General features: G+C 41.9%; 1 protein-coding gene across 4 annotated transcripts; it reads right to left on the bottom strand.

The window, feature by feature from the left end:
* Positions 1-24,178: 24,178 nt before the first annotated feature.
* Positions 24,179-31,794, bottom strand: LOC114307162 (uncharacterized). 4 transcript variants are annotated; one of them, XR_003644979.2, is made up of 3 exons: positions 31,352-31,788; positions 26,493-26,584; positions 24,179-24,504 (listed from the first exon to the last, which is right to left on the bottom strand). XR_003644979.2 is itself a non-coding variant. In XM_028252555.2 (2 exons), exons 1-2 carry the CDS (start codon positions 31,468-31,470, stop codon positions 30,597-30,599), a joined length of 786 nt encoding a protein of 261 aa, XP_028108356.2. In that variant the 5' UTR covers positions 31,471-31,788; the 3' UTR covers positions 30,412-30,596. The 4 variants fall into 4 exon arrangements, 1 of the variants encoding a protein (XP_028108356.2); XR_003644980.2 differs by lacking the exon at positions 26,493-26,584; XR_003644978.2 differs by lacking the exon at positions 24,179-24,504 and having other exon boundaries at positions 25,851-26,584; positions 31,352-31,794.
* Positions 31,795-72,089: the final 40,295 nt, after the last annotated feature.

The raw sequence follows: 72,089 nt of genomic DNA, 5'->3' as shown, positions 1-72,089 counted from the left end.
GCAAATCAAGCATTACCTACAAACTCCACCAATATTGTCACTACCAGAGCCTGGGAAACCCTTGATTCAATATTTATTAGTGACATATTCAACTGTGGGATGTAGGTTGGCACAAAAGTCAGAGGCAAAAATAGAAAAGACGATCTACAACCTCAGTAAGAAAATGTTAGACTATGAAGCCCGGTACACACCATTAGCGAAGACCTCTCTCGCGTTGGTGTGGGCCACTAGAAAGTTACAACATTACTTGCTTGCCCACTCAGTGGTGTTGGTTTTAAGATTAGATCCCATCAAATATCTTTTCAAGAAACCAACACTAACTGGTAGGTTAGCACTTTGATTGTTACTTTTGGCTGAGTTTGACTTGAAGCACATCACCAGAAAGTCAGTAAAAATTAGAGCAATGGTAGAATTCTTGGTTGATTAGGCGATCAGTGGAGAGGACATCTCATAGTTTTTATTCTCGGATAAAGAGATCATAAAAGTGATAGAAGAAAGTTGGAAGTTGTACTTCAACGGGGCTTCAAACCAAATTGACTATGGGATAGGGGTCCTTCTTTTTGCCCTCGATGAGTCTCATGTCCCTTTGGCCTTCAAGCTCCGTTTCAAAGTTTCAAACAATCAAACGAAATATGAAGCATACATTGCCAAATTAGAAGTGGCCCTTGAACTAGGGGTAAGGCAGCTGGATGTTGTCGGTGATTCAAACTTGGTAGTTTCACAAGCCAAAGGAGATTGGAAAGTCAGGAAGAAAAGATGAAAGTATATCACCATAATTTGGATTGTTCATTGCCAAGGTTCGAGGAAGTCACGTTCACCTACATGGCTAGAGAGAACAATCAGTTCATTGATGCTTTGACTACTTTAGCTTCTATGGTAGATATCCTAGAAGGAATCAAAATGAGACCAATCATCATAAAGAAAAGGCATGTGCCGACATACGAAGTGATCGCTACCATAGAAGAAGTCTAAGATGGACATCATTGGTATTACAACATTTGGAACTTCATTAAAATATGGGAACATCCGCAAGGAGCAACAGAAAAAGACAAAAGGGCCATTCGACGCTTAGTGACCTAATACATGTTGTGTGGGGGGAAAGCTATACAAGATGGCTCATTTGGGGATGCACAAATTGTGTGTAGATACAAAGGAAGCAGAAAAGATCATGGAATCAATACATGAAAGAGAATGTGAGGCATATGTGAATGGAGTTATGTTGGCAAGGAATATCTTGAGACCAGGGTACTACTGGTCTACCATGGAGAGTGATTGCCTACAGTTCGTCAGAAGGTGCCACAAATGCCAAATTCATGTAAGCCTCATGAACGTACTGTGGGCTCCATGCATTTTTCGAGTCTAAGGCATGCATCCCACACCGATATGCTTTGGCAAAAAAGAGTCACCACTTAATTTTTAAAGGAAAATTAAGAAACCTCTAATGATGAAAACTAAGTTAAGGCCTAACTCGTCATCACTAAGAAATTTTGGGTTCAGAAGTTTAGGTACAAAATGGGAAAGCCATTTTCATGGAAGCACCCCATTTTGCCCAATTCAAAGATTGGCCTCTACTCACTTTCTATTTTATGATTTTAGTGGTTAATTTGTTCACAAATTTCATTATTAGACCTAAAACCTTTAACTAAACTAAACTATGTGATTTGAAAAAAAATTAATATCATTTATTTTAGATTAAGAGAATAAAGCCATATCTTTTTTTTTTTTTTAAAAAAGAAGTGATTTTTAATCAAAAGTGGATTTTATCTATCCATGGCCATAAACCCAATCCAAAATGAACAATACTCATAAAAACATTCAAAATGAACAATTTTGCACAATAAGAAAATATAGACTTGGATTATCTAAAGGACAATGCAACAAGTATATGCACATGTCATGGAGATTAAGAGGACTTACTCGGTCGCCCACTTTCAATGTCTTACATGCATTACAGAAATTAAATATGACCCTAATATGCAACTAATACATACAAGAATCCTACGCCCAGTTTGGGGCTATTAGTATAATGAACATGTATAAAATACAACTAACCCATAAAAAGGCAAAAATACTAGAAAACTACATGATGATCAAACCAGGCCAGGCATTGTGAGGCCTCTAACCTTTGTGAAACCTATTAAGTCCTTGACTTTTGAATTATTTCAATAAAGACCCTCAAATCTTTATTTGTCTTCAATTCTAGTTATAGAGTCGAACATACGCGCCAATCGAAAACTCAAAAACCTTGATTGAACCCGGATCTCAGGAATCATTTCCAAAATCCTAATAATAATTAAATTAATTTTCTAATTATATTTTACACACAAAAATCCTAGGTTTTCGATTCTCAGTATAATTCACCATTTAATCCGAAACAAAGAAACTTTAACCGAATTAAATTTCCGAACCTTAAAAAAAATAAATACTACACTTAATTAAATGTTCAAATTTATTAACTAAGATTTTAGCCCTCATATTTTTCTTGAATCACATTTTGACCCCAAACTAGTACCATTATAGACATATTTATACCTTAGATTTATTTTGTACACAAATATCTCCCAATTAGATACAATTTGTACACAAAAATCAAGGCAAAATCCGCTCAAATCCACCCCACATGGGCCAGCCGCCCCCTTGAATATATATATATATATATATATATATGTACTTTGGAGACAAATTGCTTGATTTTAGGAAGGATATTTAACTAAGGTACAAATGCATTATGTATATGTCTTGTACTTGTAACCAAGTTAGTTTACTTAAGCTCTAACCCTAACTAGATCATGTTTTGGTACACAATTAGGCTTCATAATCATCCTACATTCCATTGAATTCAAACTAAATCCAAAATATCCAATCCATTTCCAACTAAAGGGCAATTTGGACTTTTCACACCGAATTTGCTATAAATACACCAATTCTCTCTACACTTTTGAGCACAAAACACACTCATACACTTGCATATTCAGCTGAGAGGAAAGAGATGGCAAAAGAGTGAGCTTGGTGAAGGAAATGAGAGAAGGGGAAGGTTTTGTTAGCAATTTAACCAAGTCTCAAGTAAGCCACCTCACCATCTATCCTTCTATTTTATTTTTCAAATACAAGTTATTAGAAGTTTAAAACCATATTTTCAGATATGTTGTAATAGTGTTCATATGTTCAAAGTTGATGAGTTGAGTTTTGATCCTTCTTCTACTCATATTTTCTCTTAATAGATGCAAAACTACATTTTTTCCCCATATCTTACATCATTTCCAAAGGCACACCATCACTCTAAACATCTGAGTTATTGATACATTATTTAGTATATTTTCATCACAAAAGAAGTGAAAATTTTCCCTTAGTTAGCCTATTTTCTCACCATTCTTCTTATTTTGAGTACTATGCATGAAAAACCAGTCTTTACAACCAACTTTCAAAAATTATAGAAAAATGTAGGAAATCCCTTGGACCTCAGTTTTATGTCAAAAACTTCCTTAAAGAGTTAGCTTTCAAGGAAAATTGGTTTTATTGAAAAAGAGTGAGCGGTTTCGTAATGGTCGACGAATCTAGATAGTGCTAGAATATTTCTTGAATAACTAAAAATCTAGGAAAACTATGCCACTTTTGAAAGATTTTCTGAAAAGTAGATGAAATTCTCAACGAACCATAGGAAGCCCAAGGTTAGGAAAAATTTAGAAATGCCTCTTTAATTGCAATCTTTAAAGTGCACCAAATCTAGAAATTTACTTTTGTTGGTAAATTTATGTTTTTAACTTCATGGATGTGTTTATTATCACTTGTTCATGTCTTGGTATGTTATTGCATGTGTTATGGTTATGTCCCTTATCTTCTTCATTTGGTGATGCTCATGTTTCTGTAGATATTGCTATCTTATTAAGTTGTTCTAACTTAATTTAAGACATCTAACTCAATGGAAACTTTAATTGGGGTGGTTTTGGGTTTCGATCACTTAAATAATGAAGAGATGATAATGTGTTATGTATGGATTGATGGGATGTGCTCCCTAATTAAAGGTTAAGTCTTGCGCAAGTAGTTACCGCGTAAACCCTAGAATGGAATGGACGTATTCAGACTCTGTGTAATGATTTGATTTGGTGAGATAAGGTTGGGTCCAGATAGAACATTCAGGAGGATAAAACATTTTTGGAAGGATAAGGTTTAGGATGATAAAACTTTTTTCTTTTTGCCGCCCCTTTTGAGGTCCACTGATGATGCTACGCAGTAGGTAACCAGTGCAAGCATCCGTGGTAAGTTCTGCAAAGCAGCAAAAGGGGGAGTTCCGAATAGTCCAGTGTCCAATTCTTGTGGTTGGGAGCATGAAATCTCTTTGAAGGATTTCTAGATTACTAACATCTAAACTTGTAATCCTTTATTATTGAATGATTTTCATGCTTCATTACTTGCTTGTTATAATTGTGATGGTGTATTGGATTGGAAAAAAAGTATGGGGTGTGTGCGCGTTTACTGGACATTCAAAGCTCATGACGTTTCATGCTAAGTATTGAAGACTATTAGATCGGTCAAAAGTGAAGTTATCGCTCGAGCATAAATTGAAGGCATCCAGTAATTTTACAGACATTGGGGGTTGGCTTGAGCAACCAAAAGACCACTCGAGCGACCACCCTTTATTTTCAGTCCTGGCTCGAGCCACCAAAAAGTTGGCTCAAGCATAAAATGAAAGCATCCATTACTTTTGCAGACTGAAGAATTTTCTTGAGCGACCAATGCTGCGCTTGAGCAAAGTGCCTCATTTCAGGAAACTTTGACAAGTTATTTTATGTTTTGATTTCCATTCTTTTTCATTTCTGAGCATTCTTAGGCATGAATTGAGCACTCTAAATGAACTAAGAGTTAGAAAGAAGCCTCAGAAAGATAAACGAATTTGAGAACATATTGAATTGTATTGTGATCTAATTTTTGTATGTATTACGAATTGTGTAGGTTCAACTCCAAGGACGAATCAGCCAACTGAATAATGTGAGTAATATCTTAGTAAAAATTATTTATTTATACTTTATTTTCTAATTGTCCTTGTATGGTAAGTTTTTTGAATCAATGATTTGATATATGTGAATGAGTTACCATCCCCCTGAACGACATACTATCTGTGCAAGTGAATGATATGACATGACTGTAATAAATGGACCCAAGGTCGTTCTGTATAATTGAATAGTGGACCCAAGGTCATTCTATACAACTGAATTATGGAGCAAGGTTTCTTAATATCTGACAATACATCTGAATTGGACTTAAGGCCGTTTCGTATATCTGATTAAATGAACCTAAAGGTCATTCTGAATCTCTGATAAGACTGATTGACTGATATGATATGATTGAATCTCTGACAAGTCTAAATGACTGATATGCAATTGCAATAATTGAATGGCCATTATGTTACTGGAAATGATTGGACCAGAGGTCGTTCTAATAAGAGATGAATGTATCCGATCGGCGAGTCTGTTGACTGTTGGACCTAAGGTCATTCTATATACTATTGGGCCTAAGGTCGTTCTGTTGAATAATAATTGAACTCGTATTGTATATTCTGCTATCTGTTGGACCTAAGGTCGTTTTGTTGCACGTTGGACCCAAGGTCGTTTCAAAGTAAAATACTTACTGATTTGATTAGTTGTATTTATCTGTTAAAAGGGGCTCATTCACCCAACCCCTTTACTTTGGTATTATTCACTTGGTATTAGCTCACTCTTTATTTATATGTATTTAGGTGAGCAGTGGGACGTTTAACGTCAGCCTTAGTGAACCCGATAAGGATACCAGATACCGAGGAGTCTGCTATAAACGCCTCACGTGCGAGGCTTTATTTATGATCTTTCTTTTTGTTCACTTTTGTGGTCCTGTAGAACTAGTTCTGTATCTAAGCATATGACTTAGTTTCTATTAAGACTGCTTTGAATGATCTTGGATAAATGTATCTCTATGTTGACTGTATAGTGTGAGTTATTAATATAATGTGAAAAGTTTTGTTATGCCATATACCCATTGGACAAACTTTCTAATTCTGCTTTCGCTTCTAGCCCCCTATTTAATAGTAAATATGACTGCCTTCTGACTGAGGCCGCAAGTAATCTCACGATTATTGGCCGGTTATGATCCTAACCTCTAGGGCCGGGTTTGGGCCGTGACATATAGTCTACTCCTACATGGAGTAATTGCAAGAGTTGTGGATAAAATCTTGCCTAAGGCTTGAATGTAGTGTAATTCTAGCACAATCTTCTAAATTATCTTCAAATCCCACCAATTCCTCTTCATTTCCTCTTGCTTTCCTTTTCTAGTTGACTCAAGCTTCTCTCTCTCTCTCTCTCTACGTGTATATGCTTAACGAAGATGAGTGTGGATGTAATAGAAGATTCTTGAGTTATATAAGCCTTATATAGGCTTGGCTATGTTAATTTAATTATGCTTGATTAGGCCTAGTTAATTCTAATTAATTTATTCTAATTACTTGATTCTGATTCGAATTTTAATTAAACTTACCATAATATTCCAAAAATTCTAATTTACACGTTGGCTTAATCAATTTCGTGTTCGGTGGGCGATAAGGCCTTCAGTTCACTGATTCAAGCAAAATTACAGATAGATATTCCTATAGCAAACATATATAAACACAAATATCACATGACACATGCAATCAACTTAGGATTTCATCTTAATTACTTGTTAAGCATTCTAAATCAAGGATTATAGGCTAATCACAGGTCAGGGTTGTTACATTTTGCTTGCATACTTTTCTACTCATGCTTGTCATTTTGCATATGGATTACATTAAGATTCTAAATTTGAGTAAACAAATGCTTCTTGCCATTATATTACAATTTTTTTTGGGTGAGGAAAACGGTGGAGGTGAACATAGGGTGCACGAAGGTGGTAAACATATGATGCACTCACAAGAAAATATTTGGGTAAATTTTGTAAGGCATTATTAATTTAATCATTTGCATTTTTGTCGTGCTTGTGCTTTTGTTTGCTTGCTTGCTTTTCTACTCACGAGATTTTGTCAATTTTTCATATATATCTCACATCGTCTACTAAATTTGAGTAAACAAATATAATTTGATATTGTATTATAATTTTTTTAGGGTGACGAAAACAATGATGACAATGAAGATATTTGGGTAAATTTTATATGGCATTAATAAAACCTTAATTTTGTCTTCAATTCATTAGCTTATTTTATGTATTGCTTTCATGATAGTTGCATGATGCAAATGAAACTGGAAATGGTAGATCCTTGGACAATGCCAAATGCAAATTGTTGAATTGGGATGGAACAAAGGTGGTGGTTGTAGAAGGCACAATTGCATCAACAGATTCTAAAGCATCGATATATCACATACCTCTCAGCCCTGGGTGTTGGAAAGTATGGGTTAACCATATCATAGTCAATGTGCCATTATTTCACCCTAATCGTGAGATGTTTGTGCTTGAGGATGTTATTGGAAGCACTATTGCTTAGCAAACCCATTTTATTAGCTTTGACTTTGAGTAGAAATCCTAACATTTATTGATAGTTTTTGACGACTTTGATGAATAGATTTCCATAATCTTTGAATAGTTTTGGATTTTGTTTACAAACTTATATATAATACAGTTTTTGGACGGTTTATAATTTTTTGGACAATTTAGAACTTAAGGATAGTCCTTTTGGATGGTTTTGAACTTACGGTTAGTTTTTGGATGTTTGGAATGTGTAAACAATTGTTAAATGCTCATAATTTATGGATATAGTTTATTTTTTATGCATGAAACAATATTTTGGTAGTTGATTGATGTTTTGTGAAACTTGTTTGTAATGTTTGTTAGCTTGTACAAAATAGATCAAAATAGAACCTGCTAAACTAATAATAATAATAAAAATAACAATAATGCTGTGGGGGCCGAATATTGGGACACGTAAGGAGGCCGAATAGTTGGACCCAGAGAGTCGAAATTCATATATCGCATTCGGCCGCATCTTATACATGCAAATCCAGCAGTACCCTATTCGGCCAAATAACCAGTTGAGTAAGGGGCCGAGTGAAGAGCGGTTTGCGACAAAAGAAGCCGAGTAAATAGTTATACGACGAACTGAAGGTGGGCCTAGCCCTGAAGCCCAAGAAAGAAAAAGATATAAATAGAAGAACATCATCCTGAGAGTGGTAGGTGAGAATTAGTATGCTTGACTTATGATACAAGCAATCTAGAGAGTATACACTGACTTATCCGTTGGAAAGCTAATTCCGGTACCCCCGACCAGAGTGTTCATTCTTTTTCAGGTTACCAGCTGAAAATCACGAGCGTCCCCCTGGATTCAGAGAGTGTTTCCAAATCACTTCACCACAATTGGCGCCGTTTGTGGGAATACTCAACTACATCGATGGCCGGCGTAACAAAAGATCCTCTGATAGTCACTGACAGAACCAACCAGAGAGATGACCTCACTCCAATGAACATGCTGGGTCTAGAGAACATCACCGCGAGATGCGCCTTGAACTTCGACTCCATTGCCCATACCTCACCCTTAGCTTCAGCACAAGAGACAATGAAAGCGATCATGGAACATGCGAAGCAAAATGAACAGAGGTTAGAAAACACAATTGCTGAGAACGAGCGCCTCCGGAAGGATTTGGCTTTGGAAGTGGCAAAGTTTAGACAAGTCACGCGCCAAGATCCAGGACGACCTTTGAGAGCGGATGGTCAAAGACCTCGAGTTCGGAGACAAGATAGTGATAGTGACTCTAACTCATTTTCCCCAGAGCACAAAAAGAAGGGACGACTCGAAACTACTAGTTCCTTCGAAGAGAGTCCACGTGTAAGGCATAAGCGAAGACGAAATGGTTCAGATGAAGAAGACCAACACGATTCCTTTGTGCGACGAATCGCAAGGGCAGTATTACCCAAGAAGTTCAAGGCCCCGTCGTTCACCCTGTACGACGGGAAATCGGACCCCACTGATCATATCCGTCATTATAAGCAAGCCATGACGCTGCATGCAGATGACGAGGCTTTCATGTGCAGATTATTTCCGAGCAGTTTGGGACCATTGGCCGTCAGATGGTATTATAAGTTGGAGCCGGCATCGATTAAGAGTTTCCATCAATTATAGAAATCCTTCAGGGCAAGATTTATCACCAATGAGGTCCAATCGAAGCAAGCCGACTCACTCTGGGTAATACAGATCCAGCCAGGAGAAACCTTACGAGCGTATTCGGCGCGCTATTGGGAGTGCTTTAATCTTGTCAATGATGCTTGCAATGACTCCATGGCTATCACCGCCTTTAAAATGGGTTTGCATCCTGATAGTGCTCTCTGCAGTTCCTTGACTAGAAGGGCCCCCAAAATAGTCTGGTTGTTGATGAGGAAAGTCGAAGAATACTGCAAACTAGAAGATGATGCCTTGCGGGTTAAAGCCAGGAACAACGCCAACAAGACTGCCCCTTTCGAAATTGTTCAGTCGGTAAATTCTATACCACCTCGGAGCCCCGAACCACGGTATCGGGCTAAACGAGACAAGAGACGGGATTCACACCGATCAAATGACAAATGTTCCCATCGAGCTAGTGAACAACTTCAAGTAAATAGCAGGCACACAAGGCGCGCGGACAAGAAATATACGGAGTTGTTAGAGCTGATCAGCATGATTATGTCTAAAGTCCAACACCTTCCGTTCTTCAAGTGGCCATCCAAAATGGTGGGACCTTCCAACACGAGATGACGGGATAGGTGATGCGAGTATCACAAAGATCACGACCATGATACTGAGAGTTGTTATGAATTGAAGGATCACTTGGAGGAATTGGTACAAGACGGATGGCTAAAACAGTACATCCGAAAAGGCAACTCAACCAAAGCAATAGCCTTACAGCAGGATTCACCTCCACTCGGCGTGATGCACATGGTATACAGCCTGTCAATGGCTTCCGCGGTGCATATGATTCAGTCGCATCCTGACCCTCAAAATCAACTCACTCTGGCCAAATGGCCCCATGAAGCTGTGAGCATTGCTTTTGATGATTCAAATTTGGTCGGAGTGACACCTCCTCACACCGATCCCTTAGTAATCGAGTTACGCGTAAACTGATTCACCGTTGAGCGCGTACTCATTGATCTGGGGAGCACATCGAAAGTCATGTATTACAAGACATTCACCAAACTCGGCTTCACCGAATTTGATCTTTCTCGAGCTCCTTATCCACTATTCGGCTTCAACGCTAATCCAGAATACCCGTTGGGCAAAATCACACTACCAGTTCGAGCTGGCTCGAGAACAGTGGATGTGGAATTCTTGGTTGTCAAGCTGCCTTCATCGTATAATCTCATCATGGGACGAACTTGGCTGCACACCATGCAAGCCGTGCCGAACACCTATCATCAATTGCTCTGCTTCCCGACTGATCGCGGTGTTGAACAAATCCGTGGTTCCTAGAAATCGGCACAAGCATGTTATCTCCTTGCCGTGAAGACACCAAGAAAGCTGGAAATGAATTCTATTGAGGTTCCGGATCGAGAAAGCCTCGACGATGTTGGACGGCTTCCAAGTGAAAAGGCCATGGAAGCCCTAGTTCGAGTCGAAATTGCCGGGAATCCTGATAGGTTCTTCATGATCGGTGCCTCCCTAAATGAAGTCGACAGAAAGCATCTAATTACCGTCTTACTTGGCAACCTGGACGTACTTGCGTGGTTGCCGTATGAAATGCCAGGGGTAGATCCATCTGTCTCCCAACATCGTTTAAATGTTGACACCAAATGTAAGCCGATTATACAGAAAAGTCGGCGGTCAGCCGCAGAGCACACTGCCGCCGTTGTTGAAGAGGTTGACCGGTTGCTTGACATCGGGGCAATTAGGGAAGTGACCTACCCTACATGGCTCTCAAATACTATGGTTGTGAAGAAGAAAAATGGGACTTGGCGTGTCTGCGTTGATTTCACCGACCTAAACAAAGCTTGCCCCAAGGATTGTTTTCCCCTCCCCAGAATAGACCAACTTGTAGATACGACGGCACGTCATTAGCGTATGAGCTTCCTCGATACCTACAGAGGCTACCATCAGATTGCCATGCACCTGGAGTACCAAGACAAAACTGCATTCCTCACCCCAAGAGGGACCTATTGTTATAAGGTTATGCCTTTTGGGCTGAAAAATGTAGGGGCAACTTACCAAAGACTAGTCACAGCCATGTTCAAGGAGCAACTCGGCCACACTATGGAAGTGTACATTGACGATATGGTGGTCAAGTCCAAAGAAGAGCAAACTCATCTAGCCGATCTGGAAGAGACACTCGACATTTTACGCAAATACAGGATGAAGCTGAACGCTTCCAAATGCGCGTTTAGGATCGGCTCTAGCAAATTCTTGGGTTGTATCGTCAACCACCGAGGAATTGAAGCAAACCTGAGGCAAATCACACCAATCCTGGAACTTGGCTCCCCCCGATCGGTCAAAGAGGTTCAGAAGTTGATGGGGATGGCCGCCGCACTCAACAGGTTCATCAGTCGTTCCACCGACCGCTGTCGACAATTCTTTTATACCCTACGGCAGGGTAAAGCTTTTGAATGGACCTCTGAGTGCGAAGCTGCTTTCAACGGTCTAAAGACTTATCTCCGATCAGCTCCACTATTGACAACACCATCGGCAGGCGACCCGCTCATTTTATATCTAGTCGTCTCCGACCGAGCCGTCAGCGCCGTACTGTTAAAGGAAGAGCTTGGGGAGCAGTGACCCATCTATTATGTGAGCAAGGCAATGGTTGACGCCGAAACACGTTACCTTCCGTTGAAAAAACTCATCCTAGCCCTCGTCATGGCAGCAAGAAAACTGATGCATTATTTCCAAGGGCATAACATCAGGGTACTAACATATTATCCCCTCCCGTCAGTACTATGTAGTGTAGAAGCATCAAGGCGCGTTTCAAAGTGGGCTCTCGAACTCGGCCAGTATGATATTCAATTTCTGCCTAGAACCTTAATCAAGGGGCCAGTGCTTGCTGATTTTGTGGCCGAATTCACGGGCGGTCTTGCTGACTTCAAGTTTGAACAAATTTAACCCAAGCCAAACTGGAGAATTTATGTTGGGGACATTTGGCAGTTGTATTGCGACGGGTCATCCAACCGACGGGGCAGTGGAGCCGGGGTAGTGATCATGTCTCCCGACGGAGCAATAATTGAGCAGGTTGTCAAACTCAGCTTCGAAGCATCGAACAATAAGGCCGAATAGGAAGCCCTGCTAACCGGTTTGTGGAATGCACATCTGTTGGGTGCTTGGCGTTTGCTTGTATTTTGCGATTCGAAACTGGTAATCAATCAGCTAAGTGGGGAGTACGCAGCCAAAAATGACTGTATGCAGCTTACTTGAAAACGACAAATTCCTTGCTGGCAAAATTTAACTACCATGAATTGAACCAAATAACCCGTGACCAGAACACACATGCAGATGCCCTGGCCTTCCTATCCTCCATCATCAACTCAGAGATTAAATGGACCATTGAAGTTGGTTTCATCCCAGAGCCGAGCATTGGCCCTTCGAAGGAAGTCCAGGTTAATGTCATAGAGTCAAGACCGAGTTGGATGGACCCCATTGCTGTATTCCTATCTTCCAAACAGCTCCCAACGGACAAGAAAGAAGCGCACAAGTTGTGAAACAAAGCCCTGCGATACTACTTGGATCCGCAGGGAAAACTTTATAAAAAATCCCTTTCTGGTCCATACCTGGAATGCGTTCATCCAGACAAAGTCGAAGAGCTTCTGACTGAAATACATGAAGGCAGGTGTGGCGCCCATTCTGGCGGGTGCTCTTTGGCTCATCGAGCTGTGACACAGGGGTATTACTGGCCGACAATGAAAGTCGATGCCGAGTGCTACGTGAAAAAGTGTGAACAGTGCCAGAAGTTTTCCCCTCTGATCCACTTGCCTGCTGAAGAGTTAAGCTCTATAACTAGTCCTTGGTCGTTCGCTCAATGGGGACTTGACATCATCGGACCACTGCCTCGTGCCCCGGGTAACAAGCGATTTTTGATTGTAGCGACAGACTATTTCACAAAATGGGTAGAAGTGGAGGCACTAATGTACATTCGAGATACCGACGTGAAGTGTTTTGTATGGAGAAACATCGTAACACGGTTCGGCATTCCAAGAGCACTTATATTAGACAACGGCACCCAGTTTGATTGCGGTGTCTATCGAGAACTTTGCAGTAAGTTTGGTATGCGACCCTACTTCTCCACCCCGGCTTATCCACAGAGTAACGGCCAAGCTGAAGCCTTCAATAAAACCATTTTAAACGGCATCAAAAAGAGGCTGGAGAAGGCGAAAGGCCAATGGGTCGAAGAATTGCTGAGTGTATTGTGGGCTCATCGCACTACCCCGTGACAGTCCACCGGGGAAACGTCGTTCACTTCGTGCTTCAGAACGCAGGCAATCATCCCCATGGAGATCGGCCTCCCAACCTTAAAATCAAAAGTTTTTGATATGGGTCGAAACGACATGATGCTGGCCTTGGATTTGACCCTGATTGAAGAAGGAAGAGATTGTGCCCTTGCATCCATGGCACGGTACCAGCAGCAGCTTGCTAAGTCATATAATCAACAGGTTTAGCTATGCCGCTACCTACCAGGCGAATTGGTCCTGAAGAAGGTGTTTCCAGCTGCCAGGAAACCGGGTGATAGAAAATTGGGTCCTAACTGGGACGGCCCCTACCGGGTCGATTTAATCGCGGGAACATGGGCTTATCGGCTCAAAGACATGTCTAGCAGGAGTCTACCACGCCCTTGGAATTCTTCGCATTTGCGTAAATTCTATCATTAGACTTGACCTCTGGGGCATGATGTATGTTTTGAATGATTCGCCATGTACAAATTTTACTTTTGCAATGCAAAGTTTCATATTTTCTCAGTTCAAGTCTTCCGAATAAGACTCTAGATTCGGAGCGCCCTTCGTGGATATCACGATTGGCTAAGACAAAAATCCTCTGAATTCGGACCCCCATCTGTGTAGATCACGTTTGGGACGAATAAGACTCCGGATTCGGAGCGCCCTTCGTGGATATCCCGATTGGCCAAGACAAAAAGCCTCCGAATTTGGAACCCCATATGTGCAGATCATGTTTGGGCCGAATAAGACTCCGAATTCGGAGCGCCCTTCGTGGATATCGTGATTGGCCAAGAAAAAAGCCTCCATATTCGGAGCCCCATCCGTGCAGGTTATGTTTGGGCCGAATAAGACTCCAGATTCAAAGTGCCCTTCGTGGATATCCCGATTGGCCAAGACAAAAAGCCTCCGAATTTGGAGCCCCATCCATGCAGGTCATGTTTGGGCCAAATAAGACTCCGGATTCGGAGCACCCTTCATGGATATCATGATTGGCCAAGACAAAAAGCCTCCAAATTCGGAGCCCCATCCATGCAGGTCACATTTGGGCTGAATAATACTCCGGATTCGAAGCGCCCTTCGTGGATATCACGATTGGCCAAGACAAAAAGCCTCCAAATTCGGAGCCCCATCCGTGCAGGTCACGTTTGGGCCGAATGAGACTCTGGATTTAGAGCGCGCTTCGTGAATATCATGATTGGCCAAGACAAAAAGCCTTCGAATTTGGAGCCCCATCCGTGCAGGTCACGTTTGGGCCGAATCATACTCCGGATTCGAAGTGCCCTTTGTGGATATCACGATCGAGTGCCCCTCGAGGATATCGCAATACACGGCGAAAACTAAAGCATACAAACATTCAAAATGAAATGCTTCATTAAGGTTGAGCCGGCAAAAACTATATACACATTAAAGCGTACAAACATTCAAAATGAAATGCTTCATTAAGACTGAGCCGACAAAAACTATATACACATTAAACCATGTAAACATTCAAAGTGAAATGCTTAATCACATTGAGCCGGCACGAACCGTATTTCATTAAATGCTTAAAGCACGCAAACATTTAAAACAGAGTATTTTATTAAATTAACCAATAAATACATAGTTGATGCCCAATCTACGTTGGAGCGTTTACAATATGTTCAATTCTATTCGGCGTCACCTTCGTCATCGTTCTTCTCAATTTCGAAAGCGCCAAAAAAAAAGTGATGATGTTGGTATAATGGCGACGCCGATTCAACTCCTGCTTCTTGGAGAGCCTCTGCGGCTTGGAGAGCCTTAATCCACCCGTGCCTAAAGCCCCAGTTCTCGCATCGGCATACCTCCTCTGCAAGTTTCTCCTTGGTCTTTTCTATCCCGACTTTTAGGCTGTCGTGGAAGCCTTTTTCATAACCCATGGACCTTGCATTCTCTATGGCATACATGCTTGCCGTATCTCAATCTGCAATCGCATGACTGATCATTCGTTGGGTCACACTTTCCCCTACGACCGGCCGCATGCGGCTCGGCAGTCTGGGCTTTCCTTAGCTCACGCTCAGCCTTCTCCGCACGAGCCTCCAAGCTTCGAATTCGTTCGTCCTTCTTCTCTATCTCCCACTACGCGGCGCACAGATGCATGCCGACTTCGTAGGCGGTATACAGCCCTCTCACTGCTTCATGGATGCCTCCCGAAAACTTCAAAATCCTGTCGACCAACCATCGATTGCTGAACTTCCGGTGGAAAAATCTATCAAGCGAACTCCACTGCTACACCTGGGTCGTTAACAATAGAATTTGCCTCCATCATCGGTTTATTCCCCACAAAAACCGTAAAACTCAATGGTTGCGGCGTCGCATCGGACTCATTTCTCGATCGCGGTCGAGGGGAGCTGCTGTAGACACGCCCTTGGGCTTCATGCTACAGATCGGACTCAAATGTCACGGTTCTTAATCTGATCTCACAATGTACGATGTGAGATTGATAAATCACCGAAGAGTCCAAATCCGACAAATCGTTTTGGAAAACTAATTTTTGTAAAGAAGTGCCAAACATGGACTGTTTTGCCAGATACAGAGTCGCCACCTAAATATTTTATTTTTGGGAAAATTTAGGAAACCCTGACTCGTTGCCAAAGGCCACGTGTCCGTCATCACCAAAGTTGCATCGGCTCGAGAACTTGGGTATGATTGGGGAAGGTCATCTATGAGCACCCCCGCTCGCCCAATCAAAGATCGGCCTGTACTAAGCATGATATCTTGTTTTTGAAAACACATGTGTTCTTATTCCGGTTAATTAGCTAGAATTACTATGTGATGCGCATAACACACAAGTATAGACTAGATTGCCTAATTCGGAACAAAACATTGCATATCCGTTTGTTTGGAAAATGATTTGAAGTTTGCTACTCGTAAGTAGGCTAAAATGCGGATTTGATGAATTGTTCCAATTTAAGTAATCCAACCTTCACTCACAGGCATTCATGCAGTTATATCAATTAAGCAAATAGCCTCATGGCAAGCATGCTTTCATGGCAACATTAACACACATGCAGTATGTGTAGACGTCCCCGAACGTCCCGGGAGGGAATCCTGTTCTATTCGTTTGGGCTCACTACAGTTCAGGACTCAAATTGTCACGGTTCTAAATCTGAACCAAAGAGTCCAAATCCAACAAATCGCTTTTGAAAATAGATTTTTTGTGAAGAAGTGCCAAACATGGACTGCTTTGTCAGATACAGAGTCGCCACCTAAATATTTTTTTATGGGGGAATTTAGGAAACCCTGACTTATTTGCCTAAGGCCACGTGTCCGTCATCACCAAAGTTGCCTCGGCTCGGGAACTTGGGTATGATTGAGGAAGGTCAGCTATGAGCACCCCCGCTCACCCGATCGAAGATCGGCCTCTACTAAATATGATATCTTGTTTTGAAAACATATGCGTTCTTATTCCGGTTAATTAGCTAGAATTTACTATGTGATGCACACAATACAAAAGTATAGACTAGATCGCCTAATTTGGAACAAAGCATTACATATCCGTTTGTTCGGAAAATGATTTGAAATTTGCTACTCGCAAGTAGGCTAAAATACGGATTTCAACAAGTTGTTCCAACTCAAGCGGTATAACCTTCACCCACAGGCATTCAGGCAGTAATATCACATAAGCACATAGCCACATGGTAAGCATGTTGTCATGTTAACATTCACACTCATGCGAGATGCTAAAGCATAAATACTTACAGCGTACTCCGAGCCAAAACAAAGAACATGTTAGCAATCAAACGTATGATCCAAGTCCATGTTAAATGGCTAATGCGTCACAGGCAAAATGCAATCTAGAATAGGCTCGGCTAATCCTAGGATGGCATGTGAAATGCAACAAGTAACATGTATTCAAGTTAGATTTGAAATACTATGCAGTTAGCATGATGCGCCGAGCCCGGTGCATGCAATACTGATGAATGAATGCACGCATGCATAGCATAAGGTATACTAAATTAAATATGCCCTAGTACTAACCATCAAAAGCAGATAAGTAAAAGGGAAGACATGCACACACACACCCACATTTATTACACATTTGCCCTCGCTCGGAGGGACCAAAAGAATAATACAAATTAATTAACCTGCAAGTTAATTAATTATTACAGACCACTTAACTAGTCAAGCAAATTAACCAAGCTAAGAAAGCAATAAAACAGCCTCGGGAAGAGGGTCCAATGCATGCGTGCTCGGGTTTGCTCAGAAATCCGTCACCATGCACAAGCTGCCTCTGTTTACCCTGCTCTGCTCTTCTGAAAATTGCACAAGTCCCAAGGAACACTCTCTGAACACTGTGGAGCATCACCGACCAAGGGGAAACATCACTGACCGTGGTAGAAGGGTCATCGACCATTGATATGGCTCTCGGCCTCAAATGTTTGGTCGGTCGGCAATAGAGATGGTCGGCCGACCATGTATGCCTGCAGAATCCTGTTTTGACAGCAGCAGAGGGAAAACATGGCATGGCAATGCATTTCAAGAAAATGTGTGCACCACCACACTCCTTATCATGTTTATGACTCAAAGGAGTTTGGGACTCGACCCTCGGGCCACCAATCGCGCATTTCAATGGGTGATGGCCAAAGAGGCCAAGGTGTGCATTTTAATGTCAAATGTAATGCACACAAAACAAACAAGGGACCCAACCTTTATCATGGTGATTCAAGAGGCAAGGTATGCATGCAAAATGCAACCTAGGCATGTGACCTAAGTATGCAACATGAACATGTGGACAAACATGCAATAGGCACACAACCTAAGCAAACAAGCATGCAAGGCATGAAACAACTATGCTAATGACAAGCATACAAGATGCAATGTGGACATGTAAGTATGCAAGACACGTGACAACATGTTAAGCAACTTAACCAAGAGAATGCATGCCAAATGCAAAGTGTTTCAAGCATGCAACAACATGCGATAGGCCAAGCATGCAACAACACACAAGGCGAGCATGTAACAACATGCAAAGGATGGTCTTAAACTAGTTTGGGTAGCTCTCAAATAAGCCCAAAACAGTGGCCAAATGCCAAGGAAATGAAGGTCAAATGCACATACAAACATGCATGCAAACATGGTCCAACACTTAGGCACAAAGAGGGGACTTTTAAGCACACTTAACGTGGACAAATAGCATACATGATAAGCTTTGAAAACATGTAGGAGATGATGCCAAATCAACCTACCAATGCAAGCAAGGCATGTAACCAAGCCCAAGGACTTAAACTATGGTCATGTGACACATGAAGCAAATGACTAAAGTGAATCAAAACAGTCCTAAATCATGCCAAAGTAAGCCCCAAAAACCACTTAGATGGCATTTGAATGATCTAATCCTAGAAGCATACACAATGGCACAAATATGGAGCATGAAACACCAACCTTTTAAAGCATTAAAAGAGCATCAAATGCAAGCATACAAGCATGCTATAAGGATTGAAATGACATGATAAGTGGTTCCAAACCACTGAAACAAGCCAAGTAATGCATGCTCAACACTCACACACCCAAGGCTAACAAGCCAAAATGCAAGGTGGCTATGCAAAGCATGTCATGGATGGCCAAAACAACTCCAAACAGACCTTAAACATACTAAGACATGCATAAAAGCTTCACAAAGCTACAGATGGAACTACTTGTCTTGTCCCGTAACAAGAATTAAATGTATTTTTGTTTGTGTGTGGTGGACATGTGGGTGTTAAATCTTATACTCATACCAGTATATCTGTATACTGACCCGTCTCTTGGCAACTCGGGTGCGTTCTGTTTGAGCGCAGCCGAACTTCCTTTGCAGTATTAGTTGGGGCTACGGTGGTGACATGGAATAACTATAGTTGTTGGACATATCTCTTGGAATTCCTTTGTTTTCTTGAGCTTAGGATTGATATTTGTCAATGTATTTATTTTTATTTTTTTATGACTTTAGTATTATGATAGTTTGGCATTGTGAGTTATTTTCCAACTTTGCATTATTTAAGTTGTTTTGATTAGTTATTGTTACTTTAATGTCAGAGGTATTGGTTAGTTATGAAATTTATAGTGGATGGTTTGGTTGGCGTTTTGTTAGTTTTTTGTTAATCCCTTGTAATCTTTTGAGCATGGAATTTACTTAAACCCTTTGGAGACGTGAACGTTTAGATTTTATTTTACCCCTAGGATTTTGATGATGGAATATTGGTTTTGGGATTTAGTCCTAATTTAATATTTAATTGTCCAAATTTTGGGGCGTGACATCTGCCCAACACACAGGTGATCTACACAATCAGCTATACAAGGCCTCAAACGGTGTCATACCAATGCTTGACTAGAAGCTATTGTTATAGGCAAATTGCACTAAAGGCAAGCGCCTCTTCCATGAACCCTTAAAGTCAAGGACACAACCCTGAAGCATATCCTCAAAGATCTGAATAGTACGCTCGGATTGCCCGTCAGTCTGAAGATGAGTCAATCTCATGCCTAAGGCACTCTATAGGCTCTACGACAACCGAGCCATGAAACGCGGATCTCTATCCAAAATAATCGTCACTGGGACCCCGTGCAACCTCACGATGTCCCTAATGTAGAGATCGACAAGATAATCTATCGAGTCACTTACACGTATAGGTATAAAGTGTGTCGACTTAGCCAACCGGTTAACTATCACCCAAATGGCATCACTACCCTGTTGAGTCCTCAGAAGGTCCACAACAAAATCCATCGTGACATGTTCCCACTTCCACTCGGCTATAGGCAAAGGTTGCAACAAACCCACTGGCCTCTGATGTGCGGCCTTCACTTGCTGACAAGTAAGACACCTTGACACAAACGCGGCCACATCCTTCTTCATTCCCCTCCACCAAAACTGGCGACAAAGTCGTGATACATCTTTGTGCCTCCCGGGTGCATCGCAAAGCGTGAATGGTAAAACTCTTGGAGTACTTCCTCTCAACAAGACTTCGGCACGAAGAGACGGTCAAGGTATCTAACACTCGAGTCGGAGTACACGTTCAAGCCTTTTTCTACCTTCCCACTAGAGATCTTCTCCCGGAGGGATTCTACCTCAAGATCACCCTTCTGTGCCTCTATCACTCGGTTCATAAGTATAGGTTGTGCAACTACCAAAAACAAGGTTGCAGACTTAACAGACCCGCAAAGATGCAAGTTAAACTCTCTAATGGCACCCAACATCTCCCATTCCCAGATGGCAACACAAGTTACATTGCTAATGGATTTCCTACTCCAGGCATCGACCACAACATTGGCCTTTCCCGAATGATAATGTAACTCAAAATCATAATCTTCTATGAACTCTATCCACCTCATCTGCCTCATATTCAAGTGTTTCTGTGTAAACAAATATTTCAGACTCTTGTGATCAGAAAACATCTCAAACTTCTCACCATACAAATAATGCCTTCAAATCTTTCGAGCAAAAATCATCGCCACTAACTCTAGGTCATGAGTAGGGTAGTTCCTCTTATGTGTTTTCAACTGCCACGAACCATAGGCCACTATCTTCCCCTCTTGCATCAAAACACAACTCAAACCTTCCCGTGAGGCACACAATACACCGAATAGCCCAAAGCCCTCTCCGGAATAATCAAAACTAGAACAGTGGTAAGTCAAACCTTAAGCTCTTGAAAAGACTACTCGCAGGTCTCACCCCACACAAACTTGATTCCTTTCCTTGTCAGTCTAATCAATGGCGAGGCTAGCTTAGAGAAATCCTTCACAAATCTACGATAGTACCCGGCCAACCCCAAGAAATTACGAATCTCGAAAACATTCTTAGGTGGTTCCCAATCTTGCACTGCCTCTATCTTGGATGAATCTATAGTCACCCCCTTCTCCGATTACTACATGGCCTAAGAACTTAACTTCTCCCAGCTAGAATTCACACTTCCCAAACTTAGCATATAGTTTGTGGGTTTTAAGCAGCTCAAGTACCACTCGCAAGTGTTTCTCGTGCTCCTCCTTAGAGGGTAAGTAAATCAAGATGTCGTCCACAAAGACGACTACGAAACTGTCTAGGAACTCGTGAAAGATTCGATTCATCAAATCCATAAACATAGTTGTTGCATTGGTTAGCCCAAAGGGCATAACTAGAAACTCGTAATAGCCATACCGCGTATGGAATGTCGTCTTCGGGATATCCTCCTCCCTTACTCTCAACTGGTGATAACCCAATCTCAAGTCTATCTTAGAGAAGCAACAAGACCCCTTTAACTGATCAAACAAATCATCTATACAAGGCATTGGGTACTTGTTCTTAACAGTTACTCGGTTCAACTTCTGGTAATCTATACAAAGTCGTAACGCACCATCTTTCTTTTTGGCAAAAAGAACAGGTGCTCCCCAAAGAGAAGTACTAGGGCGGATAAAATCCTTATCTAATAATTCCTGGAGTTGAATCTTCAACTCACTCAACCGCGACAAGTGCAAATCTATAGGTGCCATAGAAATCGGTACCATGCCAGACACTAAATCAATAGAGAACTCAATCTCTCGGTGAGGAGGTCAACTCGTAAGATCCTCCAAAAAAAATTCGGGTATTCACAAAATACCCTTGGCAACTCAATTCGGACTTTATCACACTCAGTACTCAAGAAGTTAGCAAGAAGGCAACTAAACTCACTCCATCCACGCAGATCATACCCCGGTGATAAGACTCTATCCACTCGGTCCCCCAACAAATAAAAACAATCACCACTCAAGGTACATACAGTAACCCTCTGATGGTAGCATACTATAACAGCCCGATAAGATGATAACCAGTCTATATCCAATGTAACGTCAGAACTAGACATATTAATCAACACAAATGCAGAAAGAAGTCGGCGATCAGCAACCTCTATGTCACTACCCCAACAACCCTGCTTCAAAACAATCTCACCACCAATAAATGATTCTACACAGATAGGAATGCTAACTAAGCCAACTCTAATCCTAAAACTAATGCAAATGTAGACAAAATAAATGAATGGGATACAATCAATCAACACATTAACAATTGAATTGCAAAACAAAAAGTTACCCCTCACTACCAAAGGCGCTGGTACAAGATCTGGCGCGGTAACAGCATACACACGCCCTGTAGGTGCTCCACTTGCTCACCCCTCGGAGCATAAGCCTGATTCACTGATTGAGCTGAATAGGCTTCCTGATTGACCATCGAGGTATGTGTTGACTGTGCCAGCTGGTGGTTTTGTGTTTGTCTTAAACCAGACGCACTAGGTGTGCCACCCAACTGAGGCCAAAGTCTCTTCATGTACCCCGCCTACCCACATTGATAACAAGTGGGCAGCTGCCCTCTCCCCCGACTCTGGCTCTGAGAACAAGTCAAAGACGATGCAGACCATTGCCCTCCTCCTCTGTGAGGGCACAATGCAGACTTGTGGCCCAACTGACCACATTTGAAACAAGTACCATCTCCCTAACCACCCCTCCTAGAACCCAAACTTGGTACTGGAAAAGTGGACCTTGACTGTGTTCCCTGGGACTGTTGTGGGTTAGAACCCCTATGCCTCTTACTGTCCCCCTAAATATCCTGACTCATCCTGGAGCCCTTCATCTTTTCCTCCTCCATCTGCATTACGGTCTCAAGATGAATCGTCACCTCTACAAGGCGTCCATAATCTCTAATCATCAACCCAGCCAATTTGAACATCAGCCCGGTCCTCAATCTTTTCTCGAACTCTAGACAACGACGTTCTTCAGTCGCCACGAGTTTTGGAGCAAACCTCGATAAGCTAGTAAATGTGGCCTCAAACTCGGCCACCGGTGTACTCAACTGCTTGAGCTTGGATAACTAATTTCTCAACTTCTCCCTAACCGTGGAAGGTAGAAACTTATCCTGGAAGGTGCTGACAAAAGCCTCCCAAGTCACCCCAATGTGCCCACGCGCATACTTCCACCACTGACCCGCATCTCCCTTCAGCTGGAATGATACCAAAGTCACTCGCAACTGATTGTCCTCAATGCCAAGCATCTCGAACGTTTTCACTATCTGCTTTAGCCACTTATCCGCCTTCAGTGGCTCATTGGGATCACCCACAAACTCATCTGAATTTGACTAGAAAAACTCCTGCTTCAAGAAAGACGGCCCTATCTCAGCTACTTAGGCCTGAACTTGATTCTCAACTCTGAGAATGTCCATAGATTTCTGCAACGCTCCTGCCATTTCACAAGCCAAGACACCCATGGCCTGTTGACCAACTAGTTCGGCCACATTGGCCTGACTAACCCCTTCTTCTTGTGTCGAAATCTTATCCGGTAAAGGCACTTCATGCCTTCTAGGCCTACCACGCCTACTACCACCACGTCCACGTCCACGTCCACGTCCACGTCCAGACATCCTAATGAAGGTAACAAGATAGATTAACATATTTACAAATGTGTCGAAGCTAACTCACTCACGTCCTAAAACAGTAGACAATAGTAATTCACTCCACATATGCATGTAGTCACATAAACACATACGAATTTCATTCCCAGATAATGATCGTCCCGCAGCGTTGCTAGAGTTCTAATTAGAAACAATAGTGATCAAGTGCTCGTCTAATAGGACTTCTAGAAACCTGTAAACCCAATCAACATCTTGGAAACTAAATCCCATACCCATATAACCACATAAGCATGTTATCATGTAAGCACATCATACATACTAAAGTCTCTATCAAGCGAGACAAACCCATTGTGGTAATAACCACTTCCCACATACCCAAAGTATTCAAACTCAGTACGCTTTGATACCAAATTGTAACATCCCCAAAATAATTACAATAAACCAACTCCAAACACTAGTACAATGTGATATAAATAAAATAAGAAGCTTTCATTAATCAAAGTTCATATACAAAAAGTGACACATGCGTTATACGTTCATAAATTGTTCATCTTGAATCTACAGCATGTGTTACAAAAAGTGGTGTGAAATGAAAGCTAAACAGATATTCATATGCCCTAATGGCTTACATCTTTCCAAGACCGTGCTGGGTTACAACAAAATGAGTCATAAGCTCCATACAAATAAAGCCCTAGGCTTGTGAAAAGTAAATACAAAAATAAACAGGAATTGAGCCTTCAGCTCCACAGTCTTCCCAAGCTAAGTCCTCAGCAGAGGCATATCACCAGCACCTGAAAATGGTTTTTCCCAAGTAGGGTGAGTCAAAGCCTAGTAGAGACAATCTAACACAATATATGAATCTTAACAAAGATATAAGTATGATATGCATATACAGTGCCCATGATAAAATCATTCATATTGTTACAAGATCATAATATGTCAAGTTTCATATCTCAAGCTATTTTATCTTAATTCATTTCGTGATAATTCATTTCATCTCAATCTATGAGTCAAGTCCATTGTTATCCAAACAACCCAACTGAGGTTACAACTCAGTGGTTTCCTAACCAATACAATAATTTCACAAACACTTCAAATTTGCCATTTTACGGAAATTTCATCCACTAGAATTGGCACCCATGTATATACGCGCGGTTTTCAGGACTTTCAACCTGGACACACAAGCCAACTTAATTCAACGGAGTCCATTCCCTTTCTTCTCCCAAACATAGAGTACATCCCCTTTCTCCTCCCAAACATCATACATATACAATGTATTAAAAACACAGTCATATTCAATGACAACTAATAAGAGATTAATTTCAATTCACCTAATCCTCATGTAATTTCTACAACAATCATAGCTATCCTCTACCGATAGCCCAAAACAAATATTTCTAATCTCCAAAACAAATAAAAATATCCAAATTTTCATAGATGAGAGATAACAAGCATCCAACTCCACCATTTATATAAACATCTACCCAATTTCACATTTCCAATACCAATTAAGATTATTTATACAAAATAATTAATTGAGACATTTTAAGACAAAACTCCCATTTTCTTCCAAGTCCAATCCGTGTGTCAAAATCAACAAATAGAACACAACACATCCTCATATCTACACCCACAACTATTTTCAATACCTTCATTTGAAAACTTCTCTTTTGATTTTACACCAAAACCCTAGGTTTGTCTAAAATCCTCCAAATCCAAACATTATTTACACAATCAACTAATAACTAAGTTAAAATCATAGAAGAGTATAGAAAGTCCCTACCTCAAAGCTAAAAGTCGAGCAAAGCAAGGATGAAACTTTAAAGATGCTTAAACACAACTCTATTCGGATAAATATGTAGCCCTTGAGATGCTCTACTTTTTTATCAAAGAGAGTAGGGTAAAGAAACCACTAGATCTAGGTGAAAATATAGAGAGAATATAGGTTTTAGAGAAAGAGGGTCCTAATCTAGGGTTTTGAAAGAAAAAGATATGAAAAAATAATGTAAAAAGGTGATGCTGCGAACTGATATTCGCACAATTCGCTCAAGCGTAAGAAGTAACGCTCGAGCGTCAGACACAATAACTAAACGACAAATGTATTTTAAAAAATAGAACATGAATATTTTATAACAAATGCGATAAATTGAATGAGCTACTATTATTGGATTGACATAATTTTTTTTAGTAAATGATAAGCATTCAATACCTTACAAAATAAAACATTCAAATTATCAAAAATAAAACCTATGGACACCACAGCCAGACAACACCCTTCCATCCATAGCCTAATCCTTGTTTTAATAGCAATTGTACATGTTTATAATATCTATATATATATATATATATATATGAATTAGATTCACAAAACCTAATGGCTATACAACAAAAAGTTTATCCCATCATGTTGCAATCCACGCACAAGAAAACCACGCCTGCCCTGAAGAATAGTGTCTACTTTATCGTCACAAACTTGTGTGAGTTGTGTAAATTCGTAGTCATACCACAATTCTCACATACAAGTTTTGAGTTGAAAAAGTATTCGGCACTATCGCTGAACTCGTCTCCAGTAAGGAAGATCACAAAACAATGGAGAAAGAGAGACCAAGAGAGTGGGGCCAAGAGATTGAAAAAAAAAAAAACAAAAGCGAAGAAGAAGAATAAGAAGTAGTTTGTTTTAAGTATTGTTTTAAATGAAAATAAAAAATAAAACAAGTTGTCTAGAGACATGGCTATTACTTATATAGGTATGGAATTTAAGTGTATAAATCCACTTAACTCTTCATTCTTTTAGCAGGTGCTCTTGTTGTGGGCCACAAAAGGTTTCACATTCAGTGCCAACAGTTGTAATTGTTGGTAGCAGTTGTGTCTCTGCAAATAACGTATGATCAAGTCAGGAAACTAAATAGAAAACACTATAAGCCTTCACATTTTTAAAGTCAAGGATATGATGTTTGAAGGTGTTTGAATTTCGAAAGGTGTTTGATTGTTCAATAGATACGGGTTGTTATATGATATTTAATAAGTTTTGGAGCGTATTTTTGAGATACGGAAAAAGTAGAAAACATATGTGTTCTTCAGACTTCTAAAATAAAATGTAGCGCTGAAAGTTGACATCTGTAGCTCAAAAATGACAATTGGTGTCTTTTTTTGTGACAATTTTCTAAATATGTGGCTAAAAAATAAAAAGTAGTGATGTTTTTCTGTGATGAATTTTCAAACTATCGCTAAAAACTAACAATTAGAGACACTTTTTTTTTTATAAAACCACTGCTAAAAAAATAATATATACATATATACATATATATGATGTTGTAGTAACAATTAAGAGTGAACCGAACTTTTTAGTGTACCAAAAAGTCAGTAAGACTTACTAGTGTACTCATCTTTCTAATAGGACTTTTCAATTGCTCACAGGTCTTATTATAAGGATCTATGTACCATTAAGTCCCACAAGTATTTGTATAGATCCAAAAGTCTCACAAGTGTTAGCAGCTTTTTTTGTGACGATTTTTTAAATCTGTCACTAAAAATGAATTAGTGACATTTTTCTATTACAAATTTTTTAATTATCGCAAAAAAATAACAATTAGTGGCACTTTTTATAAAAACGTTACTAAAAAAAATTAAAGATTTTGTGGCAACAATTAAAAGTGAACATGATTTTTTAATATAATAAAAAATCAAGATAATTTTTTTTTGATCGGCAAAAGTACTTTATTGAATAAGAATCAAGGACAAAACCTTACATGAAACATCAATAAAGAACAAAACCTAGTAGGTGCTATAAGCATCAAAGTGAAGGCCATTTATCTCAACTAGGTTGGCACAAAAGGACTCACCCAATCATATGCAGCACCTACAGAACAAGGCTGAGGAGGGATCAACTAGACAGAAACAAAAACACAGAAACCCAACAAGCTAGCTACCCATACCCCTTAAAGCTTTGATCCTAAACTCCAAGTCAGAAACAGAGTAATTCACCCCTTTGACATGGTTTTTAACCTATAAGGCTATATGCAATAAAATAGATTCACACAAATCTTCCTAGTTAATACCAAGACCAGTAAACTTGCACCCATTTCTAACCTTCCATAAATTCCATATCACAGCAGCTAGAATTGCACCCTAAATACTCTTTTCCAACTTTTTGATTTTGAATCCATCCCACCACTCCAACAAATGACTCACAGATTGAGGAACAACCCAAATAATACCCCACCAAGACAAAATCTCTGTCCAGATTTTCCAAGCAAAACTGCAATGAAGGATCACATGGTTCACATCTTCATCACAAGAATTACAGAAAATGCATAAAGGGTCTACAGTAGGATCAAGAACACCAATGCTATGAAGAAACATTGAAGTTTTTAGTCTATCTTTCCAAGCTAGGCAACAGGTGAATTGCATCTTAGAAGGAGCAATATTGATCCATATCGCTCGAGGCACAGAAGGCAATGGACCAAGATTCAAATTGAACTAATCATAAACTGATTTCACAGTGAACAACCCAGATACTTCAGTTTTCCAAACCAATCTGTTATCCTCTGATTCACTCAGTACAGGGGTACAATGAAGCAAGTGAATGAGCTCAGAGCATTCATCCATTTCCCAAGCAAACAGTTGCCTACGAAAATAGAAATCCCACACACCTAGAGTAGATTTTCTTCTAAAGAACTCAAACATCGTACCCTCTTTCTCTAATGACAAAGAAAACAACCTTGGAAAAAGCCCTTTCAAGCTACCTTCCCCAAGCCACCTGTTAATCCAGAATCTACATCTTCTCCCATTACCAAGATGAATACTTACATTCGACTGGTATAATACAAGAACACTAGGGTTAGAAAATGATGCAGACAAAATGTCCTTTCAAACTCTTGAGACATTGGTTTGAGGAACAAAAGATGGCAACCAACCATTAGTAGCATAGTTATATTTGCTGCATAAAATATCCTTCCATAAAACCCTATTAGCACACCCAAATCTCCACCACCATTTGACAAGGAGGTATAAGTTCATAACACTCAAACTTCTAATACCCAAACCCCCTGCATCCCTTCTTCTAGTAACATCACTCCACTTGACCATATGAATTTTCCTCTTTAAATCAGAACCTCCCCACAAAAGTTTAGCTTGAATACTTTCAAGTTCTTTAATCACAGAGACATGCATCTTAAATAAGGATAAGTAATACACCGGCAAGCTTGACAACATAGATTTTATGAGTGTTAGTCTATCCCCGAATGATAAGTGTTTTCTCTTCCAAGTTGCAAGCCTCAACTTGAATTTCTTGACAATAGGGTCTCAGGTAGACTTTAATCTAGGACTTGCACCAAGAGGCATGCCTAAAAGCATGAAAGGGAGAGCATGTTTGGAGCAATTAAGTGCATCAGCAAAATCATTAAGAAGATCCTCCTCCACCCCTACACCAATCACCATACTTTTGTAGTAATTAATTTTAAGCCCAGATATAACCTCAAAACACCTCAATAATCGCTTGATGCATAAAACTTCCTCCCAATTAGCCTCATAAAAAAAAATAATATCATCTGCAAATTGTAAATGGGATACATGAACCCTATTAGCTCCAATATCAGTGCCCTTAAGCAGTCCACCCTCCTTAGCTCTCATGACTAGGATGTTGAGACCTTCCACGATCAAATTGAACAAGAATGGAGAAAGTGGATCACCTTGTCGCAGACCCCTCTCAGTACTGAACTCAGAAGTAGGGTTTTCATTCACTAAGACTGACACCCTTGCTCAAGAGATACAACTCTTAATTCAATTCCTCCATTTCTGACCAAAACCAAAGCTTTCCAACAAATTAAACAAGAAAGACCAATTGACACAATGATATGCCTTTTCAAAATCTAGTTTGAAGATCACCCCTTTCTTCTTTTTCACTTTCCACCAATCCAACACCTCGTTGGCCACTAACACTCCATCAAGGATATGCCTTCCTCTTATGAATGCTGATTGAGTAGCACTGATAACAGATGGAAGTACCTTCTTCAGTCTAGAGGACAACACCTTGGCTAGGATTTTATAGATTGACCCAATTAAACTAATAGGTCTGTAATCAGAAAGACTACAAGGGTTATCATTCTTAGGAATTAACGCTATAAAGGATGAGTTTAAACCAGAAGCTAATTTGCCGTGGTCAAAAAATTCCTTAAAGAACTGCATCACTTCTACCTTCATAAACTTCCAACTCTTTTTAATACCAAATAGATTAAAGCCATCTGGCCCAGGGGCTTTGTTCCCATTACATGACTTCAGAGCACTCCATATCTCAGCTATGGAGAATTCTTTTTCTAAGTTTGCTGCAGCCTGAGAACTAGAAATAGTTTGGAACGCACCTACTAATTTTGGTCTATTCTTCCAACTTTCTGAGAACACCCTCTTGAAGTGGTTCCACACAGCATTTTTTATAGACATTGGATCCTCAAAAGACACACCATTCACCACAACTGAATTTAATAAGTTAATGTTGTGCCTGCATTTGGCCATTATGTGAAAGAACTTGGTGTTTCTATCCCCTCTCAAAGCCCAATCATGTCTAGACTTCTGAAGCCAAAGCCAATCAATCTTTTTGCTCAATCTCCAAACGTTCCCTTTAAGCTTTAGAATCTAGCAACAATCTGGATTCAGCTAGCAACTCCAATTTGTGTTACTCAACCTCAACCGGCTTCAACTGACTATGAAGATTACCAAAAACAGATATATTTCACTCCTTCAAAACCCTCTTCAGGTGCCCCAATTTGTTAATTAATCTGAACCCTGCCCACCCATCAACTTACACCTCCATCCAGGATTTCTCTACAAAAGCCAAAAAACCTGGATGGAGAACCCAACAATTCAAGAATTTGAATTGCTTTGGGCCTCAATCTCTAATATCCTCCGTTAAAAGAAGAGGGCAATGATTAGATAAAATTCTAGGCAAACCCCAACACTTGTAATCAAATCTTAATAGCCAATCCGAATCCACAATAAATCTATCAATGCGGTTCCATCTACCTTCCTCTCTACAATCACTCCAAGTAAATTTTCTACGCAGCAATGGCAGCTCCACCCCTTTCATACGATCGATGAAAACGTTAAAGTCATTCATCCCCACATTTCTCCTAGAGCTTCCCACCATTTCCCCTAAGTGCCTGATTTTATTAAAATCTCCACCCATACACCAAGGGTTGGGAAATAAAGGCTTAATTCTAGCTATCAAATCCCAGAGATCCCTTCTTTTGGTTACTTCATTAGGAGCATACGCATTTAACACCACACAATCAAAATATGGCATAATCTTCCCAGCTAAGAGAATAAAATTTCTAGAACAGCAACAATCAACTAAGGCAAACACAACAGGATTCCAAACGCACAATAGGCCTCCTGCACTCCCACTAGCACCCACTTCCATGAACTCCAAATTATCCTCTGGCCATATTGATCGAACAAGGTTTGAATCAAAAGCAACCCGTTTTGTTTCTTGCAAAAGCACCATATCCACCTTATTATCTTTGATGATTTTCTTTATTCTTCTCCTTTTCACCTCCCTACCAAAACCTCTAATATTTCAAGACAAGATCTTCATAAAAACAGATTTAAACAACCACTTTACACCTAAGAAAAAAACAGAATTACCTGGATTTTGATTTCTTCCTCTGCTCCACCCTCTCAGCATCCAATTGTTTGAGCTTAATAATCTTCTTTAGCACTTCATCTTCTTGCCCTTCAAAGTCGATTCCAATTAATTTCCCCATACGAATTATAGCTTGCGCCTCGTCAAGGATAATCTGGCCTTTGCTTGGACCTACATGCGAAGTTGAAGCCAAAGAGTAAGCTGCAACTACAGCACTAAGTGTTGCCCCTATCTGAGCTTTGATTTTATGATTTTTGACCCTTCAACCCTGAGATCTCTTCTTGCTTTTCCTTTTTTCTGGTATGCATGGTCTTTTTCTTCCACCCTTACCCATCCCAGAATCCAACCCCTTCTGTAATTTTGGTGATTTCGAGCACATACTTGAGCTGCTGGATAAATCATTATCTTAAGAGCGAATATTTTCTTCAGCCACCACCACTGCCCTAATATTTGCCAACCCACTATCCTCCCCCTGTATTTACATTCCGAATGCCCACAAAAGCTTCTCCACTATCTTCCACAGGCCCATTAACCACCAATCCATTACCCTCCACTTCCTCAATTAAGGGGTTGTTTGGGGTGTCCTAAATAAGTGTACTTTTTGTCTTTTTGGACTAAAAAGTTGAGAAAAAAAATATGGATGTTTGGGTTAACTTTTTGACTTTTTATGGAGAAATGTGTATTAAAAAATTGTATAAATTAGTGCGTAGGAGAAAATTAGTATTGGGAGTTGTGCAGCCGTAATTTTTGACTTTTGATGAATAGTGATAAATTTTTAACTTTTTGAGTAACTTTTTGACTTTTTAGCTTTTTTTACACTTCCCAAACTTGGCCTAAATAATTAGTAGCTGATTGAAGCCTATTTATGAACATGGGCTTCTTTAAAACAATTTCCAAATTGAGCCCAGGGCATGGCCCAATAGAGCCACTAAAGCTCCTCATAAACCCAAGATCATATATCTTGTTGTCGTTCCTAACGTTAACCACAACCTGTTCAACTTCTCCTTCGTGTGCGCTGACATCATTCACGAAGCCACAATCTACGAAAGTATCATTAACCACCGAAATTGAGTTCCCATGGTCTGACGCCACCAACCTGCTTGCCACTTGTATATGCTGCTTTTGGTCCACTGCAACAGTGTGTTCCACCTCCTCGATTCTCTCATCTTGTTGATGGTTAACTTCGGCGACTGAACTCTCCGACCAGGAAGGTGAAGAGATATTCAACCCCCATTTCTGGCGCATCTCACAATCAAAATCAACACTGTTATTTCCTTCCCCCACCGAAACCTTGTAAATTCTCTTATTGCACTCAATCTCTACCGATGAGTTAATTACTTCCATGAACCTAGTATGAACCATAACCTTGCCACAGTTAAGAGATTTTGAATCCAAAAGGTTATCCTCAAATCTGATGATTTCCCCCCATAATGACCCAATTCTTTGAAGTGTGCTAGTGTTCCATGCATGGAAAGGTATACCATAACAATGCAACCAGACTAGCCTTGAAGTCTCCATAGGCAAATCTTCATCCTACAATCTTATTTCGTCACAGAGATCTTGAATAAGGTCTGCCACCAAACTAACCTTCTGGTGCATTATCTCTTCTGCTGAAAAAATTAATAGAATTAAATTACAACCCCCAAATCGAAAATGAATTTCTTGCAAACCTTCCTAATATGGCAGCCAAAATGACTCCAAATGAGTGTATGCACCAAGGCTCAAATGTAGGCATAAAAGGGTACACCCTCAAGGCACAAAAGGAACGACGAATGCAAGCATGCTAGCATGATTTAGGGACTGAAATAACATGGCAAACAACTTCAACTCATTAAAGTGGACCAACTAAGGCATGCTTGTGACTCATATACTTAAGGGCTCACAAGCCAAAATGCATAGCAACCATATCAAACATGTCAAGCATGACCAAATGGATAACCAACAGACTTTAAGCATGGAAAAATAGTGCTAACATCTTCATGGAACCAAGCCAACACATGCAAAAATCATAGTCTAAACACAAGGGACATTTCTAGGCCAAATGGAGCAATACAAAGCAAGTACTACAAGCATACAAGGAGGCACAAATCCGGCCCAAAACAGAGGTTACATATGACCTAAAACATCCAAAAAACTTCTGAAATAAGGCTCAAGATGATCAAACATACATGCTACCTTTTTAGGCCAAAATGTAAGGAAACAAGACAATGAAGGGAGAGGGGTGTCCCTCCCTTATGCAAGACCTCAAACCACCTTCTTTATCACTGAAAATCAACTGGTTTTTAATGGTGAAAAGACCAACACACTCAAGCAAACAAGGTCTCTCAAAAGAAGCACAAAAGAGGCCAAATAAAGCCTAACAAGGTGAGTTTGCACTCAAACCACAAAACAACCTTGATAAAAGTTCTAAAGCATGAGAATACAAGCCTTTTTCATGTTATGCACAAAAGCTAAATCAGCAAGCAAGATAGGTAAAAAACTATTGTAAGTTTGGGGAAAATAAAGCAAGATGCTCACCCTTGAAGAACCTTTGAAGAACAAATGGTCTAGCCCTCTTCTTTTGATCAAAATCAGTCCAAAAACTCAAGAATCAACCCCCCAAGTCCCTCAATCTCGGAGCAAGGTGTAATAGTGTGTGTAATGGTGCAAAAGTAAGGTAAAATCCACCTTTAGGCCAAGGAAACACACACAAAGGAGGAGAGAGAGGGAGATATAGAGATAGGATATATCTATATCTCTAACCTCTGGTTTTTGCTTCTAACTTTCTAACCTAGAGCCAAGAGGAGAGCCTTCCTCTTATAAGACTCCCTCTTGCAAAGCTTATACAACAAGCTTGCTTAGAGGGAGATCCCTCCATACACGTGTATGGAGGGAGGCAGAGTTGGTGCCAGCTATCACAGCTGGCACAAAATATCTCCATAAAGTAGATGAACAGTGGTCGGCTGCCCAAAAAAGTTATTTCAACAAAAAAGAGTGCCGACCGGCAACAAAATATGTCGACCGGCAATAAAATGTGCTGACCGGCAACAAATAGTGCCGATGGCAGAAAAAAAACCAGCCAGTGGCCTCTAGCCACTGCCGGTGGTGTGTGGGGATGCCTCACAAGGCATTCCCTGCCCCTCCAAGGCAAAACACAAGTGTTCAGTGTGAAACCAGACACTAAACGGTCAAGTTCAGAGATCCTGAGGCAAGGCGCGCGAGCCGAGACTTCCGGGAACTCCAAACGAACACAAACATGGATAATCACCGAGTGTTCCAAGCGGTGACGTCCAAATCTTGAGGACGGTCAAAAATGGGGTGTCTACAGTTGCCCCTCTTTGACAGAACTCGAAAGTCATAACAATGACGGGAGTGAATGTCAAAGCCCAGAGACGACCCATTTTTGACAAGGCCGAAGACTTAGACAAACATGCAAGACAATCAAGATATGCGCCCGAAGGCAGGGGCAAAATGCAAGACAATGCAGAGAGCCGGACATAATTTATGATCGTGCAAAGAAAGCTGTAATAAAGCACACATGCGACAGTTTTAAGCTAGCATACACCGAACTACACTACAATGCAGAAAGGATGTAAGAGAATTATGCAATTCTCAATACGTCTCACTCGGGAGATACAATACCTGTGCGGCTCGTCTGGTTGCACCAGCCTCAAATGAACCGTACATACAATATCATGCCTGAAAGGAAAACAAACTTAACAGGTATAATATCGTTAGCAACATGCATAGTAGTATACTCGAGATACGTGACAGCGCAAAGCAAGTGGGGAGCATAACAATGCTGTGGAAATACAAACATGTAAGTGGAGCACGCGGTCTATGCCGGCAACGAAATTGATCATAAGCATGCGGTCTATGCAGGTAATGAAATCAACAATTTATGCGGTCTACGCAAGCAATGAAATTAATATGGGGTCTACCCAAACGAAACATGCGGTCTACGCAGGTAATGAAAATAATAATGCGGTCTACGCGATCAAAACATGCGGTCTACGCAAGTAAAGAAATTAATAAAGATGCGGTCTACGCAATCAAAACATGCGGTCTACGCAGGTAATGAAATTAATAAAGATGCGGTCTACGCAATCAAAACTTGCGGTCTACGCAGGTAATGAAATTAGTAATGCGGTCTACGCAAGCAATACATGCGGTCTACGCAGGTAATGAAATTAATAAAGATGCGGTCTACGCAATCAAAACATGCGGTCTACACAGGTAATGAAATTAATAAAGATACGGTCTACGCAATCAAAACATGCGGTCTACGCAGGTAATGAAATTAATAAAGATGCGGTCTACGCAATCAAAACATGCGGTCTACACAGGTAATGAAATTAATAAAGATGCGGTCTACACAATCAAAACATGCGGTCTACGCAGGTAATGAAATTAATAAAGATGCGGTCTACGCAATCAAAACATGCGGTCTACGCAGGTAATGAAATTAATAAAGATGCGGTCTACGCAATCAAAACATGCGGTCTACGCAGGTAATGAAATTAGTAATGCGGTTTACACAAGCAATTCATGCGGTCTACGCAGGTAATGAAATTAATAAAGATGCGGTCTACGCAATCAAAACATGCGGTCTACGCAGGTAATGAAAATAGTAATGCGGTCTACGCAAGCAAAACATGCGGTCTACGCAGGTAATGAAATGTACTGTTACTCAGCATAATTGAAACAATTTGTGGAATTCACAAGGCATGAAAAGGATACAGGGCGGGACATTCTTCGCACGCATCGAGCATTGTTCGCAGAAGTTGTGGCCTGAGGTCAACTCGAAGGTTCACATTTCAAAAGTGCGCGTCTTCACATGGTTTAAAGTAACGAAGGTGCGCAAACGCATCGTTGACCCGAACAAAGGTACGGAAGGTGCGCTGACCGCAAGGGGAGTTTCACTGGTATCAATTCTGATACTTTGCTTCCTTGTCACTCTATGCTTTACTTTCCTTTTTACTGGTAATTTAAGCACATTGCACTGCCTCGGGCAGGTTTTATTCTTTTTCAAAGTTACACATTTTGCAAAACACGTGATGGGAATGAAACAAACCATTTTGTTCAAAAGATGTTGCATTTGTGGACTTTCTGTGCATCGCATCGCAAGGTATCACACCACAATGTGAACGAATTTTACTTTGGAAATTTGCATCGTAATAATCAGGTAGTGAATCGACTTACAACTCGATAAGCAAATGTACAAAGGCATAATAGGACCAAACAAGCGTGAGTACAACTCGATAAACAAATCAAGAGTTCAAAGAGGGTGAAATACAACTTGATAAGCAAATGTATAATGACTTGTCAATCGGACAGGCGTGCCCTCGCAAGAATCGATCGCCGGAGAGGGGTTGGAGGTGGTGAAATTCCCCAATGCCTAGCATAAACAGCCTAGGAAACCAGAAGGAGGCCCATCGGCTTGGGGTAGAGACCACCGGCTGCAAGGAATGGCTACCGGCCATAAAATTGCTTGGTCGGCAAACTATTATGGCCGGTCGGCAAAACGTTTTGGCTGGCCGGCACTTAATGAGGGGATCGCCAGAATGTGGACACCTGTCCCCCACTCAACCTTATCTCCTATAAAAGATCCCAGCTTCGTAGTTTTTCTCATTTTCACACTGATTTGCTCCAATGGAAGAGTTTCTTGCTCAAAATCTCACAGCTTGGATTGCTAGCTTGGATGGCTCGGAAAAAGTGAATTTCCGGGGTTTCGGCATAAATGCACTATTCACTCTGGGCCGCACCCCATTGCACCTCCCGTTTCTTCATGCCGCGGCAAGGTTTTGGAATCCGGTGATGCATGTCTTTAGCTTCGCCGGGCAAGAGATATGTCCTACCTTTGAAGATTTCCGAGCCTTAATGGAGTCCGAGCGCGAAGAGGAGCTCCTGCCCCAACTTAATTTTGGTCATGCCCAATCCTTAAGGCGCATGTGCGGATTCAGCATGCGTGATGCTCGGTCCCTAATTTGTGATGGGATGCTGGACATTCCGAGTTTGGCCAATCGATTTTCTGATGCTGGTGATCGCAACAACCATCACTGGCAAGGCTTCCGGCGACACGCCCTCTGTTTGTGCATGCTATCCCATTTTCTATTTGTCTCAGGCTCTGGAGGGGCTAGTGTCCGGCTGATCGAGGTTGCCCAAGGCTTGAGGGAGGGCAAGAGCTGTATTGCTATGACTCTGGCCGAAACGTTAATGGGCTTAGACGCCTTTTATCGCCATGAGACGACCAGATTAGCAGGAAGTCCACTACTACTACAGGTAATGTTTCCCACCCAATCTCGCATTTATGTTTTGCTCACATCACTCGGCCCTCAAGCTCGGTCTTTTCTCACAAAACCCCATCCTCACTTTTCTCTCATCGTACATCTCTCTATTCTTTACTCTCTCATTTTTCATCCCTTCCCAGGTATGGTTGATGGACAAACTGCAGGTTGTGGACTCTTGCCCAGCATATTCAGCTCGCGGCTATTTCTTCCGGCACCGTCTAGTCAATGCCTTGGATGAGGGATGGTGGTTCGCTTGGATGTGCCGTTTGTCCACAGACCGTATTGCTTGGCGGTGCCCTTGGCTGAACCTCCCGGCAATGAGTTACAACATGCCCCGGCAGACTGGGATTCAATTGGTTGGTCTCACTTACTGTGTATTCTATTTCCCATTTCGGATTCGACGCCAATTTGGCCATGATCAGACCTGCCCGCCAGAGGGGATAGAGTATCCTGCTGCATTCCCAACCCGAGGCGCACAGCTTGCTTGGCAGGCCACCGCGTGGAGGATGAGAGAACTCCTGGCCCCCGCTCTTACTTTCAGTTGCACTTTGTCTGACGAGTGCGTGGATTGGCTCAACAAAGAAGCACAGATTGGGCCCAGCTTGGCATCAGAGGCTTCGACTAGCTCTGGGAGGGGGCGCAGGAACACCTGACTTGACTATGCCCCAGATTTATTGCTTTATTAGTACTTCCAAGTTTTCTTTATGAATGTAATAAAAAGCAACTTCAATTGTATGCAAGAGCAGGAGAACTCTGTTTTGAAATCAATGAAATTGAAAGTTGTGGTACTGAAAATTTTCCGTTTGGTCCAAAAATGGTCAAAGTTGTAAAAGATTATTTGAACGAAATCAGCTTTATTAAAACTTCTCAAAAACATTTTTGATGTGGATCAGAACTGGACACGCCTGAGATCTGTCACTGAGATGCACAACCCCAGATCCCCGCAACTGGAAAGTTGCCCCTAGTCTGAAGAGCGCCGCAGCACTGCACAGCAACAGAAAGTTGCCCCTAGTCTGAGTAGCACTGTACTGGGGATTCCAACGAATGCTGATAGACAAAGACGACTGAGATGATCAAATGGACAAAGTTGATCGGGGAAGTGTTATGGCTGAACTTCAGGATGAAGCTGCCTACGTATCCCAAGGATGGGAATCAAGCCTTACGTAGTTCCAGTTTAGGTTCACTCGAGTATTTTCACTCTCCTTTTGCGCTCTAACTTTTGCCAAGGCCGCCCTTTGCGGGTTTTCAGCCTTGCGAGCTCAGTTTTTATATTTTCTAATTTTTTGTGCTCTGACTTTTGCCTAGGTCGCCCTTTCGGGTTTTCGGCCTAGCGAGCCTCTCAAGGGTAGTATTTCTTCAACTTGTCCATGTTGATCGGTTGGGAGAATTCTAAGCCATCTAAGTTCATCAGAACCACAGCTCCACCTGACCAGATTGCTTTGATGATGTAGGGACCAGTCCAATTGGGTCTGAACTTGCCCCTCGGGTCGTGGATGGGAGCTTGGTTGTCCTTGAGCACCAAATCCCCTTCCTTTAGATTTCTGGACTTAACCTTCTTGTTGAAAGCCCGCGCAATTCTGCGTTGATAACTTTGGACGTGGTACAGTGCTTTCAGCCTTCTCTCGTCAAAGAGCATGAGTTCCTCAAACCTGCTCTGCTGCCAATCTGCCTCAGCTATCTGACACTCAGCCAGCACCCGTAAAGATGGAACTTCAATTTCAATAGGTAGAACGGCCTCCATTCCATAAACTAACGAATACGGAGTCGCTCCGGTAGAAGTTCTAATTGAAGTCCTGTAGCCCCACAGAGCAAACGACAACTTATCTGGCCAATCTCGGTAGGTCTCCACCATCTTCCGCAGTATGTGCTTGATGTTCTTGTTGGCGGCCTCAACTGCTCCGTTGGTTTGCGGCCGGTATGTAGATGACTTATGAAAAGCCACGTTATACTTTTCCAACAAGTCAACCACTTCTTTCTTAAAGTGGGATCCATTATCCGAAATAATCTCGTTTGGCACCCCGTAGCGACAAATGATGTTGTTTCTGATGAACTTTGCGACGTGTGACGCCTTCAACATCGCGTATGATTGGGCCTCGACCCACTTTGTGAAATAATCTATCGCTACCAGGATATACTCATGTCCGTTCGATCCCTTCGGGGTAACAGCTCTGATCACATCAATTCCCCAAACGGAAAATGGCCACGGGGACGTCATGTTGTACAGCTTGGATGGTGGGATGTTCATACGGTTTGCATGGATCTGGCATTTGTGGCATCGCCGAACAAAGCCGATACAATCCTCTTCCATGGTTGACCAGTAGTAACCTTGTCTGAGGATCTTTCTGGCCAGCATTACTCCATTCATGTGCGCACCGCACTCCCCTCCATGGATGGCCTCCATTAGGCGCTTCGACTCTTCAGCTTCTACACAGAGCTTATGCATTCCCAGATGACCCCTTTTGTACAGCTTACCCCCGCAGATGATGAACTGAACAACCATTCTTCTAATGGCCCTCTTATCCTTGGCACTTGCCCCTGGTGGATACGTCTCCTTTTCTAAGAAGTTCCAAATGTCGTAATACCAGGGGTTGTCATCTTGAGCCTCATCTATGGCGGAAATCGACTCGTATGCCGGTGCAAACTTCTGATCAATAATGACCAGACGCATCCGGACTCCGGACGGGATGTCTATCATGGAAGATAGAGTTGCTAGTGAATCAGCGAACCTGTTGTTCTCTCTTACTAGGTGGGTGAAATTTAACTTCTCAAATCGAGGAATTAGCAAATCCAAGGTTTGGTGGTAAATTATCATCCTTTCTTCTTTGACTTTCCAGTCTCCTTTTGCTTGAGATACAACAAGGTTCGAGTCCCCAATGACGTCCAACCGTCTTGCCCCTAGTTCCAGGGCCGCTTCTAGGCTAGCAATACATGCCTCATACTCTGCCTCATTGTTCGAGACTTTGAACTGGAGCTTGAATGCTAAAGGGATACGGGAATCGTCAGGCGCTATCAGCAACACCCCTATCCCATACCCATACTGGTTTGACGCTCCGTCAAAGTACATCATCCAAGTTTCATCCTCGATGTGCAGAATGGCTTCATCTGGGAATAGGTACTCAACCGCTTCATCCCCTTCAACCGGGTGGTCGGCAAGGAACTCCGCTACCGCTCTTCCTTTCACTGACTTGTGTGTTACATACTTCAAGTCGAATTCAGAAAGCAATAGCAGCCAACGGGCCAGCCTACCCGTAAGTGCTGGTTTCTCGAAAAGATATTTGATGGGATCCAAATGTGAAACCAACATTACAGAGTGAGCTAATAGGTAGTGCCGCAGCTTCCTGGTAGCCCATACCAAGGCCAAACAAGCCTTCTCCAGTGGTGTATAGCGGGTCTCGTAATCCAGCATCTTCTTGCTCAGATAGTAGATGGCCCTTTCCACTCTGTCCTCTGACTCTTGCGCGAGCATGCAGCCCATGGTAGTCTCAGTTACCGAAAGATACAATATCAACGGTCTCCCCGGCTCTGGTGGTGACAACACGGGCGGGTTCTGTAGATACTCTTTGATCTGTTCAAAAGCTGATTGACATCGGCCGTCCCATTGGAACTTCTTTCCTTTCTTCCGGAGACCAAAAAGTGGTTCACAAGTCAAGGTTAATTTAGAGATAAACCGTCTTATGAATTGCACTTTACCTAGAAAGCCTCGCACCTCCTTTTCAGTCCTCGGTGGTGGCATTTCTAAGATGGCCTTGATTTTGGAAGGGTCGACCTCGATGCCCCTTTGTGTAATCAGAAACCCTAGCATCTTCCCTGCTGTAACACCAAAAGTACACTTCTGGGGATTCAACCGCAGCCGAAACTCTCTGATCCTTTGGAAGAATTTTTGTAAGGCGGTGTAGTGGCCTTCTCTTTCTTTGGACTTGACAATCATGTTGTCCACATACACCTCGACCTCTTTATGGATCATATCATGCAAGATCGTGGTTGCTGCCCGTTGATAAGTAGCTCCAGCGTTCTTCAACCCAAATGGCATCACTCTATAACAATATGTACCCCACGGGGTAGTGAATGCAGTCTTCTCCCGGTCTTCAGGTGCCATTACTATCTGATTATAGCCTGAGAAGCCATCCATAAACGAAAGCAAGGCGTGTCCTGCCGTGAAATCTACCAATTCATCAATGTGCGGCAAGGGAAAGTCGTCCTTCGGATTGGCCTTGTTCAAATCTCTGAAGTCTACACAAACCCTAATTCTGCCGTCCTTCTTCGGCACAGGAACAATGTTGGCCAACCAAGTCGGGTATTTGGATACCAACAGGAAGCCTGCATCAATTTGCTTGGTGACCTCTTCCTTGGTCTTAAGGGCCCAATCAGGACGGATCCTTCTGAGCTTCTGTTTGACAGGTCGGGCCTCGAGATCAAGAGGGATCCGGTGCTGTACAATCTCAGGATCGATTCCAGGCATGTCTTCGTAGGACCACGCGAAAACATCTTTGAAATCTTTTAATAAAGCGACTAAACGCTCGCGTTCCTCAGAAGACAACGTGGACCCGATCTGGACCAGCCGTGGGTCCTTCTCAATACCAACATTCACAGTAGTGATTTCATCCATTAAGGGTTTAACAAATCTTTCCTGCTCTTGATCAATTAACCGTTGCAAAATCGGAGGAATTTCTTCCTCGTTGTTTTCATCAAAATTTTGAAAATCCTGATTTAAGCAATAAATCAAAGGCACAGAAAAATACTCCGAAACCACATTAACGTCGTTCTCATTAAATACTTCCGAGCCGTCGGATTCCTCTGTTACAACAGACTCAAAAGAAAATGAAAATGACGACCTAGACAGGATTGTGGCATCCGGGTTATCACCCCCAGGAATACCGGACTCAGACTCAGTTGAGCTGGAACCTGATTCCGACGTACAAGATTCGGTGGAATCAGATTCCGGCTCACTACCTGACCCGGTGCTGCTAGATAAAAAGCCTTCTTCATATTGCCAGATGAGAGAAGGTGCGATGGACGCATCCAAAATAGCTGATGGTAGGCCTGCAGCCGCTTCATTCCCAATCACACATACCGAGGAGCTATCCCCCAAGCACCTCTGTTCGATCGGAGGATCTGAAAGCAGACACGCCAGCGCTGCCCCCATTTCATTTTCAGCGTCCTCAGACTGTACTCCCCTACTTTGCTCAGCCTCAGCCGATAGATCTGCCTGCCCTTCGGCGATGTCATCCTCAGGTAACTGTAAATCAAAGAAGATCTCAAACCCCGGTACGCGCTTCTTCTCCGCGTTGAGCCATGGCTCTGGGAAGCCATAGAACGGAAAGTCCTCCCCCTCCCGGACGAAGCGTCCGTTTAGGGTCCCCCGAATGGGCTGGTGCATCAAGTCAAAGGGCTTCCCCATCTGTTTCGCTCTGGCCCTTCCGGCCATTTCCTTTCCTTTTCTTATCCAATCCTCTTTGGTGGGTAGGTAGCCCAAACCAAAGGTATGAGGGTTATGCGGCACTTCGGCCAATGTTGCGACACCTTTTCGGCCGCTCTTGCCCAATCCCATCCCGGGGATGTGCTGGAGTTTGTTCATGAGATAGACTGCTTGGGCACTGACATATACCCCTTCATTAGCTGCCATGATGTCCTGTACAACCCGAGCCTCAGCCAAGGTAAAACCTGATATGAACACATCTTCCATACCGTGTTCAATTTCTAGAACAGGCGTGGCTACTTCTGGCGGCGGATGAATTGATGAATTTCCGAAGACAATGGCTACTCCCTTCCCATAGGGGTATTTCACCACTTGATGCAGGGTAGAGGAGACCGCCTTTACCTGATGCAGCCACGGCCGCCCCAAAAGTAGGTTGAACGTTGCAGGAACCTCCAAGACATGGAAATCTATCTCGTGTTGTCCCGGCCCAACCTTTATTTGAATCTTAACTATTCCCATTACTTCCCGGCTTGTGTTGTCATACGCCCGAATTACCTGGGCCGTTGGCACGAAATCCGCGACTTTCAAACCAATCGCATAAGCTGTCCTTGCCGGGCAGACGTTGATGGCCGACCCCGTGTCGACAAGCACAACGGGTATCCATTTATCCCTGCACTCCACAGAGATGTAGAGTGGCTTGTTATGGTTCGCACCCTCGGGTGGCAGTTCTTTGTCAGAAAAACTCAATGCTGGGGAACTTCCTCCCGAAAAGACTAAGCCCACCAGTTGTTCGGGCGTGGTGTCTATGGACAGCTTGGCCTTGTCCATGGCTGTAAGGATGACTTGTCTATGTACTCGAGAAGCCATAAGCAGTCCCCAGATGGAGATGTCTGCTTGTATCTTTTTCAATTGTCTCAATACGGCCTCATCCTCGAGTTGCTTTTCCTTTTGCTTCTCTGCCTCCTTATCTTTTCCAGACGCCTCTGGTTGATCTAGGTGTGGAGGCTTGAAATACCGTCCACTCCTAGCCATGTGATCGACTTCGCCGATATACCAGGTATCATCTGGTTGGTTACCTTCCCAATCTTCGTCCGTGTGGGCCAGACATAGATCGTCGTCTTTCCACCACATACCATCTGCAGCCGACAGGCATCTGTCTGGTTCTGGCATAACTATCCCGATATTTGCAGTACCTTTTATCCCTATGCTCGCAGCATTCTCCATTTCTGTGCTTGTGGCAATCTCAACCCCCACGTGGCCTTTTTCCTTCCTGACCCTCTCAGAATCTTCGAATCTTTCCTGTTCTGACAGTGTCAATGCAGTAGATTGTTCAATGATCCCTGTACTCAAAATGCTCCATTCCTGAGCGAAACTCTCGACACCGGCGCTCTCCGGTGATGTATTCTGTTCTTCGACCTTCCCAGCTGTTATTGACGCTTCTGCCCCTGCCGGGCCTTGTTCTGACTGAAACCCTCCTACCACATCTGGCTGATCATCCAACCATCCCGTGGCCTCAGCCGATTCCTCATAATCGAACCAGTTGACGGTTGGGTCTTCTGGATCTTGGTTATCGTAAAACTGGAACTTGGCAAGATCCTCTTCCACAGCTGTCAAATCATCCGTTCCCTGTCCTGGACTGTCCCCTTGGATTGCACACAGCTCTTCCCCGGCTGGAAATTCGACATCTGGTCTATTCTGGCCCATTGGTGAAATGTAGTCACTTGGACTATAAGCGTTCCCGACATCACTTCCAGATTCCGCAGACTCTAGCTCGACAATCTCTTTCCTGTTCTCTATGGTCACCACCACTGGCTTGGGTTGGGTTATGGAGACGTCCATCATGCACAAATCGGTGCTATCAGGAAGGAAAACCTCCGGCTTAGGCAGGTAGAAGGGTGTGATATAGATACTAGGATCGTAGGATGCGACCCCAGTGTGGATGAAATTGATTCTTTTGGGTGGTGGAGCTTGGTTATGTGTGGGGAGAGGGTTTGTAGTAACATTAGGTTTTTCAGGGGGTAAAATCACCCCATTATCAATGAGATCTTGGATCTCATGACGCAATCGAAAGCACAGGTCGGTGTCGTGACCGTGCTGCTGGTGGAACGCACAATACTTGGCTGGATTGTGGGCGGCAGGGAGTCTTTCGGGTAAGGGCCGCGGCTCTAGGGGCTTCAGATGCCCTTTTCTGATCAAAACCCCCAAAGCTTTGGATAGGGGCATATAAAGCGGAGCGAAGGTTCTGGTATTTCTGGGAGGGTATTTGGTTGTTTGAGGGTTGCTTCCGGACGCACCGGAGAATGGTGTGGCTGCCGTAGTTCTTGGGGAAGGGTTGGTGGTGACCATACTCACTTCGGAGGTCCTGGCAGTTGTAGCGCCACTCGGGCCTGCGGTAGTATTTCGATTGAAAGTTCTGCGGGGTTGCTCTCGGTCATTATCAATCAGGCCTTGTTTTAAGGCATCCTCGATCTGCACCCCCATTTCATGTAGATCAGCAAAAGTAGAGAAGGGGATTACAATCATCTTCTGCATTAGCTTCGGCTGAAGATTGCGCACAATCATCCGAATCTGGTCCTTGTCCGTGGGTCTTAAGGTCATCATCGAAGCCTTAGCCCACCATCTGGTTACAAATTCTGAGAAACTCTCCTTGGTTTCTTGTCTCGTTGTCTCGAGATCCCGGGTCGTGATCTCAATTTGTGTGTTATACGAGTACTGCAGGATGAAGGCCTCAGCCATCTCGTCCCAACTTCTCTTGACGTCATCTTCCAATTTTGCATACCATGCGACCGCTACACCCGACAGGGTCCGGCCAAATAAAGACAGCTTCTGCAATCTGGTGAGGCCCATTGGCCTTAGGACGTCTGAAAATAGTCGTAAGTGTACCATGGGATCCTCAGATCCGTCAAAACGATCGATTTGCGGCATCTTAAACCGATCTGGCAGCGTCACGGCTGCGTCAGTGTATCCGTCTCCAATGTCCGGAATGGACTTCGTACCCTGAGATTTCTTGAACAGCTTTTCAAGCTTGTGCATTTTCAATGCCACGGGGTCTACTTCGGACTCGAAAGGAGAATCTGATAGATTGATAGGAGTGGGTGCCTTGGATTGTTGAGGTAGAATCGGGGGCGGAGCTGGCCCCGTTGGGATGTCCGTATCTTCTTGGACATTCCGGGCGTTTGGAGTCTCTTCGGGTATCGAAACCCTTAGTGGGGGAGGGACTTGCTGTGAAGCTGACGTCCCAGTTTGCTGCTGCAATCTCACAATTAACTCCGCTTGATCACCCATAACTGTGGCTTGTTGTCTGGCGAATTCTGCCTGTCGGACAGCATCCTGCTGCATCATTTTCATGCTTTCCTGAAGTTGGCGCACCATCTCCTCTAAGCTAGCCATACTATTCTGCTCTGGTTGAATTACTGGTATACGTTCTCTCTCTGTAGGTGAAACAGGACCCTGATCCCTACTGAACTCAGGTGGGGTAGATAAGGCCCTCTGAACTGACTGTTGAACCGATGCCCTCTGCCTAGTTGCCTTTCGTTTAGTAACCGGGGGTAGAGAGTGGTACATCGGTTGTCCTGCTATCAGATCCTCAGATCGATGGAGTCGGCGACCTCTGATCCAGAGTGCTTGGGGGATGTCTACTGGGTTGGAAGCAATGATGCTAAACTACCTAGCAAAAAGATAAATAAAGCAATAAATAAACCAACAACCGGACAGCACAACGGCATAAAATAAACATATAATACACAGTTGAGTATCCATAATACATAGTCAATAAGCCGAACACACCGTCCCTCGATACTGATCACTGTTCTCCAAAATCTCTGTTCCCAAAACTGAACCTGATACCCGCAGATAACTGATTCATAAACTGATACCGATGCCCTCAGGCCTATTACTCAGTCCTGCAAACTGACATGCACGTTCCTGTAGAGCCACACTCTAAAAGCACATAGCAAGTAAAGAGAGCCAAAACACCCCTATATTGGGGTAGGGTTTCCTTGTCCTATTTTGTCAGGAGCTAGGGTTTCACTATGCACGCAGCAGTTTTCAAACAACCTAACATCGGGTAAGCAGCCTGTCCTAATTTGGAATGGTCACTATGGATCCGAATATACACTAGGTCGAATGGTCGAAAAGGGTACCCCGGTAAACTGGGGTTTGTGTTCCCATGCTGTCAGAGCCCATAGCCGGTCAACCTTATGGTCATGCCTTGACAAGACAAGCCTCCGGCAAACCGTTCAAGAATGGCAGATGGCAAACACTGTGTTCCTAGGCGCACCAATGCACATGCAATGCAAAGAAACACATAAATGAGATCACAACAGGATATCACGAGTTCGAGTTAAGCTCTCTAAAATCCCCAACAGAGTCGCCAGAAACTGTAGACGCGCCCGCGGAGGGGGGCCTTATGCTACTACAGTTCGGGCTCGATTTTGTTACGGTTCTAAATCTAAACCAAAGAGTCCAAATCCGGCAAATCGTTTTGAGAAAACAGATTTTGAAAGAAGTGCCAAACATGGACAGCTTTGCCAGATACAGAGTCGCCACCTAAATATTTTATTAAGGGGGAATTTAGGAAACCCTGACTCGGTGCCAAAGGCCACGTGTCCGTCATCACCAAAGTTGCCTCGGCTCGGGAACTTGGGTACGATAGGAGAAGGTCAGCTATGAGCACCCCCTCTCGCCCGGTCCGGAGACCGGCCTCTACTAACCGTGATATTCTGTTTTGAAAACGTTTATGTGTTCTTATTCTGGTTATTAGCCTAGAATTACTATGTTATGCGCACAGCAAACAAGTATAGACTAGATTGCCTAATTTGGGAATAAACATTGCATATCCGTTTGCTTTGGAAATATTTTGGATTTTGCTACTCGCAAGTAGGCTAAAACACGAATTTCAATGAGTTTTTCCAACTCAAACAATCCAACATTCACCCACAGGCATTCAAACAGTTTAACACATAAGCATTTAGCCGCATAGCAAGCATACTGTCATGTTAACATTCACACACATGCGAGATGCTAAAGCATAAATACTTACATCGTACTCCGTGCCAAAACAGTAAACTAGTTAGCAAAGCGTGCGTGTCCTAGTTCATGTTAAATTGCCTAATGCAACACATACAGGATGCAATTTAGATAGGCTCGGTTAACCTAAGCATGGCATATGTAATGCGATCAATTATCACATATTCGATTTATAAATTGAAGTACAAATGCAGTTAACGTGATGTACCGAGCCTACTGCATGCAGTACAAATGCATGAATGCACGCATGCATAGCATAAGGTATGCTAAATTAAACATGCCCTAATCTACCATTATAAGCAGGTAAATAAAAGGGAAGAAAGACGTGAGGTTGGAAGACATACACACACTCACGCACACTTATTACATAATTGCCCTCACTCGGAGGGTACAAATAAATATTACAGTCCCAAATGATAAGCAAATAAAATTATTACAGAATTTCTAATTAATTAAAAGAAAGGATGCAAAAGAAAGAAGAGGGTGGCCGCAGCCTCTGCCTCGGGATGCGCAGATGATGCATGCTCGGAACTTGGCTCGCCCGAAAAACCCGTACCGTACCCCTGCCACCTCTGTTTGTACTGCCCTGTCTCTCTGAAAAATCGCCAAAACTCCAGAACAGGTTCCTTGCATGTTGCAGAGCACCACCGGCCAGGCAGAATTCCCACCGGCAGTCCAGGATTTCCATCGGCATTATTTTGATTTGCCGGCCATTCAAACGTTGCCGGTCGGCACTTAATTCTGCCGGTCGGCAGAAACTTCCTGCAGAAGACAGTTTTAACAGCAAACAGAGAACAGACAGTGCATGGCATGGGGTTTTCAGGCACATGTGAGCATGGTCATGCTTCCTATCATGTTTTGAACTCAAGGAAGTATGACCTTCGATCCTCGAGCCATCAATGGTGCATGATAACCCAAAGGATCAAATTTGCCACTTAATGTAAGGATGCATGCAACAAACAAAATGAGAACCAAAGCCTTATCAAGTCGGAGTCAAAGACCTCGGTGACCGGGAATCAAGGCACATTACATCACTTGTAGTATGAATGTTCCTTGATTCTCACACTGGGTTTGACACCCCAAACCAAGTAATGCAATGCATGTTATGCAAACATGGCTCAAATGCAACATGACACCAATTATGGAAGACATAGCAAATGTTATGCAACTATCATGACAAATATGCAATGCTAAGCATGCAAGGTGCAAATGTGATGCAAACATGGACCAATTTGCCATAAAGTTAGCATGGGACTACAAATTAATGAAACAATTATGTAACAAACATGAGACAAGCATGCAAGAGGGCCTTAAAGTGATAAAGGTGCAGGCCTTGATTCACCTCAAAACAGTACCAAAAGTGCTCAAAATGATGGACAAACTCTCATGTCAACATGCAAGCCAATAGACCCAAGGTTAAGGCACCAAAAGGGCCACTTCATTTCCAACAACAAGACCAAATCATGGCATGGTTTAGACAAGTAAAAACAGAGTTTTTGCAGACAAAATAGGACTCCAAACCTTCCTAATATGGCAGCCAAAATGACTCCAAAGGAGTGTATGCACCAAGGCTCAAATGTAGGCATAAAAGGGTACACCCTCAAGGCACAAAAGGAACGACGAATGCAAGCATGCTAGCATGATTTAGGGACTGAAATAACATGGCAAACAACTTCAACTCATTAAAGTGGACCAACTAAGGCATGCTTGTGACTCATATACTTGAGGGCTCACAAGCCAAAATGCATAGCAACCATATCAAACATGTCAAGCATGACCAAATGGATAACCAACAGACTTTAAGCATGGAAAAATAGTGCTAACATCTTCATGGAACCAAGCCAACACATGCAAAAATCATGGTCTAAACACAAGGGACATTTCTAGGCCAAATGGAGCAATACAAAGCAAGTACTACAAGCATACAAGGAGGCACAAATCCGGCCCAAAACAGAGGTTACATATGACCTAAAACATCCAAAAAACTTCTGAAATAAGGCTCAAGATGATCAAACATACATGCTACCTTTTTAGGCCAAAATGTAAGGAAACAAGACAATGAAGGGAGAGGGGTGTCCCTCCCATATGCAAGACCTCAAACCACCTTCTTTATCACTAAAAATCAACTGGTTTTTAATGGTGAAAAGACCAACACACTCAAGCAAACAAGGTCTCTCAAAAGAAGCACAAAAGAGGCCAAATAAAGCCTAACAAGGTGAGTTTGCACTCAAACCACAAAACAACCTTGATGAAAGTTCTAAAGCATGAGAATACAAGCCTTTTTCATATTATGCACAAAAGCTAAATTAGCAAGCAAGATAGGTAACAAACTATTGTAAGTTTGGGGAAAATAAAGCAAGATGCTCACCCTTGAAGAACCTTTGAAGAACAAATGGTCTAGCCCTCTTCTTTTGATCAAAATCAGTCCAAAAACTCAAGAATTAACCCCCCAAGTCCCTCAATCTCGGAGCAAGGTGTAATAGTGTGTGTAATGGTGCAAAAGTAAGGTAAAATCCACCTTTAGGCCAAGGAAACACACACAAAGGAGGAGAGAGAGGGAGATATAGAGATAGGATATATCTATATCTCTAACCTCTGGTTTTTGCTTCTAACTTTCTAACCTAGAGCCAAGAGGAGAGCCTTCCTCTTATAAGACTCCCTCTTGCAAAGCTTATACAACAAGCTTGCTTAGAGGGAGATCCCTCCATACACGTGTATGGAGGGAGGCAAAGTTGGTGCCAGCTATCACAGCTGGCACAAAATATCTCCATAAAGTAGATGAACAGTGGTCGGCTGCCCAAAAAAGTTATTTTGACAAAAAAGAGTGCCGACCGGCAACAAAATATGCCGACCGGCAATAAAATGTGCCGACCGGCAACAAATAGTGCCGATGGCAGAAAAAAAACCAGCCGGTAGCCTCTAGCCACTGCCGGTGGTGTGTGGGGATGCCTCACAAGGCATTCCCTGCCCCTCCAAGGCAAAACACAAGTGTTCGGTGTGAAACCAGACACTAAACGGTCAAGTTCGGAGATCCTGAGGCAGGGCGCGCGAGCCGAGACTTCCGGGAACTCCAAACGAACACAAACATGGATAATCACCGAGTGTTCCAAGCGGTGACGTCCAAGTCTTGAGGACGGTCTAAAATGGGGTGTCTACACCGCCTTGAAAGCGTTGTCAACTTTCATTCCTTCATTAACGATGGACACCAATGCTGAAATTAGAGCATCCTCTTCACGTGGGCTCCAAATTTGCCTTTGTTTTGACGAATCAACCTTGTCATTCTTTTTCTTACGAGAACTGGATACCTCATTATCCATGCCTAAAGTAATCATTCAACATTTCATACGCATTACAATAAATCATTAATAACTGATAAAATAATTTTTCAGATATTAATAAAAATACATTTTCAACATCCACATTGTCAGATATTAATAAAAATACCTCATCAAATAATTCAACATCCACATTGTCAGATATTAATAAAAATAATAGCAATGTCACATTAAAAATTTAAATGGTTTAACAACAAATAAAAGAAACCGCTTGGTGTAGCTGTTAAAACAGATTATAGATTATAGCTTAACAGATTATAGATTATGACTTTAATCAGAAATTGTTAATCTGTTTGGTGTAGCTGTTGGATTATAGATTTAAGTTGCTGAGTAGTGTTTGTTAAATAAGCTGTGAAGTAGCTTTTTGCTGTGTAAATGTCTTTTTTACCCTTGTTAGTTGTAAATTGAATTTATCTAGACTTTTTGTTATTAATTACATATTAAGAGATTATTCCAACACCAAATTAACATAACCCTATTATTTTTAAATAATAATACAATGAAATAAATATTACACAAAATAAATTTATTATATTTTAATAATTATTTCCTTGAGAAATTGACATTAAAATCTCATATCTTCTTGAATCCATCTCATAATCATCATTACGAACTAGATGCCCATGTCGGTCTTCCCCTACCACTGCTTCCTCGTCAACAAGGACATACTCAATATGTTTATCATAAGAGTCAAATGGAATATCCCTTAAATTAGTTCGTCTAATGAAGTTGTGGATCGCCATAGTAGCACAAACAAGTTGTCGTTGACAAACAAAATTGTAATTGCATGGAATATCTTTCATAAAAGGCCATCTTGCTTTCCAAACACCAAATGATCTTTCTATTACGCTCATGAGTGATGAATGTGTTTTGTTGAATTTTTCATGTGCAGTTTGAGGAGGCCGATGATCAAATTGAGCTAAATGATATCTCTCCCCTTTGTACGGCGCAAGATAACCCTTTGTGTTTGGATAGTCAGAATCAACCAAATAATACTCATCTACAAAGTAAAATATGAACTCATTACAAATATAACTAATATAGAATAAATGAATAAATCTTAATTTGTCTTACATACATACCTCCTTCTGGATATGGAAAATTATTGTTTGGATTCCTAATTGTATCCCAAAAAATTCGCGTGTCATGTGCACTTCCCTTCTAACCAGGCAAGCAAAATGTGAAACACATGTCAAAGTCACACACTGCCAATATGTTTTGTGTAGCATATCCCTTCCTGCCTATGAAACGGGGTAAGTATTCTACTTTCACATGAGCTTTGATATGTGTTCCATCAATTGCCCCAATGCAATTCTACATACAAAAAAATCATAAAATATTTTTTTTAAGAGAGAGAGAGAGAGAGAGTATTTGTAGTTACCTTAAAATGAGGGTAATATTTTTGGCTATTCTTTATGTACGGATGAACCCCATTTCTTTGCCAAGGCTTGACCCAATCCACGGACATTTTTACACACGCTTTTAAAACAGAGTGGAAGTATTTTGAAATAGTTTCACCCGATAATTGAAATCTTTCTTGAGCATTTCTATTGTTTGCATGTTGACCAACAATAAATAAAAAAATAGCAACTTCTTGTTGAACCCCAACTTTTTTTCCCTCTTTGTAGTTCATAGTTAGTCTCTAATAAATTGCACAATTGATAAAAAACATCCCTGTCCATTCTAAAATTTTCATATATTCTTGTAGCATTACCATGTTGCAATTCTAACATCCATTGATGTCCTGTGAGAGCAAATGTCCTACATGGTTGTTTATTTAGGTAATTTTCCGCATAAATTGTTCCTGCCACTGCTGCTGCCATTAAGTAGGGATTCCCATACGGGTGATTTGGTTGTTGTGAAGATCCAGCGACATTGTCATCATTATCATAATCACCATCATCATTGAAATGGTCCATCTTTTTATACTGTATAAAAATTGGGGTAAAAAATCAACACCTACATTATTGTATGAGAGTAAATGTTGTGAATATAATATAAAAGTAGGAGTTTCTACCAAACCTAAGTAGTTTCAAAACTTATTTATCATGCAAGTTGTTATGATTTGTTTTTAAAAAATGACTTTAGGTAAGAAAATGTATTTTCAATTCAAGACATCACCTAAAGTCCTGTTTTCAAAGTACTATATCACAAAATAACATGAAATTAATTAATTAAAAAAATTCAAATTTACTTAAATTTGATAAATATGTTTTAAAATAACATACGTTTTTTTTTTAATCTAAGAAAACTCCTAAAAGTTGGGATGTAACCCATTAATGAGTTTAATTTTATTTCATTTTTAAATTTTATTTTTGTTTCATTGGAAACAACAAATCTACCATAACTTTGAAACCTTTGCAGAAAGAATTGGAATCATCTGGTAAATAACAATAACATAGTTTATTTTTATTGAATCCCAAGTGAATGATCATATGCTTGCAATTAAAATTAAATAACTTAGGATGCTAATTATAATAATTAGAATAATATAATATGAACTCTTCCATGATTACTTCCACCATGCTCTTGGAAATCCCCCATCATATATGTGATTTTTTTTATATTACTCATTTTGCCAGATCCCCATACATCATTCTCACTGACCCATGCATAAATATAGCCTATCTAGATCATAATAATCATATGCATAAATTAATTTAACACACAAAATTAGAGAATATAAACACAAAACAAAATTAAACAAACATCAGCTGAATACTTGCAAAGATTGGAATGCCTCTTGGTTGTTTAACAATTCGTAATGGCAAACAAGTTCACCATCACACTATATATAGACAGTGTCATTGCAATAATCATCATTTAAAATAATATCTTTTTAAAATTGCTTTTCAATTTGCAGGCAAATGGACAAAATCACAACTTGCAAAATCACATGGCACACAAGTAGCCAAATACAACTTGCAATAATACTTCGTATTCCATTCGTGAAGGCACAACTTGCAATAATACATCATATTCCATCCGTGATAGCACAAATTAAACATAATTCACTGAGGCAAACATAAATATAACATCAAGCCAAATTAATTAAAGATAGTCCTAATAATGTCTTTTAAAATAATAAAAAAAACACACACACACACACACATTCGCACAATGAACTAATCACGAAAACTAGGAATGCGAGCCTTTTCCAAAGCAATTTTGAGATTAATAAACTTCAAACGCAACACATCATTAGGCAAAGCCATGAAAGACTCACGAAGTGAGGGTTTCATGAACAACCTTGCAGCCCAAACTAAAAGGTCATCGTCTTCACTAACGCCAGAGATTGTGCTAATCTTAGCCAAACACTCAGTTATTGTGTGCGGATTTTGCATAGTAGCATTCTATGTACCAGTTGAAGATGATGCCTCCACCGCATCGACAGTGCGATTAAGTGTCTTACTCAACTCACTGACAGCTGATTGTTTTTTGTTCCCCTTTTGTTTCTTTGATGGACCCTCTTTTTGGCGACGACATTGGTTGCTCAATTCAGATGGATGAATTTTCGTATCAGTATCATCACCAAATGGGGTGTGAGATCCCTCAGTGTCATGAAACACTCCAGAGCTTGGGGTGTATGCCCACTTACCAATTGCAGAAACATCAGAGAACAGTATGTCTATGTCATCGGCCAATGTGAATGGCTTCTCACGAAATTTGGCCGCATCAGGATACCTCTATAACAAAATATGGACAAATAATTACAAATATATAAATCATAAAGCTCAAGTACAAGTGAGCAAGAAAAAAAAATTAACATAATTCACTGACCTGTAGCTTCAAATTCCACCAATCATCAGATGCCATGATAGCTCCAATCAAGGGATCTAACTCCAGCCCCGTCTCACCTCCCAATAAATTTTTCCAAAGACCCCACTCATTTTTTAAGGTATCCCAACGATTTTTAAGCTGAATGCGAACGTATGACTTTCTAGTTGCAATTTTGAACTTGTTAATAACTGCTTCCTAACCAACCCTATCTAAGTGCGTACCAGGTCTGTGATCTGCTTTCACTTGCTCCACACAAAGTTTGACAAAAATTTCAGTAGATTTTGTGTCCCAATGTGCCTTTAAACCTTGTGAGGGTTGAGAGTTTTGGGAAGCTTTTCCTTTGCTCTTTGTAGTTGTTGGAGATTGTGATAGTGGTTGGGAACTCATTTTCTATTAAAATCATGATTCACCAAAGACAACTCTTTCAGACATTTGATTTACTTTAAAGGGTCAGTTGAAATAGTCAAAATTAGTCCTTACATAAAATCAAGATGATATTACCTATTCTCTTGTATATTGTCTTGTTTTGATTTTTTCTAGTTCTCTTGTTCATAATTTAATATGCTATATATTTAGTATTTCTTTTCTGTTAATAATCTTTTATATCTAAGATATAAGAAAAGAATGTAGTTCAAACTACCTTCTCTACTCATGATCATCATTTATTTTTCAATGATTATATTGTCGTTGTATGTCATATGTAGTATTGAGTGCTCATATCTAATTCATGATGCTCTAGTAAATCTGACATTAGACACAAAACCCAATTTGACATTCTTATTAAAAGAACCAATGCATGTTTGACACACATGATTATTATTCATATTTATGATATGTGTTGTATTAAACATGAGAGATGTTGTAGTTAGGCATTAAATTCTGAATTTTTAAAAATTATGTTTCGTGTGAATATGGAAGTTTACGGTCTTCTAACCGTCTTAAAAATAGAAAGCTTTCTTTTATTTTTTATATAGTAATAGACTAATAGATATCTCACAATTTATAAATATCATGCACATAAACTTGATTATGATACTTTAAAATGATTTAAAAAATAAAATAAAATTGGACGGCTGATAGGGATTGATATCTAACCTAATGCCTCTATTTAAAGGGACATATTATCTTTTCCTTCTCTATGATATATATTTTTGGGTTGCTATTTCTAATTTTTATATGCAAAAATGCTTTGTACCCAATTTACACCTCCCAAAACCCAATCCTATGTGGACTAAACAATGCAATCCAGACCTAAATAGATGCTGCAAATGTTGTGAAACAAGGCCAATGGTCTGTAATGGGCCCTAGAAGGGTAATAGAGAGAAGAACAGTCTCTAAAATAACTATTTAAATTTAACATAGATTGCATTACTTTAGCTGCGCACCAACTTATGTAGACCTAATTCTAGGATACAACTGGTACATTGCATGTTTACTAAATCACCACTTTAACTAACATTGCATGTTTGATTCTAAGGCCAATGGTCTATAATGTTTACTAATTGTAGGATACAACAGGTACATTGCATGTTTGATTCCAAGGTTTATGTATCAAAGTCATATAAGACTATTACTTAAGCACAAAATTCAAACAAAGACTCAGATAGATGGTCCAGAAACAGACATAATTTCAAATTTTGAATGTGCAAGAAAAATAGGCAAAAATTGGCTGCATTACTATTATGATTTCAGATTTTTTACTTAAGCACAGATTTTTTCCTGCATCACTAGCAGGAAAAAAAATAAATAAATAACTTGAACAAACTTTTAACATCAAAGAATGAATAAATTTCTCCAAATTTTTATTATTATGATTTGTTTAATAGAAATATCACAGTAAAATTTTTAACTCCTACACAAACAGAGCATTAATAAACCAACTCCTACACAAATTTTTAACATCAAAATAAATTTCCCCAAAATTTTCCTAAACCCTAACTATTCTTATTTTCCCCAATTTGAACAAATTTGAATTACATGCTGAACAAATTTAAAATCAAAAATAACCAAAACAATACACACACACACACACACACACATATATATATATATATATAAACATGCATGCCGAGCAACAAAAAGAAAAATCAAAGATGAAGGAAATGAACCAGAGTCGGAAACGAATTAGAGTCGCACGTCGCCGAAAACAAACCAGAGCTTCACGTCTCCGGAACTGAACCAGTGTCGCAACTTGCTGTTGCGTTGCTATGTTGCTGCTAATCTCTTGCCAAAGATAAAGATTAGGGCAAAAAAAAGAACATATATAAGTGGTATAAGGGTAAATCTTTCAAAACACTTAGGACATTTAAGTCAAATTGCCCTCCGCGTTTTACTCGTGAGAATCTGAAGCTGGTTCAACCAGCTTTTGAATTTTAGCTTTTTTTCCCTTGCCGATAATCTGTAGAAGTTGAAGCTGAAGCAGATTCAAGACTAGCAAACAGCTTGAATTAGCTTTTTTTAAGCTAAAAGCTAAAAGCTAAAAGTTGGGCAAAAAAAGTTTCAACAAACACCACCAAAGTAGAGCACAATAGTAATAAAAATAAACACTAAACTATTCTCATCCGGCCCCCCCACTAGCAAACCAATCGTTGTACAATTGCATAGTGAGTGCATCCCGCCACACAGTCCATTCATTAGATGTCTCAACAGTATCAATGAAATCATCTCCCATTAGCGGTTAATTTTCTTTGCCATCATTGTCATCCTCTATAGGGTCAACTGCCATCTCTCGTCGAATGAAATTGTGTAACAAGCAACATGCTGTGATAATACGATTTTGGGTTCTAATGGGGTAGTATGATGCACTACAATGTATTGCTCATCTCATTTTCCACAATCCAAAACACCTTTCTATGGCATTCCTGGCTTGTGCATGTTTCATATTGAAATATTCTTGGTAATTACTTGGAGTTGCCCCTTCTCTCCAAATAGACACATGGTATCGCTGACCGTGGTAAGGTGCTAAAAATCCTTGCCCATTTGTATAGCCCGCATCCACTAGGTAATAGTAACCTATGTGTGAAATGTTATGCATTAAACACAATTATTATGCATGAACTTAGGAAGAATTAAGTATCATGAAATTACCATTTGGAATCCTTAGGCCATTAGGCCGATTGATCGCATCTCTTAAAATCCTAGAGTCGGCCGCTGACCCTTCCCACCTCGGCAACACATAGATAAAATTCATTTGTTGGGAGCAAACTCCTAGAACATTAGTAGCAATATCTCCCTTTCTTGTCCTATACCTTGCTTGATGAATCACGGGTACACGAACTCTAATATAGGTGCCATCAAGTGCTCCAAGACAATTCTAAACAAACCAGCTGAATAGATATTGTAATAGTTATGGTTTTTTGTTTTGGGTAAATTAGAGAACAAAAGAAAATCAAAAAAATAATGTAAAGTTACCAAATTTGTGGACAATATATTTACCTGGAAGCAATTCCATCGTGGATCTGTGTTTGCTTGGGTAATAGGATTTGGTGTGCTAAGTAAGTTGGCTTGCAAGCATAGCACAAGCTTTAAGACATCATTGACATATCGACTAACAGTCTGTCCAAATCTATAGAAATTGAACTTAACATTTCGTATTTTTCAAGTGTTGTGCCAAAATGAAGAGGAAGAAGGCCACATTCTCTTCTAAAGTGACATGTTTTGAAGGTCCTAACCCACCAATTGTATAAATCATATTGCACAAAGTCATAAAAGAACGACGATCCATACAGAGTTGTTCAATACATGTTATGTCACTTTCTCTCACTAAATGGTTAATATGATCCATTTGTTCTTGCAACCAATTGGGTCCCCTAATAAGATTACATAGATACTTAGATAAATACTTCTTCAAGATAACTTGAATGACAACAAAAGCTACAGTGCATAAGGAAAATAGCTCTTGCATTACAACTTACAGTACTACGTACAATTCAAGATCATCATTACTCTCATCGTCAAAGTCATCGATATTCTCATCCATCTATCAAAATAAATTATCACACAAAAACCATTTAGAATTACAAATAATTTAAAGAATGGAGCATCTCTAGGCATATAGATAAACTATAAGAATCTACTTTTCACTGAAAGAGAAGTTCTAAATATAGAAAAACGTGACAAAACTTCAAAAAGTTATGTACTTTATATAATAGATAGTGTATAGATAAAAGGATATTAAAATAGAATTCTTCTTAGAAATGCTATGTATCAAGGTAAACTACACAATAAATTGCCCAGAATTTGAGTATGATTTAAACTTTGTGTGCTATGAAAAATCTGATCCACACATGTTGAATGTGAACAAATATTTTTTTTAGATAGTATTTTTGAATTTTCTTCGATTGCTTGAAAGTTCACCCATGATTGCTGATGGTGATTACTGTAGACACCCCATTTTTGACCGACCTTAAGACTCAGACGTCACCGATTGAGCGCTTGGTGATGTTGCATAATGTGCTCGTTCAGAAGTTTCAGAGTCGCGGCCGTGAGCCCTGCCTCCGGACTTCCGAACCCTCTTCTGTGCCTTGCCTCGGTTTGCGAACCAGACTCGGTTTTCTCTGTTTCTTTTCCCGAGGGGAGGGAGAGGTCCCGTAGACCATCTCTCAGTGGCCGTTGGCTACATTTTGTGGCCGCAGGCCATTTTGCCCATTTCGGAGTCCGGTTTCCGATTTTTCGGGACCGTTGGCCGTGTGCCTCGGTTCGGGACTGCCTAACCATCTCCGTTTGTTCTGATTTTTGGCATACTTCCTTTTTTCTCCCTTTTGAGGGACACTGGGGTCTGAGAAACCCACTTCGTGGCCGAACGCCACTATCGGTGCTTAACAGCCCATTTTCGGGACCCCCGAACTACGTGTTTTGGCCCCCGAGCATTCGTTTTGCATCGGTTTTCGTTCATTTTTGGCAGATACCTCTGTTTTATCACCAGGAAGGTCACTGAAGGGTGGGAGGCCAGCAATTATCTTGGCAACCAGTTATATTCCATTTTCGCCCTCCGACACCCGTTTTTCTCACTTCCGAGCCAATGTTGAACACCTTGGGGCCACTTTCTTCAACCCCAAACCACATATTTGTGTTGTACACACATGGGAGGACCCTAAAAGTTTATGGCCGGCCAGAAACTCCAATTGAACCTTTTGAACCCCTCCTAAAAATGGCTTGTTCTCTCTCCTGTTTTAGAGTTTCCAAATTCGAACCACAGGGTTGTGATGAGGGGACCTGGGAGGCCATCTTTTTGTGGTGGCCGGCCACTAACTCAACTTGACCTTTTTGACCCCTAGCCGGCCGGCTAAGGGGGGTGGCCGGCCGGCCACCTGCAGCTCCAAAAGGTGGCCGGCCATGTTCCTTGCAATACACACTTTACAGCTGTATAGCTGTATCCCCCAGAAAATATCTCAATCCGGGGGATATTTTTTGGGGGAAAACTTGCCTCCTTTTCCCCCACCTTTTCCCCACCTTTACTCCATCTTTTTGTTTCATATAACCAGGGGCCAGCATTTGTATTAGAGGTTACAAAAAAAGTCATTAAGCCTCTTGCATTATATCCCCTCTCCTTCTCTCATTTCTACCCTAAAACACCCAAGTTTCATCCCCTTTTCTTCACTACCACCTAACACCATCACCACCACTCCATTTCCAGCAGCAAGGAGGGCTTCTCAGAGGCTAAAGGTGCTGCAACTTGGTCCAAGAAGCAACCAAAGATTGTGTAACAACCCTCATACTGTTTACCGATTAATGACTGATGATTGAACTGATTAAAAGTACTGAACCGACTGATTGAAATTGAAACTGAATTAGCCAAGTATATCTATTGTGTTGCATTCTATCTGTCGATTGTTTATTCGATCTGTTCGTATTTTAGTGTTTAAACTGCTAATTGAAGGCCTTATCGGCGGCCGAATCCGGAACTGATTAACGTTTTATGATCGTCATAATTAATGTGATTTTATAGTAAAGTTATCTGAAAAATGATTAGGTATGATTAAATTAGATTAAAACGAGTTAATTGTGAAGTTGCCGTAATTACCAACTTGCCACCCTTAGTGGCCCACTCAATATATATATTTGAGCCTCATTACACCTTGAATCAAAACACATTTTGCTCAGCCCTTCTCCTTGCTCAACCGACCTAGATAGAGAGTGAGAGAGAATTGAGTTGATCTTGAGTTCTACTTTGTGAATTGCTTGGAGAGATTGAAGAATTGATGTTTAGACTCCATAATTGAACCTCTAGACTTGCATTCAAGGGACCTAGGTATGAATTTCATCCTTTTGGTTTGTCTTTAAGTTGATTGTCGCGTGGTCCATGTTTAATTGTAGAGATAAGCCTTGTTTTAGTTCATACATGTTGATATAGAACATAATCCATGCTTGCATGTGTTCTTGGAGTTGAATTCATGGTAAATGGCGCATGCATGTTCATAATTTTGTAATGGTCCATGTTTTCAACTTATTTTTGGAACAATTGGCTCCTTAGAGCATCAAATTGAAGCTTTGAAATGATTTGAATTCATGCATGTTTGCATGTTCATATTGTTCATGAAATTGGTTTGAAAATTGGGTTTGAATTAAACACCCTTGGGCCTTGATTTCTCAAAATTGAGCTTGAACTAGGATATTCTATGTATTTATAAATGTTTTCCAGAAAATGGGCCCAAGAGGATTGGTTTTGATGCATTTGAATGTGAGTTTGAGCTTGGAGGTGCAATCTGGAATTCCCAGATTCTGCACTTCCGCTCGAGCGGGGGGAAGTGCCGCTCGAGCGTGGAATCCGAGCATCCAGTATCTCTGCACTGTTTTACAGTCCGCTCGAGCGGAGGATTGGGCGCTCGAGCGGAGTCATGTCTCAAGCTCGAGCAGGCGTTGAGCGGAAATTTCACCCATCCAGTACTTTTACAGTACGCTCGAGCGGGAAAGTTGACGCTCGAGCGTGTACCTTTGTTGCATGACCGCTCGAGCGGGTAAACCTACGCTCGAGCGGGACTCTGTTTTTCTGAAAATGCTTTTTAAATGTGCATCTTTGCATCCTCATCCCATTCTAGGCATTCTTAGGCCTAGTTTTAGACATCTTTTTAGGATATAGATGTAGAACACACCGAGGCATTAGGGATTAAGTTATTATCTTTCCCAACTGTGTAGCTTAGTGTGTTCAATCTGTTAACTGTGTAGGGTTGGCGACCGAAGAGACACGCTCTAGCATACTGTAGCCCGAACTCTGTGAGTAACAATTGTGTAAAGATATGTTCAAATGATTATCTTCTGAATACTGAACTGCACTGTTTACTGAACTGATATTGTTTACTGAATGAATGTATGTCCTATCTTCTGAACTGTACTGTGGCATCCTTAGCACCTACTGTTTACTGTTACTGTTACAGAGATCTCTGTTGGTTCCCTCGTGGAACCACTACTGTTTACTGATTGATGGCCATCATTACTGCTCGGTCTTTAAGACCTACTGTTTACTGCTATGCTAATGGATGTACCACATATGACTGAATAACTGTTCTGACTGAAAGACTGAAGTATTGATTAATGAACTGATTTCATTACTGTAAGGACATTTCATTCATAACCCCTTTACGCATTATGTTATTCACTGGGCTCTAGCTCACTGTTTATATATATATGTAGGTGTTCAGCCACCAGATCGGAGCTAGAAGCGTGGGTTAGACTCCAGTTTTGCCAAGCCAGCCTTTGTGCCTCACTGCGAGGTTCCGAGCCTATCGTGTTAAGGCTTAGGGGTGTTTTACGACTCCCCCTTCTGTACCGTCTACTGTTCTGTATAGAGTGAATGTTTACTGTACTGTTATCAAGGGATTAGGTCCCTGTACTGTGTGACTGTAAATTTTGTATAGACTGTACTGTTTGTATATGTGAATACATGAAAAATCTTTTTGGCATACAGACTGACACAGCTCAATGGACATTATTCATTTACTGTATTGGCTTCCGCCAGGCCCTGTACTCTGTTTTACTGTACTACTGTTTGCAGACCTTTGGTAATCTCGGATTACTGGCCGGTTACGGTGCTAAACCTATAGGGCCGGGTTTGGGTCGTGACAGATTGGTCTACAAGGGTGAATTGCCATTTCCTTCTTTTTAAACCAATTTTTGCAACATTCCTTAGCCATATATGCATGCTGTTTTGAGCTCCGGCCCTAACTTAAAGTGTCCTTATTTTGAGCTCTTTTTCACTTTTTCTTAAGGGCTCAACACTGTTTGAGCCCCCCATATTGCACTTGCTTCAATATCCTTCTTAAATACCGTTATCTTGAGTAGTATTTTTAGCTTATGTGTGATCTGTTTTGGAGCATGATGTAAAATGTAAATAGGCTTATTTTGAGCCCCTCTTCAACATTGAAGAAGGGCTCAACACTGTTTGGGACCTCCATGCTATACTTGCCTTTATATTCTCTTTTGGGTCCCATTTTTGCATGTTTTGGAAGCCTATTGTGCTTCGATTTTTGGCCTTTTTACAGTACTAAAAATAGTCTTATTTTGGCCCATTCTTCATGTTTCATTTAGGGCCTTTCATGGTTTAGGACCTCCATATGCCACTTCATGTTATATCCCTCTTTGGTCCCCTTTTCTTGCATGTTTTGGCAGCCTATTATGCTTCGGTTTTTGGCCTTTTTACAGTACTAAAAATAGTCTTATTTTGGCCCATTCTTCATGTTTCAAAGGGTCTTTGGCTTTTTGATGAATATTTCGTATACTTTGTGTTATAGCCACTTTTGAGCCTCATTTTGCATTGCATTTCTAGCATGTTTGTATACTGATTTTGGGGCTTTCATAAACTGTAAATGTGCAAATTTTTGGTCCCTCTTAAGTGTTGTAGAAGGGAATTTTTCAGTTTGGGTTTTACATATACCACTTGTTTCATTGCCCTCTCTTGGCCCCTGTTTTTGCATGCCATTGTTGCCCTATCTTTGCTTGCTGTTTGGCCATGATTTGTACTGGAAAAATGATTATTTTTGGGCTGCCTTGCTACTGTCTCTTCATTGCATGTCCATGTTGTGCATATTTGGTATAGCTATAGGCCATTTCGGGTGCCAAAGTCCATGTTTCGGGACTATTCCATGCATCGGGTGTGTTTTCGCCTTATTTCGGGGCTGTTTTCCCCACATTTCAGTGCTGAAATTCCATTAGCATGTTTGCATATCATTTTCCATGCTATTGCATTGCATATGCCATTGCCTCGGTTTGCGTGCCCGTGCGCACGCATTTCGAGGCACTTCGTTTTCATCCATCGGCCTCTTATGTGAGTGTGGCTGAGGCTCTCTCATGTTAGTATAAGTCCATGTCGCATTCTATATGCCATTTTAGCCATAATGCATTGCATATGCCATTGTCTCGGTTTGCGTGCCCGTGTGCACGCATTTCGAGGCACTTCATTTTCATCCTTCGACCTCTTATGTGAGCGTGGCTGAGGCTCTCTCATGTTAGTGTAAGCCCATATCATATTTTCATGTCATTTGCATTGCGTATGTCATTTTCTCAGTTTGCGTGCCCGTGTGCACGCATTTCGAGGCATCTCATTTTCACAGCATAGTGCATACCAGGTTGTATCTTAGATCGCATTCATGTATTTTCTCAGTTTGCGTGCCCGTGTGCACGCATTTCGAGGCATCTCCTTTTTACAGCATAGTGCATGCTAGGTTGTATCTTAGATCGCATTCATACATTTTCTCGGTTTGCGTGCCCGTGTGCACGCATTTCGAGACATCTCATTTTCATAGCATTGTGCATACTAGGTTGTATCTTAGTTGCATTCATGCATGTCACGCATATTGCATCGTGTTCGGGATAGGAGTTAGCCCAGGCACGGGAAACGAGATACGTTTCGTACTCCGAGTGACGGAATGTATCTCAATTCCCCAGTCACCGACACTCCGGATCATCCATGATGGAGCTAGGTTCTTGTTGTGTTTACACGTGCATTCATTCTATATTGAGTTGCACATTTCGACTCCTCGGCCATCATGCATCGGTATGCGTGATTGGTGACACGAGGATCGAGGCATGCATATATCTGTGAAAATACATTGCCATGCCCCTTTCCTGCTCTCTGTTGCAGCAAATCAAGAATCAGCGATCTTCCAAGGCTTGGTACGCATTTCAAGAACAGGTGCAAACAGATGCTAATTGGGGCATCGTCATGGATTTCCGCGCAAGGCAGCCCAGACATGCATCATTCATCAGGAGCAAGGCAGTCCCTGGCTTGCACGCCAATTTTACAGTTTTCTTAGTTAATTTGTTAATTAATTAGGAATTTGTATATTATTTGGACTGTAATATTTGGACTGTAATATTCTTTTATTCGGGACTGTATATTTATTCGGACCCTCTGCGCGAGGGCACAACTGTAATAAGTGTGCGTGTGTGTGTTGTATGTCTTCCAACCCCACGTCTTTCTCCCTTTTATTTACCTGCTTATGATGGTTAGATTAGGGCATGTTTAAATTAGCATACAGTATGACAGCATGTTTGCATCATTCATCTGTATTGCATGCGCCGGGCTCTGCGCATCATACTAACTGCATTGTACTTTCAATTCCAAATTGAATACATGATAGTTGTAGCATTTCATATGCCATCTTAGAATAGCCGAGCCTACTATAGTTGCATTTTGCATGTGTTGCATTAGGCATTTCTGTATACTTAGGATCATGCATGATTTCTAATGTAAATTCTGTTTTGGCTTGGAGTACCCGGTGAGTTTTATGCTTTAGCATCCTTGCATGCGTGTGAGTGACTGCTATGATAGCATGCTTACCATGAGGCTATTTGCTTATGTGATATAACTGTCTGAATGCCTGTGGGTGAAGGTTGGGTTATTTGAATTGGAATAAATCATCAAATGTTTTAAGCCCACTAGATAGTGGCAAAACCATCTTTTCTAAGCCCACCTGAGGGTGGCAAAATCTGCGTTTTAAGCCTACTTGCAAGTAGCGAACCATCTTTCAAAAATAAACACGAAATGTTTTGCTCCAATTCAATCGACTCAGTCTATACTTGTATGCTGTGCGCATCACATAGTAACCTAGGCTAATAACCAGAATAAGAACACACAATGTTTTCAAAAATAGATATCATGGTTAGTAGAGGCCGATCTTTGATCGGGCGAGCGGGGGTGCTCACGAAGTGACCTTCCCCAATCGTACCCAAGTTCCCGAGCCGAGGCAACTTTGGTGATGACGGACACGTGGCCTTAGGCAACGAGTCAGGGTTTCCTAAATTTCCCAAAATAAAATATTTAGGTGGCGACTCTGTATCTGGCAAAGCAGTCCATGTTTGGCACTTCTTTCAAAAAATCTGTTTTCTTAAAACGATTTGTCGGATTTGGACTCTTTGGTTCAGACTTAGAACCGTGACAAATTTGAGAGTCCTGAGCTGTAGTGACCCCAAATGAACAGAACGGGAGCCCATTCCTCCCGGGGCGTTCGGGGACGTCTACAGTTTCTGGCGACTCTGCTGGGGAGTTAGAGAACTTGACTCGAACTCATGATATCTGTTTTTGACTACACTTGTGTGTTTCTTTGCATTGCATTTGCATTGGTGCGCCTAGGACACCGTGTTTGCCATCTGCTATTCCTGAACGGTTTGCCGGAGGCTTGTCTTGTCAAGGCATGACCATAAGGCTGACCGGTTGTGGGCTCTGCCAGTATGGGAACACAAACCCCGGTTTTACCGGGGCACCCTCTTTGACCATTCGACCTAGTGCATATTCGGATCCATAGTGACCATTCCAAACTAGGACAGGTTACTTACCCATTTATACGTTGTTTGAAACCGCTGCGTGCGTAGTGAAACCCTAGCTCCTGACAGAATAGGACAGGGAAACCCTACCCCAACATAGGGGTGTTTTGGCTCTCACTTATCTATTATGTGCTTTAGAGTGCGTCTCTACAGGAATGCATGTATCAGTATATGAGTTTGGGCATCAGGCCTGCGGGCATCAGTTCAGTATATGAGTTTGGGCATCAGGCCTGCGGGCATCAGTTCAGTATTATGGGTATCAGGCCTGCGGGCAGCAGCCAGTATTTGAGAATTAGTTATCTGGGAGTATCAGATTCTGTTTTAGGGGACAGTGATACAGGGATAATAATCAGTGTTTGAGGACAGTGTGTATGTAGCTTATTGACTGTGTGTTGTTATGCCCGGCTGTGTGTCATGCATTTTATTTTAAGCTGTTATGCTGTCCGTTTATCTGTTTATTTATTTCCTTTTCGCTTTATTTATCTTTTGCTAGGTCAGTTCTAGCACAATTGCTTCCAACCCAGCAGGCATTCCCCAAGCACTTTGGACACGAGGTCGTCGACTCAATCGATCTGAGGATCTAATCGACGGACAGCCAGTGTTCCATTCTCTACCCCCCGTTACCAAAAGAAAGCCGAAAAGACGCAGTGTGTCAGAACAGAGGTTGTCAGAGCAGTGGGTTACTTCATCAGAGGACTATAGGACTGAGGTCTCAATTACTGCTGTAGAAATAGACATACCAGTTAGTCAGATGGATCAGCAAAATACATCAGGGATGGAGGCTCTAATGCGCCAGATGCAGGAGAGCATGAGACAGATGCATGATGATGCCGCCCGTCAAGCGGAGTTCTCCAAACAGCAGGCCGCGATCATGGCCCAACAGGCCGAACTAATCACCAGACTGCAACAGCAGAATGCGGCATCTGCTTCACACCAAACTCCTCCTCCGGCAGGGGCTCCATTACCTGAGCAAACACCTACTGTTCAGAACGCTCCGCCAAACACCCAGATTGCCGTGCCAAATCTCCAAAACTTACAAGAGGACATGAATCTTCCAACGAGGCCAGCTCCACCCCCGCTTCCGCCACAACTGTCCAAGGTCCATACACCCAATCACCCGGACTCTCCCTTCAAGTTCGAGATTGATCATACAGCTCTGAAATTGAGCAAGCTTGAGAAGCTCTTCAAGAAATCCCAAGGGGTCAAGGCTATCTCAGATATCGAGGATGGATATACCGACGTGGCCGTAACATTGCCCGATAGGTTCAAAATGCCTCAAATTGACCCCTTTGACGGGTCCGGGAACCCCATGGTCCATCTCTGACTGTTCTTAGACATCTTGCGGCCAATGGGCCTAACGCGACCACAGAAGCTTTCATTATTCGGCCGAACCCTGTCGGGTGTGGCCGCTCACTGGTACGCAAAGTTAGAGGATGAAGTGAAGAAGAATTGGGATGAAATGGCTGAGGCCTTTGTCGCGCAATATTCGTACAACACTCAGATCGAGGTTACAACTCGTGATCTTGAAACGACAAGGCAAGAGCCCAAGGAAACTTTCTCGGACTTTGTAATCCGATGGAGGGCAAAGGCGTCAATGATGACTCTAAGGCCCATGGATAAGGACCAAATCCGGATGATTGTGCGCAATCTCCACCCAAAGTTGATGCAGAGAATGATTGTAATCCCCTTTCCTATTTTCTCAGATTTACACGAGATGGGGGTGCAAATCGAAGATGCAATGAAACAAGGTCTGTTTGACCACGATAGGGAACAACCGAGGAGGACTTTCAACCGTAACAACAATGCGGACCCGAGTGGCGCTGCAAATACAAGAGCCTCGGAAGTCAGTATGGTCATCACCACTCCCCCTCCCCCTCCAAGGCCCATGGCTGCCACACCCTTCTCCGGCGCGTTCGGAAGCAACACACAAACCACCAGATTCCAACCTCGAGGCCAAAGAACCTTCACCCCATTATATATGCCCCTGTCCAAAGCTCTAGGGGTATTGATCAGGAAAAAGCATTTGAAACCCCTGGAGCCGAAGCCACTACCGAATCCACTCCCTCCCTCTCATGACCCAGCAAAGTACTGCGCGTATCACCAACAACACGGTCACGACACCGACCGTTGTTTCAGATTGCGTCATGAGATCCAAGATCTTATCGACAAACAGGTGATCGCGCCTCCCGATAAACCCAATGTCACAACCAACCCTCTCCCACCACATAACCAAGCTCCCCCTCCCAACAGAATCAATTTTATCCAAACTGGGGTCGCATCTTACGATCCCAGTATCTATATCACCCCATCCCACCTACCCAAGCCGGAGGTGTTCCTCCCCGATTGCACTGACTTCTTGTGCATGGTGGACATCTCCAAAACCCAACCAGAACCGACGGTGGTGACCGTCGAAGATGGGGCAGGGCAGATTTCGGGAGAGAATGAGATTGTTGAATCTGGGACTGGACAGAGTTTTGCTGGGGGAGCCTATGATCCAAGCGAGTACATCCTATCAACGAGCTGAATTGGGCTAGGTATAGAATTGCCAAAGACAGGAGAGTTGTGCATGATCCGGGGGGATGGATCTGGGCTAGGGGCAGATGATCTGACAGCCGTAGAGGAGGACTTTGCCAACCTGCAATTTTTCAATGACCAGGAACCGGGGGATGCGTCAATCTACTGGTTCGACTATGAGGAATCGGCAGAGGCCACTGGATGGCTCGAGGATCAACCAGATGAAGTGGGGGAAGCCCAACCAGAACAGAGCCCGGCAGGGGCAGGAATATCAGCTGTGGCCGGAATGGCCGGAAGTCAAGTTGTATCGCCGGAGAGCGCCGGTGCTAAGAATTCCGCTCGAGACCTGGGCATTATGGATACGAGAATTGTTGAACAACCAGCTGTACTGATGCAGCTGGAACGAGAAAAGTTTGAGGATGCCGAGAGAATTAGGAAAGCTAAGGGCCCTGAGGGGACTGAAAGTGCTGTGTGCACGAAGATAGAGAATGCTGCGAGCATGTGGACAGAGAGTACTGCGAATGCAACTAAACCGGAGCCAGACAGGTGTCTGTTGGCTGCCAACGGAATGTGGTGGGAAGACGATGACTTATGTCTTGCCCACACGGATGAAGACTGGGGAAATAATCAACCGGATGACACTTGGTACCTCGATGAGGTTGACCATATGACGAGAAGTGGGCGGTACTTCAAACCCCCACGCCTGGACCAACCCAAGGCATCCGGGAAGGATAGAGAAGCGGAGAAACAGAAGGAGAAGCAGATTGAAGAGGAAGCTGTGCTGAAACAGTTAAAAAAGATACAAGCAGACATCTCCATCTGGGGACTGCTAATGGCATCACGAGTACATAGGGAAGCTGTCCTGTCTGCTATGGACAAGTCCAAACTCTCCATAGACACCACGCCTGAGCAGCTGGTTGGGCTGGTTTTTCCGGGAGGAGGTTCCCCGGCATTAACCTTTTCGGACAAGGAACTACCTCCTGAGGGCGCAAATCATAACAAACCTCTCTATATTTCTGTGGAATGTAGAGATAAGTGGATACCGGTGGTACTTGTTGATACCGGGTCTGTGATTAATGTCTGCCCGACCAGAACGGCATATGCAATCGGGTTGAAGCCCGTGGACTTCGTCCCAACTACTCAAGTGATCAAAGCATACGACAATACCAGCAGAGAAGTGATGGGGACTGTTAAAATTCAAACCAAGGTTGGTCCAGGACAACAAAGCATTGAATTTCATATCTTGGACGTTCCCGCAACCTTTAACCTACTTTTAGGGCGACCGTGGTTGCACCAGGTCAAGGCAGTCTCTTCCACTCTACATCAGATGCTAAAGTACCCCCACGGGAAAGGGGTAGCGATCGTTTTTGGGAATTCATCAATCCATCCGCCGCCGGAAGTGTCCACACCTGTCTTGGAGATCGAGCACGGCACGGAGGATGTGTTTTTATCGGGGTTCACTTTGGCCGAGGCTCGAGTGGTGCAGAATGTCATGGCTGTGAATGAGGGTATGTACGTCAGTGCTCAATCTGTCTACCTCATGAACAAGCTACAACATATCCCCGGAATGGGATTAGGAAGAAGCGGCCGGAAAGGCGTCGCGGCATTGGCCGAAGTGCCACACAACCCTCACACCTTTGGATTGGGTTATCTGCCCACCAAAGAGGACTGGGTGAGGAAGGGGAAAGAAATGGCCGGAAGAGCCAGAGCAAAGAAGGCTAGGAAGCCATTTGAGTTAATGCATAAGCCCATCTGGGGTACCCTAAACGGACGCTTCGTCCGGGAGGGGGAAGACTTTCCATTCTGTGGCTTCCCAGAACCATGGCTGAACGCGGAGAGGAAGCGCGTGCCTGGTTTCGAAATCTTCTTCGACTTACAATTACCTAGGGATGACGTTGCCGATGCGCAGACAGACCTACCAACTGAGGTTGAGCAGTGTAAAGCAGTGGATTCTGAGAGCACCGAGCTTGAAATGGGGGTAGCACTGGCGTGTCTACTTTCAGATCCTTTGATCGACCAAGAGTGCTTGGGGGACAACTCTTCGGTTTCTATGATTGGGGATGAAATAGCTGCGGGCTTTCCAGCGCCTATCTTGGACGCATCTATCGCACCTTCTCTCATCTGGCAATATGAAGAAGGCTTTTTATCTAGCAGCACTGGGTCAGGTAGTGAGTCGGAATCTGATTCCACCGAATCTTATGCGTCGGAATCAGGTTCCAGCTCGGCTGAGTCTGAGTCCGGTATTCCTGGGGGTGATAACCCGGATGCCACAGTCCTGTCTAGGTCTTCATTTTCATTTTCTTTTGAGTCTGTTGTAACAGAGGAATCCGACGGCTTGGAAATATTTAATGAGAATGATGTGGATGTGGTTTCTGAGTATTTTTCTGTGCCTTTGATTTATTGCTTAAATCAGGATTTTCAAAATTTTGATGAAAACAACGAGGGAGAAATTCCTCCGGTTTTGCAACGGTTAATTGATCAAGAGCAGGAAAGATTTGTTAAACCCTTAATGGATGAAATCACTACCGTAAATGTTGGTACTGAGAAGGACCCGCGGCTGGTCCAGATCGGGTCCACGTTGTCTTCGGAGGAACGCGAGCGCTTAGTCGCTTTATTAAAAGATTTCAAAGATGTTTTCGCG

The sequence above is a fragment of the Camellia sinensis genome, chromosome 10, assembly GCF_055761805.1.
Source record: "Camellia sinensis isolate YWXY chromosome 10, ASM5576180v1, whole genome shotgun sequence".
Taxonomy (NCBI): domain Eukaryota; kingdom Viridiplantae; phylum Streptophyta; class Magnoliopsida; order Ericales; family Theaceae; genus Camellia; species Camellia sinensis.
The sequence above is the reverse complement of the archived record's forward strand: the minus strand, read 5'-3'. Positions and strand labels throughout refer to the sequence as shown.

Excerpts from the sequence above, each read along its gene's own strand:
- LOC114307162 (XM_028252555.2), bottom strand. The coding sequence starts at position 31,470 with ATGGGGAAATTAATTGGAATCGACTTTGAAGGGCAAGAAGATGAAGTG. Across the intron at positions 31,264-31,351 it reads AGGAAGAAATCAAAATCCAG|GGAGGTGAAAAGGAGAAGAA; the intron begins GTAATTCTGTTT and ends AGGTTTTGGTAG.